The sequence below is a fragment of the Mytilus galloprovincialis genome, chromosome 8, assembly GCF_965363235.1.
Source record: "Mytilus galloprovincialis chromosome 8, xbMytGall1.hap1.1, whole genome shotgun sequence".
In the NCBI taxonomy this organism is placed as follows: domain Eukaryota; kingdom Metazoa; phylum Mollusca; class Bivalvia; order Mytilida; family Mytilidae; genus Mytilus; species Mytilus galloprovincialis.
Genome location: NC_134845.1, coordinates 83,175,973 through 83,248,061, shown reverse-complemented (window position 1 = coordinate 83,248,061; position 72,089 = coordinate 83,175,973). Strand labels below are relative to the sequence as shown.

General features: G+C 32.2%; 1 protein-coding gene across 1 annotated transcript; it reads left to right on the top strand.

Moving 5' to 3' along the window:
- Window positions 1–32,303: 32,303 nt before the first annotated feature.
- LOC143043800 (uncharacterized) lies at window positions 32,304–43,053 on the top strand. The gene is made up of 5 exons (XM_076215981.1): window positions 32,304–32,369; window positions 34,667–34,765; window positions 36,370–36,468; window positions 38,643–38,741; window positions 42,937–43,053. Exons 2-5 carry the CDS (start codon window positions 34,751–34,753, stop codon window positions 43,051–43,053), a joined length of 330 nt encoding a protein of 109 aa, XP_076072096.1. The 5' UTR covers window positions 32,304–32,369; window positions 34,667–34,750.
- The last annotated feature ends 29,036 nt before the right edge of the window (window positions 43,054–72,089 follow it).

The window sequence follows — 72,089 nt, the reverse complement described above, 5'->3', positions numbered from 1 at the left end:
GATAAATAAACATATTGTGTGTACGATAAGATTTTTAATACATGTGTCATAAAATGGGGGCATTTTGTGAGCTATTTTATCAATTGATAACCAGAAAATCTTAACAACCAATTGGTTAAAATGTAAAACATAATCACTCATCGATCATTGCAAATATATTATGTAAATGCGTTCAACGAATAAAGCATTAAGAAATAACTTAATTTACGCTAAATCTCCTTACTCCTATGTTAAATTTTATTTAGTATCTCCTTTGTAGGTTATTGATAAACATGTTCAAACTATATCTCTAGAAGGCTATGTTCCTATTTCCAAAACATGATGTAAATGTACCCCAGCTGTAGCCCATGCTCAATTTCTGGAGTAATCATTAAGATTAAGATTGTCTAATGATCACGATTTTCAAAGAAATTATTACTTACATCTTGCAACCACAGACAACGTGAGCAAGGCCGTTTATTTTTTGTTTTAACTTTTGCATTGCGTCTGAATTTGCATGCCAGGTGTGAGCCAATTTAGCACCTTACTATCACTTACCATGTTAAAAGACATTATCAAGGTTTTAGTTGATATATTTATACAGATTAATTTTTTTATAAAACATTTCTTATTTTTAATGTAATTCAATAAAAATGTCGAAAATGTTTTATAAACATATATGTATGATCTTATCTTTATAAAATATTCATATATCAATAACACACCAATCGTTATCGGCCACTTAAATTTAGACAAATATAGAACAAGTGTGTCAATGTGAGTGATTTAAAAAAAACTGTCACGTATAACTTAGTTGTTTGTTGATTTAACTATTTCTTTGGATGAGTATTTGATATTGGTACATTGGAATAGTATTTGACATAATTCTTTGATGGAATGTGGTAAGTTATAATTACATAAAAATACAGTCATATTACACCAATCGTATTTATTTCAAATCTTGTAAATCTTTTACAAAGCAAGCAAGATGTTCTTGCTTAATTAAAAATATGAATAGCTTCTTGACACTAGAATGAAGGATACTACAGGAATTGATTACAAGATCGTTTGGGAACACTATCCAGCATGCAATCTTTGACAGGTATGAGACGTTTACATTTATGGAAATTTTTTGATTAAATGAATTACTGAGTATACAAGTTTGTTTGTATGATTGTGCGCTCACCTCCTTTCTATTTCTTTGAACAACAAAATCGTTATTTCGGGGGTTTTTTTCTTTGACAGTCCCGTTTGCTTGCCTTGTTTACCTGCAATCTTCTCTATGATTTTCATTAAATAAGATAATTTGTTTGATTCAGATAAACAACAACAAAAGTAAAAAAGTTTTAAAGGTGTCTTAAATTCAGCACCGTTTTTTTTTTAAAGTATATGGTCTACAAAAATACGGAACCCCTATCAATATTATAATAATGAGCTAAGGCAAAACGTCATACAATATATGGAGGTGTGACCATGAGTATTGTCATCCATTCTACTATCAAACTAATATGTATAGTTACTCATTTCAACATGGTTTCACATTATTTAACTTTTGATCATTGATTTTTGTTGCTATGTGATAACCTTGTGTACCTCTCCTAAACTTCACCAAACACGAAACTTAAAAAATCGTAAATGCCTGCTTTCATTTATTTTGTCTTTGTTGATACACTTGTTCAAACCCGCACTCAACTGACGAATATAAATAATCATAATTTTATTATAAGTGTCACTCACAATTTAAAAATCAATAACGCTGTGTATTATTTCATTTAAAACATTATAAAATGTCTGTTTACGACATGGAATTCCCTCTTTTATATGAGAGTGACGAGGAGTGTTTAACCTGTATTTACAAGCGTCAATTTACATTTTAAAGTCTCAGTTGTTATTTATTCCGCATCTCAAGGTCATGTTTAGGTTTGTTCATCAATTACAACACTGTAACATAAAACTGTTGTATTTATATATCGATACTCGTTTACAACGCTTGAACAACTCCTTTGTTGAATATATGTCAGAGTGAGAATTAAAAACATGTTCTCTTAGCTGAGCTAGACTTATGTTCTAATTACAAAATAACCTTTTTCGGCCATAACTTATACGGTGACCTATTATTCGTTAAAACTTATTTTCAGCGCCTGTGAGAATGTTGTATGTGTTATGTATACATAATATTTTCATATCGTCCATACACTCAGCAAACTGACATTTTCCCATTGATACATTTGAATTTGAGTTCATGTTTTTACAGAATATAAGAAGTGATTAAACCTTCTATTGGTCTGTTTTTCCAAGCGATATATCTATTTTGAATCAACAGTCATAAAACAATGTTGAAGTCTCTTAGTACTGAGAAATTACAATAAGTGTCTTCAATGTAGCGAGAAATTCCCGCACCCGGAGGCGTCCTTCAGTTGGCCCCTAAACAAATATATACTAGTCCAGTGATAATGAACGCCATACTAATTTCCAAATTGTACACAAGAAACTTAAATTAAAATAATACAAGACTAACAAAGGCCAGAGGCTCCTGACTTGGGACAGGCGCAAAAATGCGGCGGGGTTAAACATGTTTGTGAGATCTCAACCCTCCCCCTATACCTCTAACCAATGTAGAAAAGTAAACGCATAACAATACGCACATTAAAATTCAGTTCAAGAGAAGTCCGAGTCTAATGTCAGAACATGTAACCAAAGAAAATAAACAAAATGACAATAATACATAAATAACAACAGACTACTGGCAGTTAACTGACATGCCAGCTCCAGACTTCAATTAAACTGACTGAAAGATTATGATTTCATCATATGAACATCAGGCACAATCCTTCCCGTTAGGGGTTTAGTAACATACCATCATAACATATATGAGAAGAACATAACCCGTGTCATGCCAACAACTGTTTTTAGAATAAATGTGTTTAGTTCCGATGCAAAGACCTTAACAATGACTCAATATTAACGCCAAAATATGCAATCTTTAATGACTTGACAACAGTATCGTAATTATATCCCTTCTTAATAAGTCTATTCAAAGGTTTTGTAAGTTTCTGAGGTGAATACTGACACCTTTGTGCTTTATAAAGAATATTTCCATAAAAAATTGGATGTGAAATACCTGAACGTATTAGAAGTCTGCATGTTGAGCTATATTTACGAATGATGTCTTTATAACGATGATAAAATTTAGTAATTTAGTAAAATTTAAAATTTAAAATTTAGTAAATTTAGACAAACACTGCATTACCATCTCGTGACTTGAAACTGACACATACAGAATGTGGCCGGGTTAAACTTTTTTAAGGGCGCACCAACACTCCCCTAACCTGGGTGTACCAGTGCAACAAGCTTTATACCAAATCAACCGTTATCTTCATCATCTTAATTTTCATCAACCGTCACAAGACATGTTTTAATATTTCTACTCATTTCACTCATGGCCACATGTCTGCACATGAAAGGTTCTGCGGGGTTCTGCTCACAGCAAACACGTTATTTTGAGTTTTTCTTTACAAATATAGACAAGGTTTTGTAGGAAGTCCGAAGACATTTGTTCCTAAAAAATACCAGCTTCAAACCATCCCTATCAATTCATCCAAGATTTAACAGAGATTAAAAGGGGGTTTAGGAAGGTGTGATGACATCCATATGCGTGTCTGCAAAGATGCCGAGGAAACATTATACGAGATGTACACACTATATTGAATTCGCTCAATTTCATGGTTGGCAATACATCAGATAGCGTCGCATTTTACTTTAAGATTAGAAGCATAAAGTCAATTGGCATTCAATGTTTCAACAAGGTGTTTTGAACCAAACTCATGGTACATTTGTAAAGCCAATCCTAAATAAAAAAAGAGTAAAACAAAATTGGCCACACACACGATTGACTTGACAATTTCTTAGCATTTACGCAATTTCTCTGGTGCCATTTCCTGAGAATAGTCTTGGCTGTATGCAGTTTCATCGAGTAACTATAAAATGAATTGCAATAAATACGAAGGCATTGACTGAATTGAAGAAGGAAGAGACAATTCATCCGAAGTTGGGTATTCTTTTTTAGAGTTTCGATGTCTTTTCTAAGTATACTTGCAGTGGAATGAAATATCTGTCCGTTATTTGTGTCTATTACCGTTGACATTGAGATTTTGAGGTCAGTTTTCAATTGCCTAGCAGCTGATATTGCATCTCAAATAGTTATTTTGCTATATTTGCCTTGAACTTGTTGTTTGACAACTGAATTTCTATAGAAATCAATAAGTTTAGACCGCATGTTACAAGTAGAATATTTTAAATTAGAGTAGATCTATATTTATCAAGTAGTGTCACGAGGAATGACCATTAAATCGTTGTCAATAGCCAAAATAAAGTTAGTAAAAGCAGTATCGTAATCTGAGATATCTGCTTCCACGGGTTTGGATTTTTTTGGGTCTTTTTTCGTTTTTAGCAAATGATTTGTAATGCAACCAAAATGACAGAGTGCTTGAAGTTTAAAAGATGGACGGAAAAACTATTTCAATTTTAACTTTGTCTGACACGGATAAAACATTCTTCATACACTCATCTGATTCAAACTTGCGTAGTTTTTTTGATATTTCTAAAATGTTTTGTTGCAACAAAATGTACAAGCGCTCCAGTTGAACGACTGCATTCTAGAACGCATACAAATACTCGAAACTGTGGGACAACAGTCCGATAATTGTATGTCGTCATTAAATATCAGATAAGAAGCTTCCTCGCTCTAAAAGGGGGCACAAATATGTTAACTTGTGTAACTTTTGTAGCATGAACCGATGGAAAACTGCCTGCACGGAGTTCTTCGAATTAACAGCTATCGCATGAAATCATAGGCACTTGTTTCTGTCAATATGGGGTTTACTATCCATACCCGTACGGGTGATTTTTCGTACGGGTATGGATAGTAAACCCATATATTGACAGAAACAAGTGCCTTTTCATGAAACATGTTCACCTCATCCAATCTTTTATTCGATGCAGATACAAAAATCGACTTCCCTATATGGTTAAATTGACTCAAAATTCCAGTCGAGTTTTTTTTTGCATATTAAGCACTGCATAAAATTGAACGACTTTTTTCTTTTCTTTTGACTTATTGGAGCAAGTTGCAACGGACTTCACATATCACGGAATATTTACTGAAACTATCCGTCAATTATTTTGATTTTACAATAAGACTTTTCTGACAAAGTATATTTGATGTTTTATAACAAAAAACATAGAATATAAACATATACAAACAAAGTATGTGGCATATATGTGCACTTTAATTGAAAATATGTGTATATAATAGCGAAAAAGGTAGTAATTCCATATATCAGTTGAGAGCAAATTATTGACTAATACACAAAATGTGACGGAAGGCAAGTGATTAAGTTCCGTGTTGAAATTGAAGTTTTTAGTCCATTCTTTTTCCATTGATTCCTTAAGGTCTTTTTCATATTTTGGTTCCGAAATTTTTATCACTTATTAGTTTTATGAAATACTATATGCTTAAAATATTATGGGTTAATTTTTATTACTGGTATGAAGAAGAAACCAAAGTTTGTGTCTGAATTTGCAATTAAAATTACCTCAGTTTTAAACAGTCCAAACTTCGCAAATTTTATAGATTAGAAGAAAATAAAATACTAAATAGAATATTTTGACATACAAAAATGGCTTCAGGAAAAACTATTTCAATTAAATGTGAGAAAACATACACATTTTTTCATTTTGAAAAACGGGGGTTGAAACTCTCCAATATACTACTAGTCATTAAAACGACTTTTTAGAAAAATGTGACCGTACGAAATTCTGACGACAGGGCAAAAACTAAAGAAGACATATTTGTCTTTAAGTTAAGACCATTTTTAGCCGTGTGTTATTTGGGGAGATTAAACTCGCGATCTAGACGACTTTTTACACTTCTGTCACCGCACTAATTTGGTATTGACAAATCGGATGTTGGACAATGTTTGGAAATTATCGTAAATTTCGTACAAATGGTACCAAGTATGTGTTGCTACTTGTATGAAGTTCAGAATGTGTTTCTTGCTTACTGATTGAACTGTTTGTCATCTCGTTGTTTGCATCGTGTTCAGTAGTACGATAGGGTGCATTCAAAATCCCTCTCTATTTTCTACCGTGTTCCAACTTTGATTAGCATATTTCATTTGAAAGATGATATTTTCAAAATAATAAATTCTTAGAATTAGCTGTCACGTGATATGAAAACTTCTCAAATTGGTACAAAATGACCTGAATTTAAAGGTTGTTCTAGTTTCGCCAACCTGTTACAGGCAAGTAAGAAAATTAGTTTTATTTTCTGTTTAACTTTTCGTTATCGCATAGTTTCCTTTCTTATGAAAGTGTTGGCGGCTTTAAATTATTTTAAATTGTGTCTTCATCATAATGCTACACTGAATTTGCTAGGTCTCTTGGTTTTTTTTTCTTTAGTAGGAGCAACTTATGCTTTCTTAATTTTGTGTTCGTCTATCATAAGATTGTCTTATTGTGTTTTGCTGACTTTTGTATTCTCGTTTTTTATTTTATCATTAATGTTGTACATGTTGTAATAAATATGTTTGGGGGTTTCTTGTTTAACTTGTTTTAAAGTTATTATTTGCTTAATCATGTTTATGTTGAAAGTTATCTGGTGTTCTAGTGGTTATTGCGAATATTATGTTTGTTATGTTAATTTTTAAAGAGCGATTGTGTTCAATAATAAACAGAATGTACGACATTGATGTATAAAGTTCGGGAACCATTTTACTCAGATACAACAATTAGAAAATATTTTACAGTTGATTTTTATTATGCCGAGCAAGAAGCATGCTTCATATACATTTTAAGTCTTTCTGATATGTGAGAAATCTGCAAAACAAGTAGTAAAAGTGGGTCAACTTTCGACAAAACTATTGAAGCACATCATGTCAAATCGATCACGGATTCGTTTTATGACAGCATGTTGCTGTTTTCACTTGCACAAAAGTAACGTTTTAGAAAAAAATTTGTTCGATTTCACACCACACTTTTTTAGATATATTTAGAAGGCAAGCAACTTATTAACCATACACACACATTTGAAAATCTCAAATGCGATTGCCATTGCCGGAAAAATTTCATTGAAAATATTATTATATTAAGCTTTTCGGTATATTTAAAATTAAAGAAGCATTATAAAGGCAATAGTTTAAGATGACTGATAAATCATTTACAGGTACAAAGATCTACTAGCCTGGTTCAATACATATTTTTTTTTGAAAGATTTGAGCAAATTTAGATCTATGAAGGTCAATATAAATTGTTAAGACGAGAATCGCTTGTTCAGTTTTCTCACAAAAGACATTTTGATTTTGTTTTCATTACAATGATCATTAACGTGGTAAAATTTCAAATTGCTTTTGTTCTGATTGTTTTTTGTTCGCCTTATTTATTTCCTTACACTTTATTGTTGTTTTAAAATATGTCGCTCATATATTTGGTATCGTTCCTGCAGATCCGTTCCAAAAGTATGGGCTTGGTGATAAAAGCACAACATGTTATATAGTTGTAATGCTTGCTGTTTCAAACAATATTAGTTATGGACCTAACTTTAAATACCTATATGAAAGCTTTTTTTAAAGATGATCGTCATAGAATATCATGTTCAACAAAACGATTGAGAATGGAAATGTTGAATGTATCAAAGAAACAACATCCCAACTAAAAAGCAGAAAACACCCGAAGGCTACCAATTGGTCGTCAACAAAGAAAGACAATCCCAAAGCCGGAGGCGTGCTTACAGATAGTCCATAAACAGGACGTGTACTAGTTCAGTGATAATGGACGTCATACTAAAATCGGAAATATATGAATGAATTAAAATTTAAAATCCTACAAGACTTACAAAGGCCAGAGACTCCTAACTTGGGACAGCCTCAAAATGCGGCCAGACTAAATGATATCTCAATTCCTCCCTGTACATCTAGCCAATGTATAAAAAACACACATCAATATGAACAGTAAAACTCAGTTTTACAGAAGTCCGAGTCCGATGTCAGAATAGGCAACAAACGAAACATAGAAAAATTGCAATTGTACATAAATAAACAAATGACTCCTTGCAGTTGCTGACATGCGAGTTCCAGACCTCAAATAAACTGATCGAAAGATTATATATTCATCATATGAATACCAAGCACAGTCAATCCCATTGAAGTATTAGTATCATACCATCACAAAAAAATATATGAGAAGAACGTGAACATAACCCGTATTATGCCAACAACTGGTTTTAAAATAAATTTGTATTTTTCATTGTATAAGGTCAACTTCAAAGTCCAATTAAGGCGTTTCCAAAAAATGTTCAAATAGAGAGTTAAAAATGCATGAACTTGTCATATAAAATACCAGTGGTCAATACACACACAATAAAAACAACCAATGTTTGCTACCCAAATAATAGAAATTCCCAAATGTCATTCTATTCAAAACATAATAATAGAACCAGCTTGCATAAGGGATCATACAATAAATATAAATATGAGTGAGTAACCCCGCCCCCTCAAATAGTCCCCACATTTTCCGGGGCTGCCTTTGTCAAATAACTCAAGTTGTTTTCATTTCTTTTTTTCTTTTCTACTCTTTTGATCGGTCTAACGAAAAAAACGTAGGCCTCAGTTCATCAACGAAAATAGACTTTTATATATGACACCGAAAGTTTTAGACCAGATAAGCTTTCAGTCTTTCTCATTTCAAGTGAAATTAAAAAAAAACATACGTTTTATAAATTAGTTTTAAGGTACCTGTTTTCCCTTACCCTGTGTTTAATTTTACCTGTGTTATGTTTCTATGAAAATCCCTTAATTAGAATATTATCTTATGGGGAAAGACCTTCAATTGTTCTCTTAAATATTGTGTTTTTTTTTAATTTGATATATTAATCTCCTGTGTCTTTAACATGTTTAAAGTGGTATATTTTGTCCTTTCTCTATTGTTCAATTTCAATCATTTAATATGTGATGATACGAAAATATAATAGAATGTTTTGTTAAAAAGAAACCAATTGAGGCATATAATAAATTACAATACTAAAGTGGTGTACAAAGCAAATACTTTAAATAGCTATGAACATTTGTAACATTATAAGAACAGAGTTAATCAAAAGGAAAAATGTACAGGTGCACACAGTAATATTATCCAGATCATAGGAATAAATTAGTAACGTAAACGAATGAACTGAAATTTAAAGTAGACAGTTTTTATGCTATTTCTTTTCGTTAGCTCCTATTTACTTTGAACAAGCTGCATGTCATTAACTACAAATACTCTCAAATATATACTTAGGGTTTATTTTGTTTTTACGGATAAAATGGATAAAAACCTGCCAAGCCCAGTCAATGTTTTTGTTTGATGTTTTTCTGCTTTGTATCAATCTGATGAGTAAAGCCTTTTTGTTGTGTTCTCATTGTGTCGATACACCATTGTCTTATGTTATGGGATTGCCTAATCGCTCACAAACATGTTTAACCCTGTCACATGTTTATATGCCTGTCCCAAATAAGGAGTCAATAGTTAAGTGGTTGTAATAATTTCATGTCCGTCATACTTGTTTTTCGTTTTTTTCTCATTGGCAATCATACATCTCCTTTATGTGCACTGTAGACAAAAGAAAACATAAATTACGTCATGGACATATTTTTGAATCAAATGTACGACCTTGTGCTATAACACATTATAGATGATATATTTTCACACGAATCAAGATATGTATCGTTCAACCGAATAAATGTCATGTGTCGGTAGTATAAATTAAGCTATAAATAACATTGAATCTACGTATTACGTTCTCCTTTTAAGGTAGCACAATACAAAGGTTTCAAACCTCCAATGCCCCAGTTTTAAAATGCTGTAACTTTCTTTGTAATGCTTGGAATTTATTTTAAGTGGTATTTATGGATAGCTAACAGATAACTGTTTCAAATTAATGCAATGTTAGTATATATGACAATCATGCTATCAATTATAATGTTAACTGTGTCTACATAATTTTACAAGAAATGTCCACTTTCAATTGATTTTAGCTTCTTCATGGTAACCCCGAAATGGTTGATTATATTATATGTTGCTCCGAGGGCCATTACCTACAAAAGGCTGTGTCAGATTTGGGATATAACGTTACACCTAATCAAACATTACCTCCGTTTATGTGATAAGGATGTTTACACTAGTTACAGATTTATGAGATAATGGAATGATATAGCGATGATTTGAAACTCCTGTTGAGTTGATTAAGATTTCGTTTAAATTTCCCGTATAGTTATAAAGTTGAAAATGATAAAATCATTCAAGTGAAATGACTAAGATTTTGCAATTAATTGCCATATAAATGATTAAATATTGATTGCTTAACAAAAATATTGCATTCATTTAAAAGTATATTCTTTTGTCTATCTATATATACCGCTTTTATTAATTAATATGCATTCTTAAGAAAGTCACAGTATTTTAAAGGTTGGAGATTGAAAGTGACAAAATCTTTGTATTGTGCTACCGTAAGTCAGTTATTTAATAAGATATTAAAATATAAACCTTTGACCAAGTTTTTTTCTCATGGTTTTACTGTTGGGTGGTTACGAGACTTATGAATTCAATAGTTGTCAGTGGTTAGTACGAATTTAGCTATTTTGATTTTTAAAGCTTATACGACATACTTTACGTGTAATTATGTTGCATATTGATAAAGGTTAAATAAAAAAGGTTTCCATTGTTTTAATACAGTGTTAAATAAATATAATAGGTTATACGAAAGGTTTTAAAACTTGATTTGTCATCTGCTATTTTTCTGTTTGCCTATTCCCAATCTAGTCAGTTCTAGTTTACAACCATATTTAAAATAGGGGTCAACGTCTTTTAATAATTGAAATTGAATATTTATTAGAGAATGAATACTGGTATACACTTCAATTATAATTATACGTTTTCAAAAAAATATAAATGTCGATCGTGTTATTTTCGAAGGACAAATGAACAAAAGCAAGCTGATTGTGCGTTACTTACTAAACCGGCAAGGAAAACCGTTGATAAGATCATTCGCATTAAGGATATTGATAAGTGAAATTACCAAAATATCCCAGTTCAACAAATAGGACGAGGCACGTTTTTGGCGTATTAAATTTTAAACCTGATGATTTTTGTTATTCATTAATCATGTGTTTCTTTGTCTAATACGTTCTCCTATTTATTTGTATTGTAGTCCTGTAATATTATGTTGTCATTTCAATGTTATATTTAACATTGCCATTAAAGTGCGAGGTTTGGCATGCCACAAAACCAGGTTCAACCCCCCATTTTTTTACTTTAAAAATGTCCTGTACCAAGTCAGGAATATGGCATTTGTTATATTATAGTTCGTTTCCCTGTGTGTTAAAATTTAACGTTGCGTCGTTTGTTTTCTCTTATTTTTTAGTGTTAATTGACATTGCGATAAGACGTGTCACGGTACTTGTCTATCCCAAATTCATGTATTTGGGTTTGATGTTATATTTGTTATTCTCGTGGGATTTTGTCTGATGCTTGGTCCGTTTCTATGTGTGTTACATTGTAGTGTTGTGTCGTTGTTCTCCTCTTATATTTATGCGTTTCCCTCAGTTTTAGTTTGTTACCCCGATTTTGTTTTTTTGTCCATGGATTTATGAGTTTGAACAGCGGTATACTACTGTTGCCTTTATTTTTTATAAAATAGAAAAACAAAACTTCATGATACGGTAACTTGTATTTCTGTTAATTAGGAAAACTATATGTCGGTATATGCAGTCATTACGTTCGATACTTCAGGTAAGTGATATAATGTACGAGTTTATATAAAACATAAACCTTTGTTTTTTTGTTTTATTTTGGAATTGTTATATTTCTTTCTCAAAATTAATGAATAGTGAACTATGTTTTTTTGCACAGATCCGATTTAAGGGGTATTGGAGCGGCCGAATACCAAAAACGGCCGAACCTAATAAAAAATACGTCAACAAGCATTCACTATATAGGTTTTGTTCCCCCTTCTATTACCTTTCTTAGGATATATAGGATATACCTGTAATTAGGGGATTCAAGGGTTCAAAATTCGATCGTAACGTCCTTGGGGAAGCATGTTTTCTTCAAATCAGCCATTTTTGACATTCGGGCGCTTCTTACTCCCGTAAACCGCATCTGTGCACTACATTCACTATATAGGTTTTGTTCCTCCGTCTATTACCTTTCTTTGGATATATAAGATATACCTGTAATTAGGGGATTCAAGGATTCAAAACTCGATCGTAACGTGCTTGTTGACGTAATTTTTATTAGGTTCGGCCGTTTTTGGTATTCGGCCGCTCCAAAACCCCTTAAATCGGATCTGTGCACTATATTCACTATATAGGTGTTGTTCCCCCGTCTTTTACCTTTCTTAGGATATATAGGATATACCTGTAATTAGGGGATTAAAGGGTTCAAAATGTGATCGTAACGTCCTTGGGGAAGTATGTTTTCTTTAAATCCGCCGTTTTTGACATTCGGGCGCTCCTTACTCCCTTAAACCGCATCTGTGCACTATATTTACTATATAGGTTTTGTTCCTCCGTCTATTACATTTCTTAGGATATAGAGGATCTACCTGTAATTAGGAGATTCAAGGGTTCAAAACTCGATCGTAACATGCTTGTTGACGTTTTTTTTATTAGGTTCGGCCGTTTTTGGTATTTGGCCGCTCCAATACTCCTTAAATCGGATCTTTGTACTATATTCACTATACAGGTGTTGTTCCCCCCCCTCTATTACCTTTCTTAGAATATATAGGATATACCTGTAATAAGGGGATTCAAGGGTTCAAAATGTGATCGTAACGTCCTTGGGGAAGCATGTTTTTTTTTCAAATCCGCCGTTTTTGACATTCGGGCGCTCCTTACTCCCTTAAACCGCATCTGTGCACTCTTTTCACTATATAGGTTTTGTTCCTCCGTCTATTACCTTTCTTAGGATATATAGGATATACCTGTAATTAGGGGATTCAAGGGTTCAAAACTCGATCGTTACCTGCTTGTTGACGTATGCTTTATTAGGTTCGGCCGTTTTTGGTATTTGGCCGCTCCAATACTCCTTAAATCGGATCTGTGCACTATATTCATTATATAGGTGTTGTTCCCCCTTCTATTACCTTTCTTGGGATATATAGGACATACCTGTAATAAGGGTTTAAAATTCGATCGTAACGTCCTTGGGGAAGCATGTTTTCTTCAAATCAGCCGTTTTTGACATTCGGGCGCTCCTTACTCCATAATACAGATATCATACTAGTTAGTGCTATTATTAGATTTTATCGAGGAAACACTAGTTTTTTATACGAAACTTTCAGTCGCTGGGTATATTGCCTCCTATAATCCTAATAGACTTTTCATATTTTACTTACAGTCTTTATATATAAATGTATAAGTATGTGAGAAATTTTAATATTGGAAAATGAGATTTTGAAATTTAAAATTGGCACTTTGAGACATGATTACTCTTTTGCCCTCCCCTGACACATGGAGTACCGTTTAAACGGTTGATTTCATTTTATGTGGACATCCCATGCCGGAAACGAATGCGCATTTAATGCTTGATTAATAAAAGTGGACCCCACACACCCATTGCAATATATGTAATAATTGTTAAAATATGTGCGACAATTGTACCATAAGCTCCTAGATATGCATAAGTGGATTTGAGATGCATGATGAAGTTCAATTTTACGTAAAAAATAAATAATTCTAGATAAAAGGGATAGGCATAACAAATATCCTATCTGTTTATACCTTAATACTATATATTACACAGACCTCGTATTCTAATCGAATTCCTATAGCAATTCATTACAGACATTACACTAAACAAATCAACTTAACGATCTTTTAAATAAACTTATTCTAAAAGGTTACGAATTCAACCCTGTCATTAGGGGTGCATTTCTTTCTAACACAAACGATGCAAATGGCTAAGCGCGCACATGTTTTGATCATTTGTTTCTAACCTACGTTTGCAAAGTTTGCATAAACTTTGACAAACAATGCAAACGCTAGAAATGTGTTTGCAGTTTGTCGTTTGTCGTTTGTTAGAACAAACTCTACATTTGTTTCTAACATCAACCTGATTAATCGAAGTATTTGTTTCTACGTTTGTAAAAAGGCTGTTTACCAACAACATGTGCATGCATTATTGAAAGTTCAAACAGGGTCAGTAAAGACTTATCAAACGTTGCATTTGTTTCTACTTTTGTAGCGTTTAGAAAACAACAAAACACGCGACACGTTTACAAAAAATGGTAAGAAAGAAATGCGGACCTTATATCTATCTGATAAGTGAAGCCTTTTACAACTGATTTTTACATCGCGATAACCATGGGGGAATTCCGATGCACTGCTACAGAAAGAATTCTACCTACGTAACTTTTGTTTTTGACTGGTTACCGATCTATAAATTCGGGGACATTATCGAGTGCAACATAACATTCCTTATCGTCTGAGCAGAGTGTACTGATTTGTATCACTACAATCAGAGAAATATATATAAAGGATATTAAGAAGTCTCTGCTACAATTTAATAGTTATTACGGTGTGGTTGTTTATTCATCATTCAATCACGAACTTATCGTAAAAAAATAAATATTTCTTTGTACATTAACCTTACTTCCATGCGTAGAGATGTGAGACAGGTGCTTGTGACCGATGTTTAGTAATTCAGTACTTTTATTATAGTTAGTTCTTATGGTGTACTGTTATACCACTATCCTAGGTTAGCTCCGGGGAGGGTTTGGATCCGCTAACATGTTTTACTCCGCCACATTCCGTGTGTATGTGCCTGTCCCAAGTAAATGTCGTTTCTTGGTGTGTTACATACTTGTTTCTTGTTCATTCTTTTGATAAAACAATAATGCCGTTAGTTTCCTCGTTTGAATTGTTTTACATTGTCATTTCGGGGCCTTTCAAAGCTGACCGTGTGGTAGGGACTTTGTGCATTGTTGAAGGCCGTACGGTGAGTAGCTGTTTTAAATGTCTGTGCCGGTCATTTGGTCTCTTGTAGAGAGTTGTCTCATTGGCAAGCCTACCATATCTGTTTTTCCCCTCATTTTTATACAAGTTGATGCTAAATTTATTCAATTTCATAAACTTGAATAGTGAACAGTGCAAAAAACACAGTTCACTATTCATGAATTTTGAATAGTGAAAAGTGAATAGTGAATAGTGAACGTACTTCAGCCCGGTTACAAACCAATATTGGCGATATCAAAGGTTAGAATGTGTGTCAGAAAATCCAGTTTATTTAGAAATACATATAGTTATTACTTAACTGTTGATTTAACGTATAAAGAGCAAATATGCTTATCTATTGAAATTGTGTCCGTATTTTGCATTCATTTCTTACTGTTGCTTGTATTTTTTGCGTTTTCATAAAATGGGATTCAAATGTTTAAAAAATGTAAAAGATGATATATTGATATTGTTTAAATATTATGTCGAAACTCAATGTTTAATTGTTTTTCACATTATAGAGTATAGAATATGTTATAGATAATGCATATTTTAAGGTTTTTCTTGTTGTAGAATACACCGAGGGGTGTCAGGATTAATCAACTGAAAGACCGACCGTAGGAAGGTCTTTCTTTGAGCAATCTTGACAGACCGAGGTGTGTTCTACGACAAGAACAACCGTAAAATATACATTATCTGACTTATATGCTATCATACAAATATAATTTTTATAAAGATTTGAAAAATTTAGTATACTTTTTACCGACCACACTAAAGTGGAATATTCTTTTCTAATGCGTTCATGTTTTAAATACGCCCTATGGCTCATTTAGAATGTGAAATAAATTTCACTTATTGATCTAGAAATACACCTATTTAAATTTATTATCCATACACAATAAAAAAAAAATATAACTGTAACTACATGGAGAAAGGCACAAATCAATTGTTACCATCCGATAACGATTTATGACAAATACAAGAACCATTGTAAGTGATTTATTGTACCAACTTAGTTTATGGAAAAGGGTGAGGGATACGTTTTTTCTATTTGTAATGACATTTTTATCGCGAAAAAGTGGTTATTTTTTCAACAATTTTAATTAAATGGAATGAAATATACGGAAAGATTGTCTGTTGAATAGCAACACATTTTTAACAGATAATCGGGATATAATTATATACCCTCCCCACCCGACCCTTTTCTAAGTTTACGTGAATGTTATTCAATAGAATACAAGAATATCTGATTAGTTGATCATTTGATAGAGTAAAAGGAATTAAACATCAATTTAAAAAGGTTCAGAAATGACACGAAGACGAATATAAATACATGTAGGTCACAGTATGATTTCCTATTCAGTGTGTATCGTCCTGAACATGCATGGAGTATTTGCCACTGGACATTAATCAAGCAGCAAAAATCAAGAATTTGCAACATTGGACTGAATTTTATGATGATACGAAGCAAGGATTAGAAACAAAACACAGAAAACTCAAGTAATATAATCGAATAATGAATATCAAATGTTTGAAATCTGCGTGAATTTTTATTTTTAGCACCTTGAATATATGGTTTTGGAGGGTTTACAACTTAGGCAACGTTTAACTATATCGTTGCAATTGGTTATGAAAGATTTTTGAATGGAGTTGGTTGCCGAAGAAAAACTATCTGAGGTAAAATTTCTTAATTCTGTAAGCAAATTGTTCATTTTTTAATTTTATGCCTGCGAAGAATATTGCAAAAGCCAGACAAAAGTCCATACAATATGTCGTATTACGTATCGTCAACGATGTCGTTAATATTAAAGGTTCTTTGGGTGAAACATCTAATTCAAAATCGTCTTCTATTTGAGTTTTCATGAAAATGAAACATGAAAACAGAAGATCGTGTCTTGTATAGGTAATTGGCAATGTGTATGTCATTACTTCGACCATGTCGATACCTCAACTGCTAAATATCTAGTCTCCAAAGGTCGCCTTAGCATAGCAGCAAGTTCTGAGATAGTGGCATTAACATACAGATATTGCTGTTTTTACACTTGCTGTTATCATTGTTGTAGAATTTAAGAAAACAGTTTTAATTCTTGAATGCATCACTCTAATGCAGAAATATAACACTTATTTATTGGACGGCTTTAGATGTTTATTTGTCTGTCTTATTCGACGAACTCTGTAACGTGTGTGTGATTTCTGGGTTTTCTCATGTTTGTAATGAAACACATTGTCCAAATATTCAAATGTCGTAGTATATATTAGGAATCATTGATATTAATTTAAATGATGAAGAGCCTAAAGGGTAGTTACCTAGCAAAAGTTTGCTATGTTTTATCTTTACTCTTCCGTAGTTTACTGATAAATGAACTTGTTTTCAGTTTATATTTAGATTGAATATAAGTTCATAAGGTTTTATATTCCAATAACTTTGCTACACCTTTAAAAAAATTTGCAAAACATTGACAGAATTGTATTTACGATAAGACGACCGTTTTCCAAGCATGTTATTTTCATTTTCCAAGAAATCTTTGACGATTTTCAGGGACATAGATAACAACGAAATGGACTATTGTACGAACGCATGCAAACTAACAGATAAGTTACACCTATTAATAAACTAATATTTGTTGTGTTATCATTGTGATTGATAAATTTAGCGTATAGTCCGACATAAATATAAATCAATTATCAAAACATTCTCGCGGGAATTTCTCGCTACATTGAAGACCTTTTGGTGACCTTCTGCTGTTGTTTTTTTCTATGGTCGGGTTGTTGTCTCTTTGGCACATTCCCGATTTCCATTCTCAATTTTATCGCTTATATTTTCAATCAATTGTAGGTACAAATATTTTGAAAAAACAACTGAAGACAGTTCAATGTTGTTTTACGGTTGAAATGTTCTCAACAATGATATGCAATACTTTTCTGATTGTTTAATTCAAATAAACAAATTAAATTTCAGATGTTGATAAAATATGCAGAGGTTGGCGATCTAGAATATGTGAGGAAATGCCTGAAGGAAGGACCATATGACAACTTCGCCAAAGGAAGAAATGTAAGATTCGCTGAAGAAAAGTGTGAGCAAGCCTTATCACAACGATAATTATCCAACAAATCGGTGCACTCTGAATTGCTAGTATATGAAAATAGGATATTTTTACCTTTTCCTAAATTTTGCAGTGGTAGGCAAATCTTACAGGGATTTTAACATTATGTATATATATATCTCAGTAGCATGGGTTCGAATCTCGGCGAGGGAAGAACAAAAAAAATGCGAAAGCAAATTAACAGATCTTACATTGTTTGGTTGATGTTTAGACGAGTTGTAAATATATATATACAACTCGTCTAAACAACCCAGCAATGTTAGATCTGTTTATTTGCTTTCGCAAATGTGCCGACGAGGGAAGAACACACAATTTGAGAAAGCAAATTAACAGATCTAACATTGTTGGGTTGATGTTTAGACGAGTTAAGTATATATATATATATATATAAACAAGTCTAAATTGAAAACTTCGTTCAAAACTATGATTGCGGTGGATAAAACCGCATTTTTTATACGAGTGCATGTAAAACAAATATCGTTGTAGAAGGGTCTAACTACAGCACAAAACACATTTTCCAAAAGACCAAAAAAAGTGAAAAAGTATATTTAAACAAAACGCATTTGACCTACAGGTCGAACAACTGATGTTTTTTAACCCTGATGACTGCCATTGGCGATTGCCAAATAAAATTGATCACAAGATGTACAAAATGGATCTTAATTTAAATTTAATACTAAACAGAAAACAATAAACTTTTAGTCAAGATGTTCATGATGTTATGCCACAAAAATAAGGTGTCAATATGTATATATATATATATATATATTCATTTAAAAAAGATAGTAAAATAAGTAAAAAGTTAACAGTTCCGTTCCATATATATATATTTATTTGCGAAAGCAAATTTACAGATCTAACATTGTTGGATTGATGTTTAGACGAGTGGTATATACATTATGTACACAGCCATGTATCACCATCATTGATGGCGATCCGATGGATACATCTGTTGTAGAGTTGTCACTGACTCAGACGTACTTATAAGTATAATTATTTTCTGTGACTGTATATTACATTAATTTGTAGGATCCTTTACTATAGATAATTTAGCTGATCTGTAACAATAACATCTTCATGCCTTATATATATCATGTACTGTAGTACGCCGCTAGATTAAAACTGACGAGGAAAGGTAACACACGGCCAGCGAACGCTCTTTTTTTGAGAGCCCAGGTGGTCGTGTGGTCTAGCGGGACGGCTGCAGTGCAGGCGATTTGGTGTCACGATATCACAGAAGCATGGGTTCGAATCCCGGCGAGAGAAAACAAAAAATTTGCGAAAGCAAATTTACAGATCTAACATTGTTGGGTTGATGTTTAGACGAGTTATATATATATATATATTTACAACTCGTCTAAACATCCACCCAACAAAGTTAAATATATATATATTTACAACTCGTCTAAACATCCACCCAACAAAGTTAAATATGTAAAAAAGCAAATTGTTTGTTCTTTCCTCGCCGGGATTCGAACCCCTGCTACTGAGAAATCGTGACACCAAATCGCCTGCACTGTAGCCGTCCCGCTAGACCACACGACCACCTGGGCTTCATACAAATGAAGCTTTCGGTGGCCGGGTGTTACCTTTTCACGTCAGTTTAATTCTAGCATCGTACTACAGTACATGATATATACATGTAAGGCATGGAGATGTTATTTTTTGCAGATCAGCTAAATTATCTATAGTAAAGGATCCTACAAATTAATGTAAGATACAGTCGCAGAAAATAATTATATTTATAAGTACGTCTGAGTCAGTGACAACTCTACACCAGATGTATCCATCGAATCACCAGCAGTGATGGTGATACATGGCTGTGTACATTATGTTTATACAACTCGTCTAACCCAGCAATGTTAGATCTGTAAATTTGCTTTTGCAAAATATTTAGGTCTGATTAACAAGATTAAAGGGTGGTTAATTTTCACACCATCACGTTTACATTTGTTATTCTGTTTGACGTGGACCTTATGTGATTCAATACGTTTGATATAACCAAGACGTGCTTAAATTTCGTCAAGTTCAAGATCAGACAATTGTTCACGAGATCGGCAGTGCAAATTATTTCGAATTTGATATAAATAATTTACTTGATGAATTGCTTCTCGGTGTAAAAGATCCATCAGACTAAAAGAACTGATGTATAAAATGTTGTAACCACGTTCAACTATTTTACATTAATAATTAAAACTTATTTTGCTAATCATTATTAAACTGCTATTCGTTTGGGAGGCTTAAATATGTAGTTTCTGATGCAATTGCCATACCGTTGTCAAATTTGAAACATTACACCAACTTAGCTCGATTAGGCCATTTTTTTATTTTTTTTTTTTTTTTGAGGACTGCTATCCATGCAGTAGTTGTAACAACTCAAATGCCACCACCTTTGAATTAGAGTTGTGTTAGTTCACATCGCAAATAACTATTTTTTATTTTGGCAAATCTTTGTAGTCTTTGCGCCGTGTTTGGAACTTTTAGAATTGTACCAGCGACTGTGATGTTCGCTGAAATTGTCTAAAAATTCAAGATTTTGAAAGTGTCTCAGTTTGAATAAATTGACATAATTCATTTGACATCGTGCTATTACCGAAGAAGGATATCTGTTATCCGAAAAGTCTAATATTTGTTCATTTTATAGTTATTTTATGTCAATGTTGTATCCTTTTTGACTTATTATATATTATATTTTGTAGTGTACAGTATCAATACATGATTCATCGCCCTGTAAGACCAATCGTTGACTATTTATTCAGTCATTTTATATGTTTCAATTGCAACCTCCGTATATAATGTAATAATTAGCAGATCTGATATGATTACGAATGAGAAAACAGTCCACCACAGACCAAAGCATAGAAGCTAACAGCTATAGATTAATGTACGGCCTCCAACAATGAGCTATACCCATACCCATACGGACAACTACAAGTTGGCATGCTCCGAAATAGGGACAGGAACCCACAGATTATGGCGGACTTAACACTTCAGATCGGTACAACGCGCTACAAACAAAACTTACAAAAAAAAACGCACAGATTTGAAAGAACTCAATATTGCTAAAAGCTAGTTCAAAACAAAAAGCAACTGATACAACAATTATGTTTCTTAGACGAAATGCCAATCAGTACACTTCCAACATCCATGACCATAGATTCGGATGTTAGTCTGAAAGATAATAACTCAACGTTACCCGTACTAAAAACAAGATGAATATACAAAACATATTAGCCATCAGCAACAACAAAGTAACTGACAAATATTATATACTTTATAACAAGTACATGTACATACAAATGTACACCCATAACATGCATGAGAAATTCGAACCGAAACTACATATTATTATTAAGTGACTGAAAAAAAATCATCATAGAAAATATACAAAATGCCTATCAAACACCATACATCAAAATTCATAACAGAAGAGATCCTTAACTGAAAAATAGCAGTATATTAAACTAGTACCAAATATTATAAACAATATGAAATCATAAAATTCAAAAAAGGAATTAAACATGATACATGAACAGATTTTACACCGAATGAATGTTATCCTTATCTGAAGTCACGGTTTAGATTGCAATTAAGTTGTTAACGCAATTTATTGGCCTTGGTGGCCAGAAAATACTAAAAATTTCAATTTGAATCCCACGTAAATACGCAGTTTTATATTTCCTCTATACTATCTCATTAAAACGAGGTTATTAGTTCATTTTTTAACGTGTTTCTAATTTGAAACCGATCGATGGAAACTTGTTGTTAAATGATATTATTTTTCGTACTCTGATAAGAACTTTGTAAAGGATTTTAATCGATTCAAATATTGGTTTTGCCTTTTGATAATTTAAAGCATAACTAATTATATAAGTGGTTATTTTTTTGTTTGTTCTTACATCGATAAAACATGTTGTTCTACATGTTGTCGATATTATGCACTTATCGTTTGGCAGAGCACATGGTCGTGCTTTTTCTAGAATGTATGACTAATTCTGTTTGATATATACTGAAAAAGTCAAAAAGAAAATTATTCATTTCTGTTAGGTCTTTGAGTTATTTATCCCCCCTAGTTTTTGTTCGGGTTCGTGTTGCTTATTCTTTAGTTTTATATGTTGGTCATGTGTGCTATTGTTTGTCTGTTTTGGCCTTTGTATTTGAAGCCATGACATTGTCAGTTTATTTTCGATTTATGAGTTTGAGTGTCCCTCTGGTATCTTTCGTCCCTCTTTTATCCAATGTTTTAAATTCAGTACGTATACAATAATTCACTTGTAGTCCATTCAATACTGTTCAGTAACTTTACTCAGAATTCAGTATGGTGTTGATGAAAACAGGTAAAACACGATTATACAATCTGAAAACAACTTTAACTACACAGGACTGATTAATATGGAATATACTGCGTTTGATAAATCTGAAAATTAACTAAAAGATTGAAATAGACTTGGTTTTAAACTAGCTTTCATGAGGCTATGATTCAGTTGATTTCGTTAATTGAAATACGATTTCCGTAAATTGTGTTGTTATGAATTAATCCGTAAGTTTCTCATTTGAACTGTTTCACAATTTTCATTGCTGGGCCTCTACTGTTTACTTCATAGTATGAGTTTCCTCATTGGTGACGTTTTTTTGGCAATCAAAGCACGTCTCCTTTTGTTTATACCAACACTATTGTTTAGTCTTTTGAGACATTTTCAGGTCGAATGCACCTTTTCTGATCATAATGATTTACTAGTGCAGATTCTGAAAGGGTTAAGCGCTATTTAACTATGTCACACCGCCACATGTGTGTTTCATGTCATAAATAAAAAGCAAAATCTCAAAGGAAAATTAAAAAAAGAAAAGTCCCTAAGCAAAGGGTAAAATCAAATTGTAAAACACATCAAATGAATGGACAACAACTGTCCTATTCCTGACTTGGTACAGGAATTTTCAAATGTAGGAAAATATAGATTGAACCTGGTTTTATAGTACTAGACTTTTCACTTGTATGACATTCGCATAAAACTCTATTTTATTTACAACGATGCGTGAACAAAACAGACATAATAGGTAAGATTGTCAAACAGGGGTACATTAATCATCACTGTGTCACGATGTCAGTAAGAACAAAAACAAACAAATATTGAACAAACAAGTACAAAAAGCATCTAGCAAAAACAACCATATGTATTGCTTACTTATGTTTATATTTCAAATCAATCCATAAAGATTAGAATATTTGAAGTCCTGTGACTGCATTTGCATCAATTCTAGTGTACAGTCGCATTTTTGGCGTCAGAATGTAAAAGTCACACAGGAAGAATTATAGAATAATTTTGTAATTCAAAGTATTTTCAAAATTATCATTTCTGATGGGAAATGGTGGTATGCGGGGTTAAAAATCAAACGTTGTGTTAGAACAAAACTCAGAAAATGACCAAAATTTAAAATTATCCCGAAGTTCTTTCAATTTTTAAGAATCCACATATGGTTAATACCCTTACGCGAGTAAAATAATTTTGTCGTTGGAAGTGTTTTCAAAATTATAATAGAACAATAACATAATTGCATAAAAATAGAACAATAACACAATGGCTGAATCTCTAAAAGTACAGAGCCACGTCATATGTACCAAAGAAACACAATAAGTCACACGTACAAAAACACCAGCAACAATGAAAGATATTACAAACAACACATTGACGGGATGTATAAGTACTGCATCACGTCAAATGGATATCACAGAAAACAGACCAAACAGTAAAAGTAATATTAATAATAGAACAAAGATAAATAATAGAACAACATAGCACGTTATTAACATGATAAAAGTAGTGTTCCAGTGGTTGTAATCAGGTTTCTTCTAAAAACAATAGAAAACCGTTTTTTTTTTTCAAAAGTGATTATTTTCTAAAGGGTTGTTAAATATTTCACGGTGGTGTCTTGCAATGGCTTTGTTTGGACTTGTTTTTTTTTTTTGCTTTTTGGCCTTGAATGTTTGTCCCTAATATTTTAATAATAAGGTATTTGCATTCAGGTATCGCAGATCAAATGTATTCGTTCAATGTGTTAATTTACGTTTTTTGATTGAGTTAAGCCTTCCAGTTGATATTTTATCGTGTTTTTTTTTCTATGTTGTGATGTTATACTATTATTTCAGAAAAAAGGGAAAATGTTTGGTATCATTAAAACGTTTAATCCCGCTGCAAATGTTTGCACCTGTTCTAAGTCAGGAATCTGATGAACAGTAGTTGTCGTTTGTATATGTAATTTATACGTGTTTCTCGTTTCTCGTTTTTTTTTATATAGATTAGACTGTTGGTTTTCCCGTTTGAATGATTTTACACACATAATTTTGAAGCCCCTTGATAGCTTGTTGTTCGGTGTGAGCCAGGGCTCCGTGTTGAAGGCCGTACATTGACCTATAGTGGATTACTTTTATTAATTGTTATTTGGATTGAGAGTTGTCTCATTTGCACTCACACCACATCTTCCTATATCTACATGTGATGAGTTGATTTAATTATTTGAATGATCATAGGTTATTGATAAATCTTTTTTCAAATTAATGAATCATCAGGAGTATGCAATACTAATGACTCTAGTTTTTCCACGTGCTAAACTGTATTAATTTGGTAACTCCATTCTTCTATACGCATTCACTGCACATCAGAGCTACAGTTGATGTCGTCTATCATGGTCATTGGACGTAAATGAGGTAATTTGAGAAAACAGATCTATGAAACATGAACCATACAGTTAACATGAGTTCCTTACGCATGTAGCACCATATTTTTAAGAAAATATATTTCAAACTTAAAAAACATAATTGCATTTACAGCGCAGCACATGTGATTTCAGATCTATGTGCATTTTAAATTGTGTTATCCTCAGGGGGAAACAGCACTTCTCCTTGCAGCTGAAAATGGACATACAGATATAGTTTGTGAACTGATTAAACATGGAGCAGACCCAAATTTTGGTGATAATTCTGTAAGTTTTAATTTCAGAGAATAACATATGCAATAGTATTTTAACTAATGATGTTTAATAGTGTTAATTGTTCAGTCATTTGGGAATATTCGCCTCTGAGTAATCTGCAATTATCTGCGTAAACAAAGTGAAGATAACAAAAATCATGACATAAAACAGCAAGTATAATTGATGATGGTCAACAGTTTATATTATGTGTTACTTTTTGCAGTCAGCTCACATTCCCTTTTGCAATTTTTAACTGTTTAAAATTCTTGTGATAAAAACCATTCACCAAGTGTTCGATGATATTAAACAAAATAATGTGAAGTCACAACTAGATCAAAGATAGCTTGATAATTGGTGCAACAACCTGCAGTTGTGAAACATATATTTGATTAGCTTTGACGCAGTTATCCTCCCACATTAGTCAAACACATTGTTATCGCATCCAAAAGACGTTCATAAGGATGACTTCAACTATCCACTTATAACCATAGGTTAAATTACTTTTACATCAAACACGGTTAATTAGACTGAAAATATTTTAACTTAAACACAAAGGCTTTTCGTGAAATCTTTATTATATGAGCCAGTCCATGGGAAAAGGCACAAAAACGAAAAATTTACGAAATTCTAAAAAGTGTGCATAATTTTTGGTAGTAGACTTGTGATTTATAAAACACATTTACTTTTCCTCATATCATCAAGCTGTGAACCACACGTACATTGCAAGTGTTGAGACCCCCCTTTAGTTTTATCCAGATTTTTAGTGAATTATTTCATATATTTCAATCATTTTCAAAGTATAGTTTAAATGGCTTGATTTGCCAATTGATAATGTTAACCCCGGTAGCAGTGGGGATAAGGCTCTCGCTTACGATGTGGATATCAATGAAATCAAGCTTATCCAGTGCAACTAAGGTTGATTTATATAATATTAAATAACTTAACTTTACTTAATTGATTTATATAATATTAAATAACTTAAAGGAGGGATTGTACCTGATATTCATATGATGAAGACATAATCTTTCAATCAGTTTAATTGAGGTCTGGAGCTGGCATGTCAGTTAACTGCTAGTAGTCTGTTGTTATTTATGTATTATTGTCATTTTATTTATTTTCTTTTGTTACATCTTTTGACATCAGACTCGGACTTCTCTTGAACTGAATTTTAATGTGCGTATTGTTATTCTTTTACTTTTCTACATTGGCTAGAGGTATAGGGGGAGGGTTGAGATCTCATAAACATGTTTAACCCCGCCGCAATTTTGCGCCTGTCCCAAGTCAGGAGCCTCTGGCCTTTGTTAGTCTTGTATGATTTTAAATTTTAGTTTCTTGTGTATAATTTGGAGTTTAGTATGACGTCCATTATCACTGTACTATTATGCATATTTTAGGGGCCAGCTGAAGGACACCTACGGGTGCGGGAATTCTCGCTACATTGAAGACCCATTGGTTGCCTTCGGCTGTTGTTTGCTCTATGGTCGGGTGGTTGTCGCTTTGACATATTCACCATTTCCTTTCTCAATTTTATAACTTAACTTAATTGATTTATATAATATTAAATAACTTAACTTAATTTAAATTTAAATTTCTAAAACACAAGATGTCATAGTTTTTGTATTTTCCCTCATGTTTTAATGTTGTCTTACTTTCTTTAAACCTGTAGAACTGACGGAAATTATTGATTTTTGTCTCTGTAGTGTCGTAAATTTTTGTATAAACGTAACACCTAACATCCATCCACGTTTTCTAACATCAGTTTGAATTCCGATAGCAAAAAATCTTATTCGGAAGACTCCGTATACATATTATAAGTATTTTATTGTAATTATATTACAAAATATTGATCACATGATGCAAGTATTACTAGACTTTCAATTGCTTTAAATCAATCCAAAACTTTGTATAAAAGTGACACCTAACATCTAACATCCACGTATTCCAACATCAATTCGAATTCCGATAGCAAACAATCTTATTCGGAAGACTCCGTATACATACTATAAGTATGTTATTGTAATTATATTTCAAAATATTGATCACATGATGCTAGTATTACTAGACTTGCAATTGCTTAACATCAATCCGACATTAATATAATGTTTCGGCGGTTTTTGTATTATATGCTAATGATAAATGTATAACATTTATGAAAGGGTTTAAGCATTGTAGGCCCGCCATCGTCAAGGATTTACCGATATCAATTTATTTTAATTTTGTCGTTGTCAATAGATCTGCAATATTTTTATGCTTTTTATAAGCTATTATTGGTTTGCTTGAAAATATTTCGTTGCAAACTGCATCCTGTTTTAGTAGGTTCCAATGTTTACTAATGCATTGTTTTAATTTATGAATACATGGATTCAATTTCGTTGTCAATACTAAAGGAATTTCCTTTGTGTTTTGTTTGGCCTTTTTTCTTATTAGATCAGATCTATAACATGATAATGCCTCAGTTATGTACTTTTCTATTTCAATCTCTTTGTATCCTCTCTTTATTAAGTTCGATCTGAACTGTAACAAAATATATTGTAAATCAAGATCATTATTTGTTGTTCTAATGTATCTGATTACTTCGCCCTTGATTACCCCTGCAAACACATGTCTACTGTGACAGCTTTTACTATCTTGATAAAGGAAGGCATTTGTCGGTTTAAAGTGTGTTTTCACATCCAAAATATTTTCATAAGAAAATCTAGGTCCTTTGAAAATATTAACATCAAGAAATATTATTTCTATAGATGAGAGTTCTAGTGTGAATTTCAGGAACGGATGATGATTATTTGCTTACTCTAGCAAATCCTTTATTTCCTTCGAATCGCCGTGATATATTAATATAATATCATCACGATACCTTCCATAGAAAAAAATATTTTTTCTATGTTCAAACTTAGAAAGAATTTCTTTCATAATTTTATACATGAGTATATCACAGATTTCCGGGCTAGGCACGGCTCCTATTGCGGCTCCTATTGTTTGCTTATATAGCTGTCCATTAAAATCAAAAATGTTGTTCTCTAAAATTGTGTCAAAGTTTCTGGTCGATATAGCATTAGTCCGGGGAACAAATTATTTTACACTTGCTCAAATACCAAATATTCTGATATTTCTACGTCTTTTTCTGTTTTAGTTGACAAATTCGGGATATAATTGAAAATCTTATGAATGTTTACATTAATGTAATTTTTTGTCGGATAAAATCGTTTTTCAAAAATACTATAACAAACTTAGATAACGTGTCCTGTAAAGTTTACCAAAAGGACTTTTTGTACCTTTTCGCATGGACTGGCTCATATAATATCGATTACATTATCTAATAACTTTTTAACCATTTTTTTTCCGATCCATTGCATTTTTTTTTACCTTTTACTACTTACAGCTTTCTTCAGAGGGCACTCAAAGCCTGCCTCCGGGAGTTGTTTTTTGGAAACAGTCCCAGTTTCCATTATCATTTTATAAGAGAGTTGTATTTATGTTCAAATAACTATTCACTGTAAAGCATCATTAAACAAAATATATACTTTGCCATTCCTTTCATATGCTTGCAAACATGCATTCTTTTGTCTGCTGGTGTGTTTCGTTTTCTTTGGATTTTACTGGTTTCCTTGATATGTGGAGTTTCCATGTCAAAACCTTTGTTTTAAATGTTGGTTTTTACCTTTTCTCAATATATAACTAATATATATTTCTATATCTCTTGATATATTTTGTATATGTTCTTTACGTTGTTTTTTTTTTCTTTCCTATTTCTTTTTGATCAAATAGCTCAAACGAAGAAATAATAATAATCACAGTATTTCACAATTTCTTGATGAATCTTCATATACATTTGAACATGTTGTTTTTAAAAGTTGTGTAGGTTTTTATCGCTTTCGATGACAGTGAAATGCAGTATGCATATATCAATTAAAAAATTATGAATATAAAGGATGTATTGGATCTGTTTTTGGTATTATTTAATTATTGTTGTACAGGGAAAGCTTGCAATTCATTGTGCATCTGAAAATGGTCACCGGAACATAGTTTTAGAATTACTTAGCAATGGAGCGGACTCCAATTTGGCTGATACATTGGTGAGTATTGTATTTAAGAATTAAACAAAATACGTGTAAGGTGTTATTATGTAATTCCATTAAAAGTGCAAAAAACGTTTAATGTTGTTATTAATATAAGTATTAGGTATTTAATATACCTTGGTAACGATGTACATTTTGTCAAATCATACATTTGTAATAAGAAAATTACAATTACAATTCAACAGCATTTGTCAGTTTCAAAGTATGACACCAGATTTTTGTCATTATAAATTGTTCCCTGGAATTGACAAACCTGAAGATTATTAAGGTTATAATTAAAAAAGAAATTTATTAACATAGGTATCGATTTTAACAATTTGTCTAGTAATTTGAATTATACTTCTGTTTAAAATATTGAAAACAACACGTTTGATAATTTCGTGCATCCGACGCACTTTTCTGGATTTACCTTCATCAGGAACGCTCAAAGCCAAACATTTGAAATCTGAGGATGTATAAGTACCGCAACTGTTGAAGAGCTACATTATAAAAGTACCTAAACTAAATAGCCAAATTAATCTAATGTCAACTTTGCCTAAGAGTTAAAATTTTATCTTCCTAATAATTTCAAAATTATTTATAAGCGGACAATTTTAGAAAGGTTTGTTAAATCATGTCAGTATCGAAATACTGCTTACTTAGCTGAAGATACCCTCGCGGACTGATAGTCCACCATCGGAGGTATCGACCCAGTGGTGTAAAAAATTGAAAACAACACGTTTAATTATTTCATGCGTCCGATGCGCTTTTCTGAATTTTCCTTCATCAGGAACGCTAAAAGCCAAACATTTGAAATCAGAGAATGTATAAGTACCAAACCTTTGAAGAGCTATATGACAAAAATACCTAAAATAAATAGCCACACTAATATATAGTCAATTTGCCTGAGGGATTTGGAACCTTAGTTTCGTAATTCCATCCGACGTCTATATTGACAACAATTTTTTTTTATTCTCGTATTCTCAATATATAACTGTATTGCCAATAAAAGTGATAAACTGACGGACTAAAATGCAAACATAAAATAATTCACAATAGACAATACCATACAAAACAAAACAAAACAAAAATGATAAATGAATAGTTATATATATATTTATACTAGAACACACCAGCGATATCGCGGGTCCGTGACTGAATTAAAGTATCTAATTATGTGTAATCCTTATTTTAGTCGGGATTTTAAGTATTGTTATTGTCATTTGATGTTGATTACAAGTCATGCTGATTGTAAGATGCACAGTTTTCTCTGTTTTCAAATTTTTCTGCAGGTTTAATGAACCCTTCGACCTGGAAATAAACAATTATTTGTAATAATATTGATTTGGAAAACAAAAGGGCCTGAAATGTAGAGATTTTTAATCAACAGCAATGACTATACAAGTTATAAATAAAATTGAATTCTATAATTTTTACGTCATGCTGGCTGACAAATTTGAAACTGTATTTTACGTTTTTAGTATACTGTCATTTTATTAAGTCAAGCTTATTAAAATACTACAACAGGAAAAATATAAAAATGATTGAATTAAGTAATGTTAACCCTGTGCTTATGACCCGTGTATATAGCAAATCCCAAATACACCGTTTGGTGGTGCGCCTGACATATGCGGAACGTACAGATAAGGTAATAGGTAACATGTGACACATAATGACATGACTATAAGGAAATCGCATCGAATAGTTCCGGAACTTATTAATTTGTCTAATTGCTTATTGTTTGAAACAGTAATAGATGTAAAAGGGTAAAATATTCAGTATACCCTATCAAATATATAAATTCTTATATATGTTTGACATGTAGCTTTCTTCTGTTATATGTTAATTAGGTGAACAAAAAACGGTCTTTAGAGTTAGAAGAATTCAAACCTAAGATTGCGCAATGTTGGATAAAAACCGCATTCTTCATACTTGTTCATGCAAAAAAAAAATTCTTGATAAAGGGGTCTAATTACAGCACAAACAATATATTTTAACAAAAAAACGCACGAGACCAGAAGGTGGAACAACTGATGTTCTTAAACCCTACTGACTGCCATTGTCGGTTGCCATACATAACAAAATGGATCTCATTATTAATTTATCACCAAAAGGAAAACTTACGGAAATGATGTTATACCGCTAACACGAGATGAATAATCAAAATCTCTTTTTTTTGTGTTCCAATTATTACTGGACTTTTCCTTGCAAATTTGATTTTTTTTTTCTTACATTTATTGGAAAACATTTAAATTCTATTGTCTTAAAAATAAACGGAATGTTAAAGACAGGTTCTTCTTTATAAAAGAGATAACAATAATAAAAGTTTAATGATTTGTGCATAAGCAGAACCCTACTGAAAATTCCTTATTAGATTTAGTAATCATATTTTACATTTTTCGGGGATAAAATACTGAATTCTGAGGAAAATTAAAGCGGGAAGTCCCTAATCAAATGGCAAAATCAAATAATAAAAAAATTGAACGAGTGGACAACAACTGTCATATTCTTGACTTGGTACAGGCATTTTCAAATGTCAAAAAATGTGGATTGAACATGGTTTTATAGCCCTAAACTTCTCACTTGTACGACAGTTGTATCAATTCCATTATATTGGCATCGAATGTAATTTTGCCCATATCGTAGTACAATCATTGACAGATCGTCTTCATATTTTGTTGAACGTAAAATAAATCCAACCTCATAGTCAGTTATAACATACCCGGAAATCTGCGCTGTTGTGGCATTGTTTCTGTCATTAACAATGATTTGGTATTTATTTTTTATTTGTTGACGACAACAAGTTTATTATTTTTTTTTGTCTTGCTACCCTTGTTGATTACAACGAAAAGTTATACATTTTTTGTACGTACGTACATCAATTATTGCTAATTCATTATAAGACATCTTGTATTAAAAATAAACAAAGCATTCTAAAAAAAGAATGCTAAAAGAGTAATAAGTTATTTTTATCAAGATGAGAAAAACGAGATGGTATATTTCATCGAGATTTGCATAACGATTTCGATATATGCCTTTTAGTTTTCTTTCCAATGAGACATGAATCTACCTTATATGTTAATATAGAACATTACATTAAAGATTATTAATATTGTATTTACACTTTTCCTACTTTTGAATAGAAAAGGCGAGCAATTGACTTTGCAGCTGAGAGAGGCCACACGGATATAGTTTCGGACTTAATCAATAGAGCTAAGCCCTCAATTATAAATACAAAAACCGTAAGTTAGTTTTAATGACATGTAATACACAAGATAGGTCATATCTACATTTGCACCTTTTTTCTAGTTGAAATTCTACCCAAGAGGTTGCTTCTCTCATTGTGAATATGTACCTTTAACTATATTTTATTGACTATCTTTTCCCTAATTGTCACTAGTATACGTTTTTGGAACGATTTGAATATTCTATTATCTCTATAGATCATGTTTTCTTGTTGATGTCTTAGCACAAAAGCAAAACAGTTGTGATTTTATTCCCTACTTTTTCCCAAGAAATTGACATTGTGGTCCTGCAACAATAGGTCTGAACTTTTATTATGGATGACACTGTAAATGAATTCAATGGTAACGTAATGTCACTATAATAATGCATAAAAAGAGACCTTACAAAAAAGAAGATGTTGTATGATTGCAAATGAGACAACTGTCGACAAGAGAACAAAATAACACAGACATTAACAACTACATTGTATACCGTACAGCTTGCAACAATGAGCAGAACCCATACCGCACTGTCAGCTATAAAAGGGCCCGAAATGACAATGATAAACAATTTAAACGAGAAAACTAACAGCCTACTTTATGTACAACAAATGTGTAACTCGTAAACAAACGACAACTACTGAATGGATAAAAATAAAAGTTGACGTGGACGGTAACTTGTACATGCCAACAACAAAAAACACTAGTTACAGACATAAGAGTACTAGCATTTAACTGACAGCTACTTCAAAGCCACTTACAACTTATAAAAATTCATGCATTCATGACTAAATTATCAATCCGTAAACATCAACATCCAATGGATTAGGTGTAAAGACGTTATAAACAGTCAAAGAAAAATATGACCTTGTATAATGCCAAGATACAGGTACATGTATTAGCAGACTATAGATCCATGAATGTGTAAATATAACTTACAAGTAATATATAGTTTGCTTTCAATTAACTGATAACAAAATCAATATTTATACCAGTCAAAACAATAGTCAATGATCTTATTACAGTGTTGAATTTGTAACCTTTTTTAAAGTTTGTTTAAAGAATCAACAAGTTTACCAGGGTCGTTTCTCTTTCTATTGCGGTAACTTTTTAATTTTTCATCAAATGATAATGTTGAATGAAGTGGTTTGCTACCGTATTGTCAGTTTTGTTTGTTTTAAATTTTGAAAAAAAGTTTCTTTGTTCTTTTCTGGTGTTATCACCAAATACCTTTGTCTCATTAATATGTGAGCATAATGCACAATTTCCGGAATGGTCAGTTGTCTAAAAATTAATAAGTTGTGCTTTCTGTGCATTAAAATGTCCATAATACTGTTGTCGCGTTTATATGCTATGATTGGGGGATTGTGAGTATTTTCTCAATCTATTAGATTGATGGAGAATTTGTTAAAAAATCTGAGAATTGAATCTATATTTGGAAGCGCTTTGGAAAAAGTTATTACCAAGGTAAATATGTTGTACCTTTCTTTGGTTTGGCCTATAATATATCTTCTTGGTTTGAAATGTCGCCTTTTTTAATTGAACTTCAGTTGACGTGTTGTTATATTTCCGTTTTTATAGGCGGATGTTTGTTTCTTCTTTTCCTATTTTGTATTTTCTTCCGTTGAGCAAATTCTGTTCACACAAATACCGTGTCCATAATGTATAGCATTTTTCACAGAATATAGATGACTTGATGAAACATGTAGGCAATCGTGTTTGTATGTGGATTCTGTATAAAGATCTATTTTAATTTCTCCTTTTTCTATGTCTACACAAACATAAAGAAATCATTTATTTTTCAGTTGAGTAACGCATATCTGTTTGAGTTCGCGGATGTTAATTGTTGGACAATTCTTTCAGTTTAGTAATGCATTTCTGTTTGAACTATACATGAATATTTATGTAAGAGATGCGTATAAAATGGAGCATGGAAATGGGGAACATGTCAAGGAGACAAGAACCCGAGAAAACAGCAGAAAATAGCTGAAGGCCACCGTAGACAAATAACTAGGTATAGGGAAAATTGTAGGGTAACAATTATAATGCAATAATATCTAATATCTTTGGTATATTGTAAAGATACCTCTCTCTCTCTCTCTCTCTCTCTCTCTCTCTCTCTCTCTCTCTCTCTCTCTCTCTCTCTCTCTCTCTCTCTCTCTCTCTCTCTCTCTCTCTCTCTCTCTCTCTCTCTCTCTCTCTCTCTCTCTCTCTCTCTCATATGTTATTATTTGGCTGTAGATGCATATTTGTGCAACAATGTACTACTTACATTAACATTGTATGGATTGTGACAATAATATGATATTGTATAGGCAACAAAAGCAGTTCGTTATGCAGCCAAAGGAGGACACAAGGAAATCGTATTAAAATTAATAGACGAAGGGGCAAACATAAATATGCCTGATCAATTAGTGAGTTTTGTCTTGTATATGTTACATTATGGTCTAGATATGAAATGTTAAGCATTTTACATATTTTTTTGTTTGTGTCAAATGCAGTGTGTAACGAATATTAGTTAATAATTTTGATTGTTAAATGTACAAATTTTAACGGTGTTAAACTTTTCAATCACGATTGCATTTATAAAAAAAAAGACAGTTGTTTTTAATTTGCAACGAAAAAATGCAAAATGCAAAAATAGTAGTATATACATATTTTTCCTGGGCATATGCTCTATATTGGTAATTAGAAATATTATATGTCGAACATGCAACTCGCTACAGTAACGAAAAAACGACTGACCGTCACAAAAAAAATGGTGAACTGAGATGCTGCGGAAGGGTAAGCAGTTCCATTTTCATGCGTGTCATCTTTTGTATTGCTGATACAAATACAGGTCCGGCTATAAGTCTAATTTGGTGGTGTCACAGTTGGACATTCGAAATGGAGGACGGGATCGAAGTTTCAATCGTAATATTAAAAAGGTGGTCACATGTTAGACATACATTCGATTACGTCAAACCAACTGTTGATGGTGTCCGTAAACTTTTGTTGCGATGACTTTTACTTCATCCGCAGAAAAGGAAGGTTGACGACCGTCTTTTAGCCAGCAACTTCTATTAAAATAGGTCTTGTAAGAAAAGGTAAGCAGATCTTTCTCTACGTGTGGCAAATGTCGTGTTGCTCATAAAAGTACATTCTGTGTAATAAGTAAAATCGGGGAGGGGGGGGGAAGACAGAATAGTGATTATGGCGTTTGGAACGTTTCCGTAGACATCTATGAAACAGGTCTTTCGTATCGGTCAACCTATTTGTAATGACAAACGTAAAATTCTCCTCTGGTTGATTTCAACATCACCACTGAGAACTATTGGTTTAATAATTTCCTTGAGAGCAGACACCCTCTATTAAGGAACTCGTAATAGAAAATACAACCACTTGAATATCGTATCAACTGGTCTGGGAGATATACACTGTATACTGCATATGCAGGTGTTGCTGGAATATTGGTACATAGAAATTAAAAGTTCATAATCGGGAAAAGGAAATCATTTCTGTACTTGTAAGGTTCTCAAACTATCCTTCTCGAAAATGTCTAGATATAAGTCAAAATATAAGGAATGCTTACTTTTATCTGTTGTATCCTTTGTTTCAAGTTCCACTGGATTTGCCTTGGAGGTCGAGTTATTTGTAATACTTGCTTACTCACCAAAACCATGTTGTTTGGGGCTTTATCTACGGGGACACTGCCAAAAAAATAGGAAAGGTGCTTGCAATTGTGCTACAGATGGGTCTATAAATTTTTATGGAGCATGTGTAGTCATAGACTCATTTCGTTTTTGTTGCTGTGATCTGTTTCAAGGACCATACAGTCTGAATCCTTTAAATTTGGAAAAGGTAGTAGATAATCTTAGTTGCAATTGGTTTGGAATAAGAAATGACATGTTCTTATTGATTTTTAAATCTCGGGAAACCTGAATTTCATGTATTAGTAATAATAAGCTTTGAAATAGCTTTCGATTATTTCCACTTCTCTCATGTCTGTATATGTTTGTTACATATTAATATTACGAAGGGAAAGACACCATTACATTATGCAGCTGAAAATGAACATGCCAACATAGTATCTGGATTACTTGATAGAGGGGCATATCCTAATGTTGCTGATATATTCGTGAGTTATGGGTTACTTTACTTTTATTTTATTCTCTATATTAAGAAAACTAATAAGAAGTATACACATACATTAAGTTTTCTATTCAATTGCATGACTTTTCTGAATGCAGTTTTATCTAATTAACAAGTAAAATGACAGTGCATAACCTGAAAGCAAACTTGACATAAGTAATGTATCACTATAGGCCATCGTTATTTTTGAGTAATAAGTGTAAAATTCTTTATAACGTTAGAGAGTATTTGTATCTATGTATATACAGGTATTCCCCTCATACTTTTACCAAACGATTAAGGGTTGCTCATATTTTTTACGCATAAGTGTCTTGTTGTGTTCTAAGGTCTAATTGGGGGGAAAGGCTACATGTCTATCACGCATAGATATAACAAGCATAGCTTAAGTACTTAACCAAAATCAAAAGCAGATGATATTTGCCGAAATATTATCACCCTCTTATTATATTCATGTCACGCTTGGTGTTAATTAGCCGTCATTGACAATTGCTGTCGATCGATATATAATAAATTGTAAATCGGAAGAGTAATGGGTCATTATATGGTAGTTATCGTGATCTTCCGACCATCACCATGTCCGACACCGATGCGACTGATTTTACGGAAGGACATCATAATGAAAGATATCTGATTCACCTTGGATTGATAAATGATTAGTCTATTGGAAGGATGTCGGCAAATATCATCTACATCACAGGCCACTACGTATAGTGTCGTGCTTTTGATATTTAGAGGGAAACTGCAAGGGACTAGGTAGGACATGTTCTGAGTACTTTATATATATATACGACCACTATGGTCACAGTAAACATAGTAAACTAGTCATCACTTTTAAATATACATTTCTTTCCCCTTGTTGTCTTTTTGTATGGTTAACCTTTCTTTCATAAAACCATTCAGTTACAGGCATAGTCAAAATAACTATCGTTTCAACTGAAGAGTATGTGTTAAAATTATCAGTGTACACATGTTTTTTATATGAACTGGAAGATATATACTGCGTATGCAGATATTGCTTGAATGTTGCTACATAGAAAAGAAAAGTTCACAATTAGGAAAAGGACATCATATTTTTAGTCGTTAATTTCCAAAACGGTCCTAATCGTACATATCTAGATATAAGTCATAATATAAGGCATTCTTAACTCTATCCTTTGTTTCAAGTTCGATGGAATAGATGCGATCAATATAATCTCCAAACTTTGAATTATTTATTGAGATAATATGGTCTTAATAGAAGAAAGTGACGTAAAATATTGACAAGAATACTTCCAACCTATTTCCATTATTTCTAAGACGCTTCTGTTGGAATTTATTCTCATGAATAAAGAAATAAGTCGGCAAGATGCGATGCATCGTTTGCCTCAACAGGAATTGCGATTGCTTTTCACAAAGCACTTCGTATAAACGAGAAAAAGCAACTAGTTAATGTCAGTTCAATAAAATTAAGTGTTTGGACATGTTGAAACAGTTTGTATCATAAAAAACTTAGATTTATGTTAAGTCAGTTGTGAAGTAAGTCTGTTGTTTACACAATTTTGGGTTCTTGAACAAAATCATGATCACATGAACCACTTGCTTATTTCAAATGTGTTTTTAGTTCTATAAAACGATATAAAACTACTTTTGACTTAAATTGGGGGAATTATTTAAACGATTGACATTTAAGTATCAAGGTTTTTGATAAACTCAATATATTTCATTGCTAATTTCGAATGTGTTTATAGTTCTATAAAATGATACAAAACTACAAGACTTTAGTTTCAAAAATGTTATTTCTAAGATTAATATGAATAATAACAACATGTGAATAGTTGCTCGAAAATTATATCACATTATATGTATTTGAAATTGAAAACAGCTATCTCAGTTGTCGCTAGTCTAAGTTAAGTGCAATCAAAACCAGAGTAAATATCAAGGTTGTAAAAATCGCAATATTGTTTCAATATATTTTTCGGAAACTTAAAAAAACAGAGATAACTGCTCTTACCACAAGAATTCGAATCGGATATTAATTCAACTATGTATTCCTATGCGATATTGTATTTAAACGTGTACTAAGGACTTGGAAAGAAAGTTTGAACACTTTGCATGCATTGAATTACAGTATTAATATTTACAACTTGTTTTTATTACATTATTATTATCAATATTGCATAGGGAAAGACCCCACTTCATTATGCAGCTGGAAATGAACATCCAAATATAGTTTCTGAATTACTTGATACAGGGGGAAATCTTAATGTGAAAGATATATTCGTAAGTTATGTATAACTTTAGCTATATTTTTTTCATTATAAATGAAAGATGTGGTATAAGCGTCAATAACACAACTTTCCATCTAAGTCACAATGTATAAAAAAAAATAACAATCATAGGTCAAAGTACGGCTTTCAACACGGCGCGTTAGCGGACACCTCACACAAGCTTTATAGTCACCTGAATGACTAGTGCAAACAATTCAAACAGAAAAACCAAGGTCTCATCTATATAAAACACAAGAAATTATAAACATCTATGAACCTCACCAACTAACGACAACCACTGAACAAGAGGCTTCTGACTTAGGACCGGCATGAGTATTACCTATATTAAGAACATAAGCAAAAGTATACAAGTGCATTATTTTTTTTATTTATTTTCATCATTAATGCAGTTTATTTATTATTTAGGATTCATTTATTTTCGTGGGTATCAATTTTCGTGGATGACGGAACACTTGCATGTTCGTGGATATTTAATTTCGTTATCTTTATACAAGCCTTTAGAAAACTTGTCATTCGTCGAACATTTAATTTGGTGGTTCACCTATACCCACGAAATCTACGAAAATTGGTATCCAAGGAATAATAATGATTCCACAGTAAACAATAATGAATAATGTTGACATCTCATTATTCCATTTAAGGATGGGGTTCATGTTGCTCAGTCTTTAGTTTTCTATATTGTGTTTTGTGCATTGTTGTTTTCTTTTCAGACCGTGTGTTTTCGACTTATGCGTTTTAATGTCCTTTTGGTATCTTCCATCTCTCGTTATGAGTTATTTTACGTAAATACAAAATGTTCTCCTGATACAAATGATGAGTTAGTTGTTAACATGCTATCTTGAAATGAATGTAATATTAAGGCTGAGATTTAATCTTCATCAATAAAAATTCAAAATTATGTCCTGCTTTCTTTTTGTGTGGCAAACCATGGAAGTGTTATATTGACAGGAACTCCAATAAACCGACTTCAATGATTTAAAATGCGTTGCTGCAAAATCGTTCAGTATCAATTTGATAACTCGACATGTCTCTTCGATGCATGGGTTCATCAAACTTTTTGGAACCTGGTCAATAATCGTATTTACGGAATATACAGAGATAACTAGATGAGTTCTTTATTGTCAATGACATTACCTTACACGATCATGTCACTAAATGACAAGTACGTGAAATATGTCAGTTTTTATGTGATTTTGCTGAGTTTAAACTAATAAAAAAAGATAAGAAAACCGAACAACAACTTAAAAAGTAAAAGATGAAATGCTTACAAGCCATGAATATTTCAGTTCTACGACAATAAATTGTAATAGTAAGATTTTCAATATGCGGATTCAACTGGTTAAACATGTATTTATACATGCTAGGCTTGCAAATCATAAGTTTCTTGTAAAGCGTAAACTGAAAAGTCCTTATCTGCAATTATCATTCAGGATAACTGCTAATCTGGACAAACAATAAAAAGGTGCTTACTGAATGTCAAGTGCAAGAAATTCATGAATTTTCAACAAAACATTTAACTCAAAATTTGGTGTCATGTTGCGCATTCAGCATGTTCAGGAAAGGGGTGTTTGCGGTCTTTGAATGAGAAACAAAACATCATATTTTTGTGTAATGAAAATGATTCGAAACTTTTCGTCTTAATTTGCGATGTGCCTATTTCACATATTTTGTACTATTACGTCAGCCCTTTTTCCACATTAAATATTTGATTTAATAATACAATAGATAATATGAATTATAATGATAACAATTATTCAAGTTTATTTAAAGCTTTATAATATAATCAATTCTTTGTTATAAAATCTCAAAGTGAAATACAATGGTTCTCAAGTACAGTAAAACAATTTTACATTTTTTTTCTACAAAGTAAAGAGAGAGAAAAACATAAATATTTATGTAACACTCGATATGACTTTACAACATGTAATGTAAATTTGATTTAACCTCTGCCATCCTACATTATAAATGCAAATAATCTCATCATCCTTCCAAATGCAGTTTGTATGAGTTATTTTGCTAGATATTGTCCGATTTTTTAAAGATCTTTTTGGATTTCGCCATTGTTAATTGAAGGAAACCAAGGGTCGTCATTCATGAAGTGATTAAGAAATAACCAAGGGAGTTTCCTTGTTTTTGTTTGAAAACGGTAAGTAGATACGAAATTTGATATCAAAATCACGTGATCAAAATAACCTCAGATAACGGAACAAGCGATGCCAGAATCACAGATACCCAACAAAGAGTTATAACGTACCTGACAAACTAAGTCGAAAAGTTATCAAAAGTAGCAGGATTATAATTGAGGATTCAAAATTTCAAAAAGTTGTGCCAAATACGGCTAAGGTAGTCTATTCCTGGGACAAGAAATTCCTTAGTTTTTCGAAAAATTCAAAGTTTTGTGAACAGGAAATTTATAAAATTACCACATACTTGATATTCATGTCAACAACGAAGTACTGACTACTCGGCCGGTGATACCATCGGGGACTAAACGTCCACGAGAAATGGCATCGCCCCAGTGGTGTAAATCGTTATCAAAAGTACCAGGATTATAATTTAGTACGCTAGACGCGCGTTTCGTCTACATAACACTCATCAGTGATGAATATATCAAAAACTTATAAAGCCTGACTAGTACAAGTTGAAGAGCATTGAAGATCCAAAATTCCAAAATGTTGTGCCAAATACGGTTAAGGTAATCTATTCCTTGGACAAAAAAATCATTAGTTTTTCGAAAAATTCAAAGTTTTGTGAACAAGAAATTTATAAAAATGACCACATAATTGATATTCATGTCAACAACGAAGTACTGACTACTCGGCTGGTGATACCATCGGGGCCTAAACATCCACCAGGAGTGCCATCTACAAAGTGGTGTAAATAGTTATTAATAGTACCAGGATTATGATTTAGTACGCCAGACCTGCGTTTCGTCGTCCTAAGACTCAACAGCGACGCTCATATGAAAATAGTTATAAAACCAGACAAGTACAAAATAGGAGGGCATTGAAGATTCAAAATTCCAACAAGTTTTCGAAATACGGATAAGGTAAAATTTTCCGGGGACAAGAAAATCCTTAGTTTTTCGAAAAATAAAAGTTTTGTAAACAGGAAATTTATAAAAATGACCAATTAATTTATATTCATGTCAACAACGAAGTGCTGACTACCGGGCTGGTGATATCCTCGGGGACTAAACGTCCTACAGAAGTGGCATCAACCCAGTGGTGTCAATACATATAAAAAGTACCAGGATTATAATTTAGTACGCAGGACGCGCGTTTCGTCTACATAAGACTCATAAACAATATGTGCCGAATGGCTAAGGTATTCTATTCCTGGGACAAGAAAATCCTTAGTTTTTCGAAAAATTCAAAGTTTAGTTAACAGGAAACTTATAGAAATTACCACGTAATTGATATTCATGTCAACTCCGAAGTGCGGACTACTTGGCTGGTGATACCCTAGGGGACGAAACTTCCACCAGCAGTGGCATCGACCACGTGGTTTAAATAATATCAGGATTATAATTTAGTACGCCATTTCATTTTATTTTGGTACGCCTTTCTTTTTCAAAAGAAATCAGTGGGGATGGCAATGTACAATTTTTCGTTGGAGTGCCTATCAATATAATACTTTTTTTAGTACAGCTGAGGTAATCTATGCCTGAGGTAGAAAAGCCTTAGTATTCACGAAGTTGAAGTGAAATGAGGACTAAAAGTTCTTTAAAAAAGCCCAAATACAGCTTATGTGTCTTTTCATGAGGTAAAAAGCCTTAGTTATCAACTGAACATCAATTGTAAGGGTATACATAAAGAAATATTTAACATAATTAATGTTATTTGTATTGTAGTCCCGTCATGTATTGTTATGTTAAACATTGCCATAAAATCGGGAGGTTTGGCATGCCACGAAAACCCGGTTCAAGCTATATTTTTTTTTCTTTAAATGTCCTGTGCCAAGTCCGGAAAATGGCCATTGTTATATTATAGTTCGTTTATGTGTGCTTTACATTTTAATGTTGTGTTTCTGTTATGTCGTATTTTTTTTCTCAATCGATTTATGAATTTCGAAAAACCAAATAAAACTGTTGCCTTTATTTACATCTGAATTTAGATCTAAATTTTACAAAACAATACCAAGTGAACATAGATACATTTACATTTTTTTTTTTATTTTATAAACAGGGACAGACACCACTGCATTACGCAATTATATATAATCAGGACCTCGTAGTTTCTGAACTACTTAACAGAGAATCAGATCCAAGTGTCGTAGATCATCACGTAAATCTTTTTATTTGATAAGTGAAACAACAAAAACATCAGTAAACAGCAGCATGACTTTTATATTATTCTTGTGTAGCATTGCCTGATAATATGTAGTAATTAAGTCTGCAGTATTCTACGATACATCATATTGATTTGTTTTGTTTCAAATAAGGAATGTTATCACTTGAAGAAACTACCGTGAAATCAAAATATGTTTCGACTTCATATGAATGAGTCTTACCAACGAGTACGCTATGATGGGATAATACAGATGCTGAATAAACTGATGACCAGTGTTGGTCTGTAAGCGCAGAGAAATATACAGACCACAATGTTAAGCAAAATACTTTATAATTCCGTTCATTATAGGATCAAAGAAATATGATAGAATTATACTTGATTCAAATATCTTAAACATCATATTTAACTACTCCAATGAAGACATATAAATCGAAAACTACATTATGTGCATAGTTTGTTATTCCTCATGCATAACAAATGATAAAATGCAAAGAGATTGATTGACAAAAGTAATGATATTTACTATGTAAGAGGTAAATGGTTTGTTAATTGTAATTTTTGAATGCCAGTAATTATCGTATATTCATTACAGGGGATGACACATCTTCACTATGCAGCAATGTATGAAAACACATTCGCAGTGTCTGAACTAATTAAAAGAGGATTGAATCCAAACATTACAGATAAAAATGTGGGTATTGTATTCTGATTATAAACTAGTTTATTAACAAAATAAGAACATAAAATATGGCTTACTTAAATAGGATTTTTTGGGAGATTTACGTATTCACAGCCGTATTATAATTTAAATGTCTGTGGCATGAAATAATGCGATTTTTTGGTTAATCGTAATCCACAACAAGCACAGGACTAATGTTTGCGATTAAACAGGCAATATTTACTCTTGCGGACATTCGAATAATTTGCATGGTGTATGCATGCAGTTCTGTTTGCTCCAAAAGATGTACTTATCAATCATGTCTGTGTTTCATTATTTATCAGCACTAGTTTACATTTAAGTTGGTTATTATTTTTGTAGTTTTTATAGATGACCCCTTGTAAGTTCGTATACCATACACATTGAGTATCATCCTGATATGCGAATGAAAATGGCAAACCATAATCTATTTTAATTTTTACAGGGACAGATACCACTTCATTGTGCAGCACAAATGAATGAAACGACAGAGGTTGTTGTTGAATTACTTAACAGAGGATCATCTCTAGAATTTGGGGATAAAGATGTATGTAACGTTTTAGATTATGTTTAAAAACAATAACTAATAACATCCACATGACAATGCCACAATTTTATTAAGCATACGGACATTTAAGGGCGATTTTGTCAAACCAAAACAACTTTGGGACTCGATCGACGAGGTAGGAAGAAAACTTAAACAAGTAGACTACAATCAAATTCCAATTTACTTTTCCTTAACTTTGCTATCATATAAATTGACTAGACATCGGAAAACGACTTATTTACTACACCTGAACGCACTTATGTGACCAAGTAAAAGCTATCCTATAAGGGAATCTGATATCGTTTATTGTTTGGGTTTTTTTCGGCTTACAGTTTTAGTTGCTTAATGATTAGTTTAACATATTGTGTATTGTTTCTTTCACCTACGATATATCTTCCGGGGTTGTACTATAGTATTTTAGGTATAATGCAAAACTTGCGTTACATGAATCATGTTGATTCACTAATAGGGTTTTGCATTGGAAATAAATACATTTATTATAACACCAGTTGTTGGCATGTGTGGTTTATGTTCTTCTCTTATATGTTATGATGGTATGATACTATACACCAATAAGAAGGTGTTTTGCTGGCTTTTATATTGTAGTGACATACTCTTTCAATCAGTTTAATTTGAGATAGTGCTGGCATGTCAATAACTGCTAGTAGTCCTTTGTGAATGTATGTATCATTATAATTTTGGTTAGTTTATTCTGTTACACATTCTAACATCGTACTCGTGCTTCTTTTAAACTGAAATTTACTGTGCGTATTGTTGTGTTTTTGTTTATTCTACATTGGCTGGAGGTACAATTGTATAGGGGGAGAGTGGAGAACTCACAAGCCGTTTTAAACCCCGCTGCATCTTTTCGCCAGACGAAAATGATAGTGTTTTGCTATCTGTCAACAAAGTATATAAAAAGTACCAAGCGTTTTTCGCAACTTTGACCAGCTTATTCTTTACCATATCTTACTAGAACATGACCAATTTATGAATGATCTTAATGATTAACCATTGTAATCTGAAACGTTTCAATGTATTTAACTAAAGGGGCACTAGCTACGAGATATATGAAAAACCTAATATATTATTTTGTTTGGCTCAATCGGTAATGAAATACAAACAGTGAATAATAATTAAAAGTAGCCAATAAGGTTCTGGCAAACACGCTGTTAGATTTTATAAATGCTGACAGGCACCGACCATTGAAAAACAATCGATTTGTTTAAAATAAGAAATGAAAGTAGTTGGGTTTTTTTAGTTTTTTTTTATGGCAAATAAAAAAAAAGACCGTTTGATTTAAAATTGTTTAAAATTATTCAGAAATGAATTTATGGAAATAATGTAATTTAATGTGAAAAGGGTAAACTTTTTTTGTGGCGTAGGGATGTGATTGATTGGTTTTGTTTACAATTATTTCCCATTATTTCCGTAGCGACAATCTGCAATAATTATTGTTTAATCATTTTCTTTGATTATCCCATTATAACAAAACTAAAAATATAACGGATGGAATTATAGTTAAATTTGTTTTAAATGTCCAGTGGTAACTATTAGAATCATCATAAGGAGGTCCTTTACAATGTAATGAATATAAACAAGAAAATCCTTTGTTAAGCAATCATGTGTATCAAGGCACAAGCGATGACCTATAGCCCGTGTGTATCATATGTATATTTAGGGTGGGTTGCTCTGAATAAAGGTGGGATATTTTTAGGAAAATAAGGGGGGAAAATATAAAACAAAAATATGTATAAAAGGCAAAATAAAGAACAGTGGAAAATGGTATAAGAAAATTAAAGAATAGAGGGAAATTGTCTAAAAATTTTTGCAGGACAATTGTTGATAATTGTTAAAAGTGAAAGTGCATTTATAGTTAAAATGATACATAATCGTTTGTACATTGGTAGCTTTATGTTGGGGTTGACAAGGCACATGATGAGTAAATGTTTTTATTTGAAATTTATCGAATACTATTTTTTTTTTCGTCTAATTTGTAAATGAATAAAAAAAATCTATAATCTAAAAAAAATGGTTTAATTACGACATATAGATAAAACTGCTATTCAGTCGATTTTAAAATACATTCTATAAAAGAGAATTTTGAACAAAAGGTCAAACTTAAGACTCCGAATATTTTTTTGTAAGAACATTAGATTAATTCCGAATTCTATCTAAAATAAATTGTTCATTTGGATAAAAATGGGGATACCTTATGCTATTTTCAAAAAACGTTGACTGAATACTCTGCATACTGTAGTTTATTCGCACATTCACCATGAATGTATTTCTACGGCTATAAAAAATTATAATTGTATCTTGTAATTAGATTAAATTTATTTCAGTGTTTATTTTTCAAACTTTTTATGTAAATAAAGTTGGATTAACATTGAGTCAGATCAAATTATAAATCATTAAACTATTAATTAAAAACTGAAACATGCATACGATCTAAATATAAAGCATATTATCACCTACATAAAAAGATTTAACAGAACACAATTCATGTTTTATATTAAAATAAAAACATATATACGCTAAACGAAACTATGCATGCAAAGAAACGATGTACGCTTAGACGTTAAGCACGTTATTGCGTCAATATAGTGCAAATCAACTTGTCTACACTAATAAACAGCTTTTCTATAAAATCATAACAGTTAAGTAATATAAAATGTATATCTATAGACTAGACAGATATATTCTATTCCGAAAAATTCTAGTAATTGTTCCATCATATTTTACAATAGTCTAAAATAAGGACAAACACATTGACAAAACTTCAAAAATATGTGTGTCAGAAGTAACATACTATATGCATAATATCTTTAGCAGGGGTGTTATATCCGAAAAAAAATCGCCTGAATGATATGCTTCATATATAAAATATCACAATATTACTAAATATGCGTTAGTGTAACAACTAAAGCTATTATTTTTTGGCAAAAACAAATAGTCTTCACCATGGTCAGATTTAGGAAAATGGTAAGTAATCAAAATTTATAGGTTTTAAAATATAAGATTATATGATATTTTGTTTTTATAAATTATGCTCACACAAGTACACAGATAGACCATATCAAAATCGATTTGCAGCACTCACACCACATATGAAATATAACGACTTTATGGCAAATGTCTTGCAAATTTGTCCAATGGACTATTTTCATACGTTTTCAACTTTGTCGATACGGGACGCTATTTATGGGGGATCATCTGTATATTTCCTCATATAGAATTTCTTGATTCTATGAACAAGACCATAACGTATTAAAAAAATCCAATGACTGAGGTTGTTCGTTTAGATGATGTTATTAAGTTGTGAAAAGGCTGTGTTACTAGAGGAGAAAAAAATCATCACTTTATTTTGGTCTCTGGTAGAGGGTTGTCTCATTGGCACTCAACATACCGTATATATATATATATATCTTCTTATGAAGACTTGTGTATTACCCAAACATACATATGTTGTGTTGTTAGTTGCTCTCGTACTTCCAGTGGGAAATATGTCATACATATTCAGCACAACCAACAAACATTAAGAAGTATTTATATTGATGTGGAAAAATTAATTGACAGCGAAATAAAATAATATCCTCAATAATCGGCTTAACACATAGATTCTGACGTTACCAATTGAGACGCAATATCGTGAGTAACGTCGAAATATACGCTAAACGAAACTATACGGTATACGCTTAAATGAAACGGTGTACGAAAAACCATACGATGTACGATTGAATGGTGCTTATGTTATCGTTTATCGTATGGTTTATGGTACATGGTTTCGTTCGTACATCATTCGTTCAGCGTCCGTACAACGTTCGGTCAGCGTTTCGTTTGCACTCGTACATCGTCCGGGAAGCGTACGTACATGGTTCGGGCATCGTTCGTATTGTTAACTTTTACGTTACACGGACTGTAAAAAAAATGTACGACGATAGATATAATCTGACGTGGAAAGGTAACACCCGGCCACCGAAAGCTTCTTTTTTATGAAGCCCATGTTTTCGTGTGGTCTAGCGCGTCGGTTACAGTGCAGGCGATTTTGTGTCACGGTATCTCAGAAGCATGGGTTTGAATCCCGGCGAGGGAGGAACAATAAATTTGCGAAAGCCAATCTAAAGATCTAACATTGTTCTGTTGATGTTTAGACGAGTTGTATATACATATATATATATTTTAAAAATGTTTAAACATATTTAAAAATAAAGCTTTTACAATATTGCTACAATTTCAAACAAATCGTACTTTTAAACAGGGAAAGACAGCACTTCACTGCGCAGCTATGAAAGGATCATTGAACATAGTTTCTGAATTACTCAAAAGGGGGTTAGACCCAAATGTGACAGATAACAATGTAAGTCAATTAGTAAGGTTTATGATATTAAATAGCCTAAGTAATAGCCATGTGTATGAGGTAATTATGCTCAGGACGAATTTTTAAAGATATACAAATAAAACTTATGTATTTACCAATTGTGAGCCCAATTGTGATTATTTTGTGTTTTTCTCTTTAAGATTAAAATAAAATATTGAATAAAGTATAGCGTGATATAATCATGAAATGAACAATCAGAACATACATGAATTTTTTAACTGTTTAATCAATAAACGTATTAAAAGAAAATAAACATATGAATACTGTAATGCTTGCCGATTCGTTTATCACTCAGCAAAAATTGTCAATGTGCAAATTAAATTCTTGAATCGACTTGTTTAGTTGGTTGATGCATAGTTGGTTATGGAAGATAAGTTACATCATAGTGAACATTAAGTTTCACCGTGCGGCCTTCAACAATCAGCAAAGCCCAAACCGCATAGTCAGCTATAAAAGGCCCCAAAATTGTAAGGTAAAACAATTCAAACGAGAAAACTAGTTACCAAAAAATGTACAAAAATTAAACGAAGAAAAAATATGTAACACATTAACAAACGACTACCGCTGAATTACAGACACCTGACTTGGGACCGTCACATACATACAAAATGTGGCGGGGTTATACATGTTAGCGGGACCCCCTAACCCGGGACAGTGGTATAACAGTACAACATAAGCACGAACTATAACAATCTGATGAAAAAGGCTTAACTCATCAGATGAATAAAGTTGCAATTGGACGTGGTCAGATACTTGTACATTCAAACAACAAAAAAGACACCAGGCCTTGAAGGCATAAAACTTTGCTCAGTGCTCGGAGCACAAAAATCATGCTCGAAACATGAAATCCAGCAATTGGATTGATTGATTTTCGAGTCTGAGTACAAAATTCATGCTCGAAAGTTTTATGACCGTGAGGCAAGGTACAGATCTAAGAGTCATCGCATTTAAAAAAAAAAGGGGGGCGAAAGTTAACTGACAGCTAGTTCAATAACACTAACAACTTACCAAAAGAATCTAAGACTAAGGACATTTTTATCGATTTAAACTATACCGGTTCACTTGAGATCGATTTAAGGACCAATGTTGAACGCTGTGAATCGATCTTCAATCGGTCTAAACTAAAACACCAAAAGAGGTAGTTTAGTATTAATCGATCTAAAGTAAACCGATTTTACTTTAAATGTGAACGCAAAAATCGGTTTAAAATAGAACGATTGAATCGAAAATAACGTCTGCGCATGTATAGCGGAAAACCTATGTCAGAGGTTTGTTTTACCAATATTTCTCTGTTAACAGGCCTTTAAAACAAAATGATAACATGTTTTCTCCGTAGCATATATTGTCTCCCTTTCTTATGTTGATGTTTTCTCTTTTACGGAACTGCAGTATTTCGTCGTGTTGTAACTTTGTTGCTACAGTTATTTTTTCAGATTTAAAGAAAACTGCAATAACAGTGGTATCAAAATTTTAACTTGTAATTCATGAGAAACAATAACTTTTAAGTTCTTTCAAGTATATGTAATAGTTTATCATACATGCATTTGATAAATTAGTTCTATTTATACACAATGTTCACAATTTAACGGGTAACATGGTCAGATCAATTGCGTTTTTAATTGAAGTGTGAACGAAGGTGGTTCAGATTAGGACGATACAGATCGTTATGATGAAGGGTATTTATTTAGATCGATTCAAATTAGATCGATTTAAAAAAAATACTAGTGTATACACCCAACATTATGTATTTAGTGTCATTAATGTATTTAGTGTAAAGACGTTATACACAGACAGAGAAAAATATAACCTTGTGCAATGCCAGAATACAGATATCGACATATTGTAGATCCATGAATGTATTTGTATATAACATAAATGTACAATTACAATGAAATGTTTTTCTGTATACCTTTGTTAAACTTAAGTGATACCAGATTAAAATGATATATATATATATATTTATCACATATTATCTAATGAATAAAATCAATTTGGAACTAGAATACATGGAAAGGAAAATATGGAAAGAGAAAAACTTGTATTCATAAAAACCTAACTAAGACTTATACATAAAAGTATGTACGCCTTTTCCGTAAGCAAGCAGAATAACTGATTCAGCTTAAAAGTAAGATAGCATAATGTAAAGGCATTGTTCATGAAGTCGCTAACGTTCAAAATATTATATTATGTAGATTTTAGAATTAATTTTGTTTTTTCCCCAGGGAAGTACACCACTTGAGTATGCCGCTAGAGAAGGACATACAATCACAGTTCGTCAATTAATTGACAGTGGTTCCGACCCTAATAGGTTATTTGAAAACCAGGTTGGTATATTATAAAATCACATAAATTAAAGTGGTTCACTATAACATATATACCATCCACATGTGTTATGTATGAATTGTATTGATTTCAATTTTCTTTCAATTGGTAAATTTATAATGCAATAGATTATATATTGCTACTTGTACACCAGTGAAAATGATATGTCCATACAATATAATAGATTAAAGTTTTAGGTTAACCACTAATTGTATGTACAGGGTATTTGTATGAGCATTTGTTTCTCTCATTTACATATTATTACATTATCTGACTCGGACCCTTCAGTGTAATGTTAAGTTATATGTTTTTCTGTATACCTTTGTTAAACTTGAGATACCAGAATAAAATAATATATATATTTATCACATATTATTTAATGAATAAAATCAATTTGGAACTAGAATACATGGAAAGGAAAATATGGAAAGAGGAAAACTTTTATTCAAAAAAACCTAACTAAGACTTATACATTAAAAGTATGTACGCCTTTTCCGTAAGCAAGCAGAATAACTGATTCAGCTTCAAAGTAGGATAGCTTAATGTAAATGCATTGATCATGAAGTCGCTAACGTTCAAAATATTATATTATGTAGATTTTAGAAATAATTTAGTTTTTTTTTTCCCAGAAAAGTACACCACCTGAGTATGCCGCAAACGAGAAACATAGTTTCACATTTCGTCGTTTTATTGAAAGTGGTTTCGACACTAAAAGGTTATTTGAAAACAAGGTTGGTATCTTATAAAATCATATATAAGTGCTTCGGTATAACATACATACCATCCACATGTGTTATGTATGAATTGCATTGATTTCAATTTTCTTTCAATTGGTAAATTTGTAATGCAATTGATTATATATTGCTACATATAAGTCAGTGAAAATGATATGTCCACACAATATAATAGATTAAAGTTTTAGGTTAACCACTAAGTGTATGTCCAGGGTATTTGTATGAGCATTTGTTTCTCTCATTTACACGTTATCGTATTATCTGACTCGGACCCTTCAGTGTAATGTTAAGTTATATGTTGTTTTTTTCTGTATACCTTTGTTAATCTTAATTGATACCAGAATAAAAAGATATATAGATAATAATACATGGCAAAATCCGTATCATATGTCGTATTATCCCGAGACACCAATATCAACCCAAGGGCCTTTAGGCCCGAGGGATGATATTGGTCGAGGGTGATACGGCATATGATACGGATTTTGCCATATTTTATACGCTTTATCATATATTTCAACAGGATAGTATTATATTATACGAACTGTTTTCTGATGCATAGCATTGGGTTACCTTCAATTCTACTTTTGTCTTGCTTCAAAAGCCTTAAAAGAACTGCTCAATTACTTATCAGAAGCACCTGGGTTACCTTACAATTTGCGAGCTGCTGTTTTAAAAATATTTTGTTTATTATTGTATTTTTTGTATTTTTTATAGTTGCATTTAGCGGTCCTACTAAATAGCGCCCGGGAGCGCGCTCCCGGGAAAAGAAAAAGCGCCCGGAGAAGGAAAATTAGCGCCCGGAGAAGAAAATTAGCGCCCGGGAGAAAAAAAATATAATATTTTATAACAATTTATTTTTTCCTTAAAAAATAACTAATCATTGCTTGTTAATTTTGTCCTTAATACAAATGGGGATATGTACGATGACATCATGTTACATCTGAAGTGTTGTTGTACTTTTACATTTTAGATTTCAAAATTATATATAAGTAAGTAAATCGATATAAATAAGAGTATATATAAGAATCATGAAAGACATTGTCCTCGATCAAAATGTATATTTTGTTACTAAAACTAATCGGTGCCTGAGGTCTAATATTTTCGCAACTGCATGGTGAACACTTTTTTATACAGATGCTGAGATAGATTTATTATATCTTTTTATAAAACTAAAACTGTGAAATTTGAGTTGTCTTATACACTTGTCATTTTGATATCGTTTTTGAAAAATATGTCTTTTGATGTCTTACATGTTATAAATCTTCAGCATAAACTGTGATACATTATTATCAGTCTTTCGAAATAGTTTTCATATACTGTAGTTAAATTTGAAATATTCATATTGGTTAAATTTGTGCTTTATTACAAATGTCTATTATCTGAATTTTCAAATTACTTGTCCAAAAAAAAAAAAAAATCAATGTCCGTACCTTAACAAAGTTGTCTCATGCCAATAAAATATCTATATATTTTCCCCGGGCGCTTTTTCTGTTCCCCGGGCGCTATATTTTCTTCTCCGGGCGCTTTTTCTTCACCCGGGCGCTCCCGGGCGCATTTTAGTAGGACCCGCATTTAGTGTGCCCAAAAATATAAAAACTTGACATTCGTGACGTCACATACCTAACAATGCCGTCATTCAATAAATTACGTCACTCTCAATTGATCGTTCTATTGAACCTATTTTAAGGAAAATTTTTCTTAAACTTACATAAATAAAAACTGACTTTATGTATAAAAAAAAAGTAGGGATGTGATAAAGGGTATGAGATAAAGGGTGCGCATCAGAGTTGCGCGATATTGATTAAACATTAAGCTATATATCAAATATTCAAAACTACTGTATTTACTTTTAAACATATGATAAATATATTTATCACATATTATCTAATAATTTAAATCAATTTGGAACTAGAATACATGGAAAAGAAGAGCTGAAAGCAGGATGATATGGATAAAGGTATATTGAATTTGGTTATTTTGCTTTGTTAAAATGTTTTTGGTTGGGTTTGTCATGACAGGTAAAAGTTATTTGGTACCCAGTTTTATTGGCATTAGCATATATATTTAGCATCTGTATCTATTGTCATGAGAATTCATAATATTTAATAAAATTAGTAGATTTCGCTAACTAAGTCCTTATAATATCGCATTCATTAATAAGGGATTGTTTAACGTTAAATAAGCTCTAATTGAAGATTGTTTTCTATCCCCTGTCTGTGATTAATGTATTTAATTTTTCTTATTTAAAAGTTAAAATGTTTTATTTAGGTTCCAATCATAATTTCTCAATAAAGCATAAGTATTAAATTATTGGAATACAGTTGTGTTATTGTGTCTTTTACCGTGTTTGTGTGTATGTGTATCTTGTTGAATGGGTGTGTTAGCGGTTCTTACACTTCAGACATATATTTTGAATTCATCGAATATTAACTTCAAATTAAAAGAAGACATATCATTTTTGATATAATGTATAACTATAACACTGCTTAAAAAATAATAAATTTTCTTGATCAGGATTAATTTGACACAGATACACTATATGTACTCTGTATTAGTTAGTCATTAAACAAAGTATCTTACCGTCGAAGCAGGTGAATAAAACAAAGTAAAATGATATATATAATAATCGACGTGTATCTAACAGTGTAAATTATTTCAGAATTAATATATGAATAATTGGCCGATCTCTTTCATAAGATGAAAATCTGGCAAAAAGTAGGCCATTTTAAGATGCGACAATCCATTGGAACCATCAAAACGTGTTTATATGTCATAACCTGTTCGCTTTATCGTGTATATAGCAACGTATTTAATGCTAACGGAAAAAAATATGTAGTAGTGAAAAAATATTGTACCAGGGTTACCAGGGTACCAAGAGAGTCATTCGTAAATATTAATCAACATACAGACATCAAATACGTTCCGGTATTTCACATGCCATAATGTGTGTTTATATTTTATACAAGGAACACGCATGTCGTTATTCATTTCAAAAGTTAGCCAAACCCTTAAACCGACTTATAAAGAAAGGATATAGTTACGATACTGTTGTAAGGTCAGTGAAGATTGTATTTGCTTTTTTGTGTTTTGGAATTGATATTGATTCACATTTAGGGTCTTTTCATCGGAAAATACTCATTTAATATAAAACCAGTTGTTGACATGATATGGATTATGTACGACTCGTATATTTCATGAAGTTAATACCAAGCCTGTGGGATTGTTCTTCATAATCTGTCAATTTGTTAAACTGAGGACGTGGCGTGTCAGTAACTGCTTGTATTCCTTTGATTATTTGTGTTGGTCAATGTTATTATTACTTAGTTTCTTCTGTTGCCTATTCTTAAATCGAACGCAGACTTCTTTTAAGCTGAGTTTTACTGCACCTTGCTGCGTGTTGGTTTAGTCAAAATTGGTTAGCGGAATCGGGTTAGGGATGACACCTCCAAAACATGTGAACTCCGCTGCCTTTTTTAACTGTTCTAAGTCAGGAACCTAAAGCCTTTATAACATGTATACGTGTTTTAAGTTTGTTTTATTAATTTGGTTCATTTATATGTTGCGGAGTGTGACATCATTTTTTGCTGAACTAGAACACATGTTTGTTTTGATTGCAAATTGTAGCCCTTCTCCGAGAGTGGGATTTTATGGTTGTATTGAAGACACTTTGCTGGCTTTGTGTTGCTTTCTGCTTATTGGTCTTGTTGTTGATTCCTTGACACATTCACCGTTTCCAATCTAAATATTAAGATTTATCAAACTTTGTTATAATGTATTCAGGGTCTTAAGTAGTAACATGCAATTCCATCTATTTTACAGTATGCTTAGATATATTGATTCTGTAACTATAAGGAACAATGTATAAAAAAAATAAAAACATGTCTTTTAACATGTTTAATGTTTATGTGTTCATTCAGACTTCGCGAACAAGCTCTACGACGAGTTTCAATATGACATATATAAAAAAGAAGATGTGGTATGATTGCCAATGAGACAACTATCCACACTATATATAGTCGATATTATCATATAATGTTGTATGCCATATTGCTTTGCAGAAAATTCTAGCGGAAGGTAAGAATAATATAGAAAAACGTTTTCCAAGTCTGTATGTTACATATGTCTTTGGTGGATGATTAACAAAATTACAAAGTAAGCCTGTAAAGGTTTAACATAATCTTTAAATTCTCTTGGTATATACTGATTTATCTGTTATATAATCAATTTTCTTTGCTGGTATTTATAATACGTGTCATCTCCCTCCTGGAAGAAATTGCATAATATAAACGCAGAAATACTTCACACATAATAAAAAGATAAAGTTTTGAATAAAAAGAAAAAATGTATGCACTATAAATTGCGTAGAAATTGTGTTTAATTTTTTAGTTCATTATATCATACAATTCATCCTGTTAATACTTGAAGCAGACAAAATTCGGTTGTCGTTGTGTACTTTTTATGAGCTTCCCTTATGATAAAAACTATAGCATTGCTTGATTCTTGACTCACCTGGCACAATGGGCCAAGTGAGCATTTTTCTTCATGTGGTGTCCGTTGGCCTTCGTCCATTATCTTTTATTAAAATCTTCTGCTAACACTAATGGGTTAACTATAACCTTACTTGTCCGAAATAATTGTTGGGGGTATCTAGTTTAACAAATATGTCAGATGGCCATGCCTGCAAAAAACCATGGCATCCATGGCTTAAACTAGAACATAGGGGATAAATACACGCTTTGTCTACTATTAGGAAAATCCGACAAAGGCATCATTTTCAGAATGTTGAGCTCTACCAATTGTATGTATACGTAAAAAAAATTTCAGACTACTTCTTATAAGAGTAATTTCCCTCAAATGAAAAATTTTACCTTTTTTTTTTTCTTTTTTTCTTTTTTCTTTTTAGAACAATAATACATTTGTAGATAGAGAGAAACTTTAAATTGAAAAAAAAATGATAAACAAGACAAGTTCTACAATGAAGTATGTAATGGTCGAAATCGTCTGTCGACTCTTTATGAGAGTTATTGCCTTTTGAAGACGATCTTGATCAGTTTCTTTTAGATTTTGCCTTATACCTTTTACGAAAATATATAATAAACATAAGCAAACAAAAATTACAATCAAGACAAGAACTACGATTAAGACAATATGACGGAAATTGGCTGACGAGTTCTAACGGGAGTTTTTGCTCATTTATGACGATGTTTTCATATTCTTTATTTTGCCTTTTATGATTTATATTAAAACAGATAAATATACCCCTGAATTTAAAAAATGGCCAGCACCTCAACATCTAGTTACAAGTAAAATGTGCTGTTATAGTTAGTAGAATGTCTCTCTTTATAGGAATGGTGGCCCTTAACTGAGGATTTATGTTTGCCCTCTTTTGTGATTTTAACAAAAAACTTCACAAAAAAGAGAGAAAGTAAACAGACAAAATGATCAGTAATACCAGATAAACAAACCAGATATGTTTCTCATCAATTATTGTATTGTCTATAATGTTAGTGTCCTTTGTTAAATATTCACGTAGTTCAAGGTGATCGAAACAGACAGTGTAGATCGCAGTAAGGTGGTAGTAACTCTGCGGACCGACTGGATTTTGTCCTGGTTTACTTTTAATCAATTGTGGGACAATCACGAGAAAATAAGAGTATCAACACGAAACACGGAAAATGAATAAGGGGAAACACAAAGCACGCACGTCAAACCAAACACGAGAAAACGAGAAATAAAACGTCAAAATACGAAAATACGTAAAATAAAAAGGCTGAAAACGTTGCACGAAAATAACCCTTTACATTGTACCACCCTCATCTGTGTCTTCCCAACTACAGCATCGTTTACTAAAGCATTGTCATTTGATCTTGATTGACCAGCAACAAGTTGTAATTTAGATTTGATTGGTCGGTCCGACATATATATCTTCTGGATCATGATTCGTAACTATCAGATCTCTCTTTGCCTTTACCTCTACTTTTACCCTTACGTAGATTTTGGTTGCATGACTGCATGAGAAACTTTACGTAGCAATGAGAAATAGAAACAATGATGCAGAATTTATGTGAAACACGATTTTGACGTTATAGCTGAGAGCGTAGAAAGATCGCGGTATGAACTTGGTATGATCGTAGTATTGTCGTGGTAAGAGCGTGCTACATGTATAATCGCAGTAGAAGCGTGGTAAGATTGTATTACAATCGGATAAATCGTGGTAGTATGGTCAAAGTGAGGACGTAATGAAAGTAGAATTATCGTGATAATTGTAGTGAGGTCGCAGAATAAATGTGGTTGGAACGTGGTATAATCGTAGCGGCATCGTTGTAGAAGCGTAATGAGGACTAAGTAGCAACGTCGAAAAATTATTTATAACTAATCGAAAACAAATGCAGATAGTTACTATCAGTGTGCTGGAGAAGAAACCAAAAGAAAAATGTAAACCGACAGCAAGTCGATTGACGCCACTACCGAAGGTTTAATTAACCATACATGAAAGCTTAATTTGAAATCTTTAGGTTTTCATATGTTTCATTTTTCAACTGCAACTTCATAATTCAATTGGCTATTTAAGCGAATGTGACGAAAAGGCTTCAGATGCGTCCTATTTTTCTTTTTTCGACTGGCGTGCAAATAAGAAAAGTACCTGGTATTGATAGTACAGTCTCAATTTATTGTTTCAATTACCTTAGTTACTTAGTACATTGTACCAGTATATTTACCTATACTTTTCGTCGATTCAGCGAAACAAAAAGTTGAAGAACAACTGAGAGCACTTGGTCTTGAAAATGTTATTGATTTACCAGAAGTCTTGCACGAAAATTACCAGAAGTGTTTTTGGAATCGAGTTTATTTGGTTGGTCCATATTCTGTCGGGAAAAGCTGTTTAGCAAAAATTCTAGTTGGTGAACCAGTGCCAATCGTAAGGCAGTCCACTGATGGTATTTGGATATACAGGGGAAAAGCTGGGATGAACATAGACACGATGGAATGGGTATTTTTCCCAAAAGGTTTGTGTCTTTGAAAAACAGTTCATTGTTACTTTTCAATTTCACTATCATATTTTTGTTTGGTTTCACTTTGACCCATTCCTATTTTTATCTTTAACGTGATCTGGTTTTCTAGAATATGCTTCTAACGTTACAATAGAACTATTTGTATACTTCTCTCTTATATCTACATTAGCGGTTAAAAATTGGTTAAATATCTACACGGAATATTAATTTTTGTATTAATGAAGACCGTAAGTTCTTCTATAGATCTGTATAATCAATTGCGTGTTGACGAGTTGCTATCATTCACATTGACTACTATTATTGACATTTCCTGTATTGTGCACTTTTACACCTTGATCAAAACTTAACTTTAGAAAATTTCGTTTAAGTCCGGGAAATTATTCTCTTTCTAAAAATTACATGATATATTGATCATTGTTGTTTGAAAGGTAACGCAATCACAGAGATACTGACAAACATGCTGATGTCAATGTCAACAAATAAAAAAGCGAATTCCATCAAAGATAACCTTGATGATGTCACTCAAATTGAAACTATGTCAACAGTTAAACGTTCAACAATTAGTTTTAAAGAAGAATCTGAAACTGTCAAATTATCCGGCAATTCCAAACCAGCAGATCAGATTGATGACAATACTTCTTCAGAATGTGATTTTGAAACATTACGTAATCAAAATGATCAGGGTGCTTCAGAGATTAAAATAACTAAAGAGAAAAAACAACGTATCCTGATTGTATCTGATGATTCAGCGAGTGAATGGAGGAACCAAATAACCAGCGATATGTCTCCAGACAAAATACATGAGCTGATTGTGAAAGCAGTTAAGGACGGTAAATACAAACAGATGGTTGTACCAATAGATATCTGGGATTTTGGAGGTCAAAAAGATTATTATATGACCCACCAGTTGTTCATTACAAGCAGAGGAATATTTGTGTTGATGTTTAATGGTTCTGTTGATCTTAATAAACATATGCCAGACCTAAGCTTTCTTCCAGGCCATTTTGGAAAACCAACAGTTGCAGGTACAGTAATCGCACTAATTACTTTCTATGTGTAACATTTGAATGTCTACTAGTAAGTCTATTTTAGGAAAGCATAGCTTATATCCCCATACACAACAAGTATAAGCTACATTGTATTTCGCTTATTAGAAAAGACATTTTTTCATGAGGAGTTTGAAAAAAAGTCATTTATTTTATAACCTTTAGATAAATTCATTGATATGATATTTGATGTTTTCAGTCAATATTGAAAATTATTTGATCAATTTTACTGCTGTTTCCAACGGATATTGTTCACTGTGTGTTTCCATTTTCAAGTGACTGTAATTGATAGATTAATTTCATTACCGATTTTTGGTTGGTCCGTTTTGTTCATTTTGTATTTTTTCATGATGACTAAATGTTAGTTGTTTTGAATATAGTTTTCGATTTCAAGACATTTACTGCCTATACTACTTTGATTGAAACTTTATCAGCTCATCCACGTTTGCATGAGGTTTTGGATATTTACCAATGGTTATCTCGAGTATTTTTGGAGGACATTAATAGTCAAAATGCAAATCTAGTACAGTAAGATTGATACAATAACTTCTGATGTAATACAGTTCAATTGAACAAACTTTACTTTTTTGTTGTTGTTTTATTTTGTCACAGTCTGTATGTACTGGAACTTATGCCATACATGCTGCGTTTTTATCTCCAATAAAGACAAAACAACCGGTCTAGGTGAAAAATCAAAAACAAACAATTTTTATCAATCAATATTATGAATGGAGCACGATCTTATTAACTGGCTTACAAAAGCTACAATAGCTGTTTAATCTTGCTTCTTGTTGTATACATTTAAGTCTCTGATGCATGATTTTTTATTATAAATTGTTTTGGCTTTTACCTCGCTGTAAGTAACTGCGAGTACTCTCAAATCGTACTTTCATGTTCATTTGACCTGTTGATACTATTTGTAATGCTTTTTTGTTATCTTTTTTTCTTAATATGGATGTTGTCTATATAAATAAAGGCAACAGTAGTATACCGCTGTTCAAACTCATACATCCATGGACAAAAAACAAAATCCGGGTAACAAACTTAAACTGAGGGAAACGCATTAAATATAAGAGGAGAACAACGACACAACACTACAATGTAACACACAGAAATATCTACTAATTTTCACATCATTCTATGAACATCAAAATTATTCAATTCCACCTTAAACACCTTGTACAGGAAATTTTATCCAGCTCTTGTATAGTTTTATTGTTGTTGTTCACCCCATATGTACCAAATGTTATTATGTGTATTTATATTACAGAACTTTCTCGGTTTTCCTAATAAGAAGATTTAGTATACTTAACGACAAAATATTTTTATTTTCCTTTGTAGAATTTTTCAAAAGTGAGGCTTTTTGAATATATTGTTGAATATTTCAGAGTGATATCTTATCATAGCTTTGTTTAAACTTGTTTATTTACTTTTGACCTTAAATATTTATCCCTAAGGCCACATCAATTTGATTCCTTGTTCGACGGACCCGCTCGAACCTATTTTTTTCAAAACAGAATTTTTTTATTTTTTTTTTTTATATTCCCGCTTCCCGTATCCGGAAATGTAATCATGTCCCTTTTCCGAACCGTTTTTTTTTAATATTATAAAAAGATATCAACATTTGTTTTTAAAATCACAATCTAACCTGTATATAACGATTTTAAACATAAAAGCACCCCACCACACTTTGTAAATATCTGTGAGAATATTTGTTTCAGCATGAAACCTATTTATTTAAAGCGGGAGTGCTCCCATATAAATTTGTAACAGCGGAAATACCTGTAAAGAACACAAAATTGGTTACTTTCCCCCTTACTTATATTCCCTATCAAAAAATGTTCGTTGTTAGAATAAAGTACAAAGAACATCTGGATTTGCCTTCAACTGCAATTATATTGTATGCTGGCGAACCAAACTATCCATAGCCGCTGCATGTTTATGCACCTGTCCTGATTGATTGAGGGACCTGTCGTTCAGCAGTTATCGTTTGTTGATGTTGTTCATTGGTATTTTCCCGTTTGGATATACATGATATATAAATTAGATCGTTGGTTTTCCTGTTCGAATTGTGTACGTTAATAATTGTGGGGTCCTTTATAGCCTGCTGTTTGGTCTGTATCAAAGCCCTGTGTAAAAGGCCGTACTTTGACCTGGGTTTGTTATTATCAGGTTGAGAACAACCCTCCCTTAGACAAGGGGTTATTTACTGATGTAGAAAAGAAAATAGAAATACCAAGGATTTGTATAGTTCTTCTATACAAAACCTTTGAAAACTTAGAATTTTGTACTCAAAAAGAGAAGCGTTACATCATATTTGAAACAACTTTTTCTAAAAGAGAGGTCCACTTATTTTAATAATATTAAACTGTTAAAGAAAACAATGGTAAATGTGTTAACATGGTTAAAGTCCAGGAATGTTACAAAATTCTTGGACATGATTGACCATTTAATACCAGATAGATATATAGTTCTTTGAGAAAATATGAACCCTTTTGTATAAACAAATATATTATAACTTATATTGATCCCTCATAAAACATGTAAAAGGGATATTTATAACATTAAGGGGTTGTCCCCAAACTGATTATAACTTGGATGGAGAATTGTCTCATTGTCAGTCACACATACGTAGACCAGATTTAATGATTTCTTGGTGAACAGGGAAAAGTACTTCAGAAATTAAAGAAATGTCAAAGTACAAGTGATAAATCAAGCTTTAATATTGTCAAAAGCTACTATTTTATGTTTACAAAAAAAAGTTATAATCGCTCGCCTTTACTTTTCAAGCTTCGCCTCAAAAATTTTCAAATTAAATATTTTTTTATTAAAATTTTCAAATCGCTCGCTCGCCCCAAATTTTGGAGTCCAAAAATCCGTAGAACAAGAAATTAAATTGGTGTAACCTAATAATTTTATAAACTATATATATATGCATTCAGGTATCGCTTCTCAAATTGATTCGTTCATAGTGTGTTAATTTACATTTTTTTGTTGAGTTAAGCCTTCCAATTTATATTCTGTCGTGTATTGTTCTATGTTATGATGTTATACTATTGTCTCAGTAAAAGGGTGAAGGTTTGGTACCATTAAAACGTTTAATCCCGCTGCAAATGTTTGTGCCTATCCTAAGTCAAGAATCTGATGTACAGTAGTTGTCGTTTGTTAGTGTAGTTTATACATGTTTCTCGTTTTCTTTTACATAGATTATACTGTTGGTTTTCCCGGTTGAATGGTTTTACACTTGTAATTTGGGGGCCCTTTATAGCTTGTTGTTCGGTGTGAACCAATGTTCCGTGTTGAAGGCCGTACTTTGACCTATATTGGTTTACTTTTTTAAATTGTTATTTGGATGGAGAGTTGTCTCATTGGCACTCATACCACATCTTCCTATACCTATATTTCATATTGCACTCATATTATATCTCCTTTTTGTATATACATGTATCAGTAAAAGACAAGACTATTGAAATATACAGAATAAAACCTAAAAGCATGTTTATATACAGTTGTGTGGAAATACAAAATTATCTCATTATCTAGCTTCGAGTTTGTACTGTATTGATCCGTAATTGGCAAATAGTAATTATTGATATACGATTGTGTTTTGTGCAAGATAACTACACAACAAGAAACTAAGGACACAAAACAACGTGTACAGCGCTAGATGTCATGTGTTAATACAATTTAATTAAGAGAGTTGGTATTGCTTTGTTTCATAAAAAAAAATGGCAAACGAAGATACAAGTATCTGGTCTTAGGAAAGGATCCGGACAAATCCTATTTTGTAAAGGATCACTCTGATTCAAACAAAAAATTGTCTGGCACTGACATTATCAAGATGCTTGATTTCTTGATTTACAACATAATTGTTACGTTCGGAGGACGTGTTTTTCAACAGACTATCGGCATTCCAATGGGAACGAATTGTGCCCCTCTTCTTGCCGACTAGTTTCTTTATTATTGTGAGGCTGACTTCATACAGCAACTTCTTAGGAAGAAAGATGAAAAGTTAGAAATATCCTTTAGCTCTACTTTCCGTTATATAAATGATGTTCTTTCACTAAATAATTCAAAAGTTGGTGACTATGTCGATCGCATCTATCCCATTGAACTTGAGATAAATGATACAATAGATACAGTTAAGTCGGCTTCCTATATTGACTAACATATAGAAATTGACAATGAGGGTCCATTTCAAACAAAACTTTACGACAAAAGAGATGATATCAGCTTTCCGATTGTGAACTTTCCATTTCTAAGTCATTTGTAAGTAGCAACATTCCAGTAATACCTGCATACGGTGTTTATATTTTCCAATTGATACGATATTCCCGTGCTTGCATTTTCTATCAAGATTTTCTTGATAGGGGTTGTTGCTCACAAGAAAGCTATTAAATCAACAGTTCCAAATGGTGAAGTTGAAATCATCTCTTCGTAAATTTTACGGATGCCATTACGAGCTGGTTGACCGTTATGGAATAACCGTTTCACAAATGATATCGGATATGTTTCTAACGTAACTACAACCCCCTTTCCTTTCATAAATTTGACCTACCGAATTAGACTGTTTACCGGATTTGTTATCTCATAAGCAACACGACGGGTGCCACGTGTGATGCAGGATCTGTTTACCCTTCCGGAGCACCTGACATCACCGCTACGTTTTTGTGGGGTTCGTGTTTTTTTTTTTTTTAGTTTTCTATGTTATGTCATGTGTACTATTGGTTAAATAAAATTGAGGAAGGAAATGAGGAATTTGTCAAAGCGATTACAACCCGACTATAGAGCAGACAACAGCAGAAGGCCACAATGGGTCTTCAATGTAGCGAGAAACTCTCGCATCCGGATGCATTCTTCAGCTGGTCCCTTAAAATTATGTATACTAGTTCAGTGATAATTGACGTCATACAAAACTTCGAATTATCTACAAGAAACTAAAATAAAATCACACAATACTAACAAAGGCCAGAAGCTCCTGACTTGGGTCAGGCGCAAAACTGCGGCGGGGTTAAACATTTAATGAGATCTCAACACTTTCCATATACCTCTAGGTGTAACACCACTTATTCGGACCCGGCCAGAAAGCACATACCAGAAAGTAGTACATATTTAATACGCAGGAGTGTAACTTTCATAATGTGTAAAATATTTAGGTATTTGTGGTATCAAATGAAAGCTGAGGGACTGGTGATCATTGTAGAACACTTTTGGACTTTTAATTTCGAACATTGAAAAAACTGCACCAAATTTTAAAAAAGAGGGTACATTTTATCTGTTTGTCAGATCTGAAGTACCTGTTTTGGTACATCCGAAGTTCCGGGAGCCAGTTCTTTCTTATATAGCCATTAAAGGAATGTTGATTTTTTCAGTACAAGACACCATAAAGTGTTGCTTTAAAATGTAATGATTGCCACTTTATTTGAACTTAAAACAAAAGAGGTATGCCTGCTTGAAACGGAGGAATTTAACATAGAAAGCAATGCAATGGGACCATGAATTAGTGGTGTACTACCTCTAGTAGAAAAGTAAACGCATAACAATACGCACTCTAAAATGCAGTTCAAGACAAGTCCGATACCGATGTCAGAAGATGTAACCAAAAAAAATAAACAATATGACATTAAAACATAAATAACAACGGACTACTAGCAGTTAACAGACATACCAGCTCTCAATCAAACTGATTGAAAGATTATGTCTTTATCATATGAATATCAGGCACAGTCCCTCCCGTTAGGGGTTTAGTATCATACTATCATAAAATATATGAGAAGAACATAACCTGTTTCATGCCAACAACTGTTTCTTAAATGTGTTTAGTTCCGATGCAAAGACCCAAAGTGAATCAATATTAAAACCAAAATATGCAATATTTAATGACCTGCCAACAGAATCGTAACTATATCCCTTCTTAATAAGTATGCTTAAAGGTTTTTTAAACTTTTGAGGTGAATCCTTTGTGCAGAATATGACCATAAAAGATTGGATGTGAAATACGTGAACGTATAAGATGTCTGCATTTGAGTTATATTTACGAATTATTTCCTTATACCGATGATAACATTTAGTAAATGTTTTGACTAGTTTGTGATATCTAAAAACCCTGGTGTAATGATTTTTCAGTAATACATAAAATTCTGTTTGTCTGTTTGTCCCTTACATTTTTACCTATGGCGTTGTCAGTTTTTGTTCGATTTATGAGTTTGACTGTCCCTCTGGTATATTTCGTCCCTCTTTTACCCTAACATTTCTTTAGTTCTAACCCTAACATAACTCTAACTCATGGACACAGACTACTGCACTATATATTTAGGTGCCAAATAACAAAGCCTACAGCACAATAAAGCACATCGACACAGCTTACGGTTTTAGATGGCACACTGACACAGCATACGACGATATAATGCACATTGGCATAGTTTTTTGTGCTAGATGGCTATTTGATACAGCTTTACCCTAAGTCGAACTCTAACGTTACTTAGATTTAAACACCAGTACACACGTACCAAGTTGGACTTCGTCTTGAACAAGTTGGGTTAATTGATTTGACATATAATATTAAATCATTATCGATCTTATTTATCGTTCCAATAGATTATTCATCATAAACAAATTGAGTTGATTAATTTTACAAACGATGTTATTCATTAAAGTTGATTGATTTAACAAATGTTATTCAATCGTTACCGATCGTTTCAATAGATACGACTGCATCTTTATTATACACAAAATTGTGTTGATTAATTCAACAAAATTTAAGATGTTCAATCGTCATCGTTCAAATCGATCTTTGCGATCAAATAGCTGTCAACAACAAACTACAACGATAGACTCGAGCAATACACTCATAACCAAGCATGAAGTGTTATATTTTTTCCAGCATAACAAAATTCTACAAAAGCTATATATGTTACAGGGAATTTGTGAAATCACTAGACTAATCAGTGATTGTGTGAAATCACTAACAGTTTCAGTGGTTTTGTAAAATCCCTGAAATTGTTAGGGATTTTACAAAATCACTGAAAATAGTGCTAGGGATTTTACAAAATCACTGAAAATAGAGCTAGGGATTTTGTAAAATCCCTGATTACAATAAAGTATAACATGTTATAAGAAATGTGTTTTTGTTAATATAAAGATAGACCAAATGAATGATCACTAATAATTTAGAAATATATGTGTTTAATAAACACTATGAGCTAAAACTTATGTATAATGATAATGACTAAAAGGGATTTAAACGGGTATTTAGACACTCTCATATGCTTATATTTGCAAGACAAGTTTGGGTGACATCCCTACCACTATAAACTATTGATATCTGAATTTTCTTAACTATGCTGTACATGTCTTCAAGACATACATAATATTTTTAAAACATCTTCATCTGATGAATATCGTTTTTAACAATTTTTTCAAATCTTCATATTGGAGTACTTCATACCTTCATTTATCAACAAAATATTTACCTTATTTGGATTAAAAGAGTTGAGAAATTTTAGAAACGTATTCAAAGTTATACCAATTTGTGATAGAATACATGTGTCTGATAAATGACCAATGTAGGTAAAACTTTTGTTTATTTTTGCTTTGGTAAAGATTAACCTATTCATAAACATGCTAGTACAAAACAAAGTATTATTACCAATATTTTCTGTTGTCTTTTTTTATTATTATTTTGTTAATATAAATGTAATTTGTAGGCAGCAAATTCATAATACAACACTTATTTGCTTTTTATATATCAATTTTCATGCAGCAATAAGATGATCTTGATCTGATATGCATGTTATATTTGCCACTGGAACCCATACCCAAACCCACTCAATTTCTTATACCTTACATATGTATTTTTCTTTTCTAATGACAGCAATCAATCTAATATTCAGTTTTTATATTTGATTTAAAAAAAATGGATATACTTGGTTTTATTTTCTACAGTAATTATACAGAAAAACTATAATAAACAGTAACTTTCTTTCAAACACGGTAGTGATAAGAGCTTGTTTTTTCTTCTTCCTGTGGCTCATTGACAAAATATTCCAAAATGTTTATCATATTTTCCCTGGTTCCATATGTTGCACTTTAATTTTACCTCAATTATTTGAAGTAACTCTTTTGTGTATGTTTGCTCTTGATTTCAAGACATTTGTGCCTGAGCCATTGTTCTACAGTATGTCAGTTGTTTTGTGTATGAAAACCGCTCACTTAATATTAAAATAAAGACTAGATTAACCTCAAACGTATTGAGTGTTACTGTTGTAGTCTTTTTTCACAGAAATTCTTAATAAAAATGAATGAATGTATTTTACAAATTCCCTGAATTTAATCAGTGAATCTGTAAAAAAGATCTTAATTATTTCAGTGATTTTGTAAAACACTAGTCAAAATAAGGGATTTTGTAAAATCACTAATCAGTTCAGTGATTTTACAAATTCCCTGAAATTTCAGTGATTTTACAAAATCACTGATTTCACAAATTCCCTTTAACATATATATCAAAAGAAAAATAAAAGTGAAATAAACATATACAACTTGAGTTAACAGGTTTTTTTTGTTTTCTTTTTGGTTCAGGTGGAACTAAGTACTAAATGCTTTTCTACTTCAGAATAACCTTAGCTGTATTTGGCTCTCCAACTTTGTACTTTATTTGGCCTTTTAAACACTCTTTGATTCGAGCATCACTGATTAGTCTTTTGAAAAAAAAAATTTTTAAACTTGTTGCCTTTTGTTAGCTATTATTCGTGTGTTTCTTTGTCAATTGTGTTCTCCTATTTATTTATATTGTAGTCCTGTAATGTTGTGTTGTCATTTTAATGTTATATTTCACATGGCTATAAAAGAGGGAGGTTTGTCATGCCACAAAACCAGGTTCAACCCACCATTTTTTCCTTTAAAAATGTCCTGTACCAAGTCAGGAATATGGCCATTGTTATATTATAGTTTGTTTCGGTGTGTGTTACATTTTAACGTTGTTTTTTCCGTTGTGTCGTTTGTTTTCTCTTATTTTTGAGTGTGAATTTACATTACTATAAGACGTGTTACGGTACTTATTTATCCCAAATTCATGTATCTGATTTTGATGTTATATTTGTTATTCTCAAAGGATTTTGTCTAATGCTTAGTCCGGTTCTGTGTTTGTGTGTGTGTGTGTGTTACTTTTAAATGTTGTGTCGTTGTTCTCTTATATTTAATGCGTTTCCCTAAGTTTTAGTTTGGTACCCCGATTTTGTTTTTTGTCCAGGGATTTATGAGTTTTGAACAGTGGTATACTACTGTTGCCTTTGTTTGTAGACGAAAAGCGCGTCGTTATGTTGTCTACGATGAGTTTATATATTACCCTACACCAAATCCTTTATTATGAAGACAACGACATTCCCATACCATACATTTGTTTTTTTTAAATTATAAGAATATGTCACGCATATGTAATTTTTTAATTTGAAATAAAGTCGGCAGACACATAGTTTACATAGTTTAACATTACCAACCGCACAAATCGATGCAGAATAGTCATTGATTTCATTGTTATTCAATGAAAAAATAGTATCAAAAGGTACGAGAAATATCTTTTTTTTTAAACTATTGAGCGGGGTAATAGTCTTTGCAACTGTTGACTGGTAAAGTATGAAATGAAATAGCACAAATATTTCATTCTTTTTTATAGGTTATATGTTATAATAAAACATTTTTTTTATCGTTTGAATGAGAACTTATTTCATACTATCCTCACGACGCAACCGGTTGTCTCTAATGCATCATATTTTATTTTACAGTTTATCTGCTCCACTGGGTTAATTCAATTTTGACGTACTGCAAAAGGACAGTTGCCGGTTTTCCACGAATCATCTTCGTAGCCACGCATAAAGATGGGAAATGGTTCCAGGTAAATACAAATAAATCTCAGTCAACTGACTTTTAAAATCATAGATTCCACACTGCTAGTTTTAAGGAGAAATGGCTCACTAGGAAAAGCTTTGAAAAAAGGTTAAAAACGTTGGCACAAAATGAAAACAATAAAAAGTTGTAGTTCCAATGCGAGCAAAGTGTTTTTAATGTGGGTAATATAACATACTACTACGCTGTCCCTGTTGCTATTCTGTTACCTTTGTCAACTCAATTTTTTTTTCGTAGGGCGCTATTCATTTGAGAGGTAAAGGAACACAGTCGCGTTCTATTACTTGACCTTTGTCCAAATTTAATTTTTTAATCATTATCAAAACTATTTATTTCGAATATGTAAATACGTATGCTCTGTTGTAATAACTTGATCGTCATCAAATTTTATATCGAGTATTATACCAGCTGTAATCGGTCATTGCTGTTAAATGGGGAGGTTATTCTACGCAATTATTTTTGTTATATCTTAACTATTGTCACCTGTGAAATTTTAGATTTGATTTGATTGTTGGTGTTTTAACGTCACTTTAAAGCACCACATTTAGGCTATTTCGTGGCGGCTAGTTTTTATGGGTGGAGAAAGCCGGAGTGCCCGGAGAAAGCTGACAATCCTACTGAATTAAGATTGGAGTTCAGTGCACCTGCACAAGCAGGGTTCGAACTCACAAACTCAGTGTTGGTTGACTAGTGATAACAGTAGTGACTACTTAGACCACTCGGCCACCGAGTTCCCGTGAATTTTTAGAAATATACGAATTCATATCGAACATTTTTATTTCTGTTGGATGCAAATTTATGCATAATCAGTTGTAAATATTTAACCTAAAATTTTAGAATTGAACAAGGTTGTAGATTTTGTTTTTAATTGCTTAAATTTTAAAATCGTTATTTCTAAATAGAATATACGTGTAGAAAATATGATTCAAATTACATCTTAATGTTACTGATGAGGGATATCTGTTATCCGTTATATAGATTTCATGGATAATTCCATGTCATGATTCCTGGTTTTTTTTTCATATTGATCTTAATATATCTTAATTGATCAACAAGTTATTAAATAACGCAGCGATATGACTGTACTCATGGTTTTTGTTTTGAATTTTGGGTCATCAATGCTCTTCAACTTTGTACTTGTTCGGCTTTAATTATTTTGTTTCATTATTTTGATCTTACTGTTACTGGTAAGTCTTATGTAGACGAAACGCGCGTCTGGCGTATAAAATTATAATTCTGATACCTTTGATAACCATTTACACCTTTGTTTTTCAATTTTGAATTGTTTGGACCTTTGTAGCTTGCTGTTCGGTGTGAGCCAAAGCTCGTGTGGAGGTCGTACTTATGGCCTATAATAGTTTTATTATTTGTGATTGGATGGAGAGTTGTTTCATTGCCACACATACCATATATTCTCATTTATATCAACCGGGAGCAGGAAACCACTGTTACAAATCCTCATTCAAACCAATACAAACTTACAGCTATACTTTCTGATATTGCAAGTCACAGACTTTTCAAACCATTGGAAAACATGTAAAAGAGAAAAGATGTTTTCCTAATCTTTCCTTTGCAAACAAAAATGGCGTCAACTTAGTCAATATCCTTCATCATAAATTAATTCAATCGAAAATACCTCCTTATTTCAAAGATCAGTCGGTACCATTTCTTATATCTGTACCAAACCTATTGCAATTAAAATGTCCAATTACAAACACATTTTGCAGCATTTCAATATTGACGACTTCAAGTCTAAACCGCCTGATTGCAGTTGTGATAGTTCCCAATTCACACATAATCCGGCTGGAGACGTTATTACCTGTGACCCCTTGCGAAATCTGTTATTGAAAGGTCCGAAATATAGTGAGCCTAAATCCAATAATTGTAAATACAACTTAAAATTGTTGATAGATTCAGTCGAGGATTATGTTAGGCAATAGGATAAGAGCGAGAAGGAAGACATGTACACTCTTTACGAATTGATTAAGGCAGTGAGGTCGTTGATTTAAATCAAAATTAAGAAACTGAATGGGTTTATCAATGCCCATGCTACATCAATCTTTAAAGATCCAAATGTTGCAAAACACTTATCTTACCTCCATGACAAATATGTTGTTGTCCCCGCAGATATGAACAGGTACATTAAAAAAAATTTCAGCAGTTTGATAATGATTAAAAAACAAGTTTTCAAACTGGTTAAGTAATTGAACACGCACGTGGCTACATACTTAAACTTTCCAAGTACACCCTGCAATTTAAACTGGTATAATTATATAATTTTAAAGTTGACAAAGGTAAAGGCATAGCAACATAGACTGTGTAGTGGTAACCCAAATGAAAAGTACTGTAGGGGCAATTAGGCCTTTATTTGGCTAAAAAATTACTGCACTGGGAACTAATTATGACAT

Coding starts and splice junctions, on each gene's coding strand:
- LOC143043800 (XM_076215981.1), top strand. Junction 36,469..38,642: donor CTAATGTTGCTGATATATTC/GTGAGTTATGGG, acceptor AATATTGCATAG/GGAAAGACCCCACTTCATTA. Junction 38,742..42,936: donor TTAATGTGAAAGATATATTC/GTAAGTTATGTA, acceptor TTTTATAAACAG/GGACAGACACCACTGCATTA.